A 60,948-nucleotide genomic window follows, 5' to 3' on the forward strand; every position below is an offset into this window, starting at 1 on the left:
TACACCAATTTGTTTACAAATTGACATACACTCATATCGACCTTAATCTAATTTAAAAAAATTAAGTTTCATGTTTGCTAATGTTTTAAACACGTGTTTAGCATACCTCTTCATCGTGTCGCGTTTGGTTTGGGGTGATGATAAAGTTCTGTAGGCTTATAATAATACTGGACTGCCTCCCCCTACTGGACGTTAGAGCAATTTGTGGATCGCTACGGTCATGCAGCTTAAATTATAAATAATTATTAAAGACTATTTAAGCTGTAGTTACAGTAGAATAAAAGATATTGTATTCAAGTAAATGAAACTGTTTTGCTATTAAAGATCTCCTCATGCACATTTGCACCGCGCTCCTAAAATTATTTAATGTGCTCCTAAATTTTTCAATTTAGAAAAGTAAGCGTAAGCGTCAAGCCCTGAAATCACTAAATATTTATTCATTATGTCAGTTGCAAACTTTTATGAGTTTCTTTTTTCTGTTAAACACAAAAGGCAATACTTCATTGGCGCTGGAAAAACAAAACCTATAAAAGTCAATACCTACAGGATTTCAACATTCTTTGAAATATCTTCTTTTGTGTTCAACAGAAATAAGAAACATTGTCATCTTACAACCTGTGGCACAAGTTATGGTTACAGTTTAAAGCATAATATGATAGTCTACTTGTTGATTTGCAACAAGGATACGCATGAGAGTGGTAAAGAATTACTTCGCTACAGCAATCCACATGTATATTCATGTTTTTTGAGGCTAAATTCAAGTCAAATGCCACCAAACTACTCATACTACTTCAGGATTGTATGTCTACTTTACAAATATTGTCAAAAGTATTAAAAAAAAATATGGTTCATCTTCCTCAAAACATACAGAGAGAAAGGGGACACCCTTATATGGTCAGAAATGTGAACTGAATTTCTTGTACTCATCCAAACTAAATCCTACTGAAAGCTCATTTTTTTCTGAGAAGTCAACTTCAAATTTTAAATATAATTGGTTTAGATATTTAACTTTGATTTTTCTGTCAATTTTTAGGCTAAATTTATCGTTTCATTCATTTTCATAAACATTAGCGCACTTAACTTTTTGTTTTGTTCAACCATGTCTTTAAAATGAGACCAAGCTTAAATCTGTGCACCAAGATTGGCATTTATTTAAGTCGACCATGTCATTTTCATGTCTATGTTCAATAAGTGAGGACAGGGGTTATGTATTATGTTCACATATGGCCACACTCCTGTCATATATCCGAATGAACACGCTAAATCTGACTGACTTTCTGTGTGAACGACCATGTGACCTTAAGCCTGGCTGTGATTTGTCCAGCAGTTCTGACTGTGTTTCTCTTCTTTACAGGAAGAAATGTGCTTTCTTTATATGTGCGAAGGAGTGACGGAGCATGAACATTTTTAACATTTGACTAATAAAGTGATTTTAAGGAGAATTTTGATTATGCGAGACACTCAATGCTCACGTCATGAACTGTTATATCAATTTATAGGCATTGATGTGTTAAATGCAACATATTTCGATGGCTTTATCGGCTCTGTTCAACATCAGACTTACTTATAATGTTATTTAAGAGCATAATTATTGTTAATATGGATATAATGGATGAAGAAGACACGTTTCTAATCATTAGAAAGGTGAGTGAGTGGTCCAGTCAGTTAAACTGGTTAATGGCACTGGTTTGACGGGTGTGTGGTTTATTCTCTGACACAGTTATATGTTTCTGAATATATTTCTTCTCTTTTCACTGGGGAATGTCTGTCAGGTGATTGTAAATGCCCTTTACCAATCTATATCTCTATCTATAGTTTTCACCTGAGTACCAGAGTTGCTGTTTCTATATTCATAATAATATTAAATCTTTAAAACTTGGTATGTTTCTGAAAGAAGCATTTATTTGATCAGAATTGCTGTAAAAATATTAATTATGCAAGATGTTACTGTTAGAAATATTTCTGTCTAAATATATCACTTTAAATATTTAATATTATATAACAGTGGATTATACTTAAGTTCTGAGAGTAACATGAGGAATATTACTATAATAAATTGATTTTTTTATTATTGTTATTTTAATAGCATTAATTAAAATATTGTATAAGATTAGAAGTGTTTTTCCTGAAATATACACTCACTGGCCACTTTATTAGGTACACCTTACTAGTCCCCGGTTGGACCCCCTTTAGCCTTCAGAACTGCTTTAATCCTTCATGTCAGAGATTCAACAAGCTACTGGAAATATTCCTCAGAGATTTTGCTCCATATTGACATGATAGCATCACACAGTTGCTGCAGATTTGTCGGCTGCACATCCATGATGCCAATCTCCCATTCCACCACATCCCAAAGGTGCTCTATTGGATTGAGCTCTGGGGACTGGCGAGGCCATTTGAGTAAAGGGAACTCATTGTCATGTTCAAAAAACCAGTCTGAGATGATTGGTGCTTTATGACATGGTGCGTTATCCTGCTGGAAGTAGCCATCAGAAGATGGAGACACTGTGCTCATAAAGGGATGGACATGGTCAGAACAATACTCAGGTAGGCTGTGGTGTTGACACCATGCTCAATTGGTACTAATGGACCCAAAGTGTGTCAAGAAAATATCCCCCACACCATTACACCACCACCACCAGCCTGAACCGCTGATACAAGGCAGGATGGATCATCCATGCTTTCATGTTGTTGAGGCCAAATTTTGAGCCGACCATCTGAATGTGGCAGCAGAAATGGAGACTCATCAGACCAGGCAACGTTTCTCCAATCTTCTATTGTCCAGTTTCTGATTATAAATTTGTGTTAACAAGCAGTTGGACAGGTATACCTAATAAAGTGGCCGGTGAGTGTACAGTATATGTGTGTTCTATATTATTTTGTCTATAAAATAACTTTAAAACAATTTTTTCTTGTCACGTTTCTATACCAAATCATTCTACTTAAGAATTCATCTCTAGAAACGCATAACTTGGTGGTTCTTTGGTGAAGGCTGGTTTTAATGGTACATGTGTGTGTGTAAACTACTGATAAAACTTTGTGATGTTCCTCTTACTCCTTTTCCTTCTCAGCCCAAACAAGCGCGGTCCTCCCTCCTACAACGAGCACATCTCCAAACGTCTGGCTGCGATGCCTGCGGTCCAGGAGGGGCTCCAGCAGCCGGGGACGCCGCACCGCTACCGTGAGGCTCGCACTGAGTTCCGCAGGGATAAATCCCCTGCACGGCCCCTGGAGCGAGAGAAGTCCCCCGGCCGAATGGAGAGATCGCCCGGACGCATGATGGAGAGATCACCAGGCAGAGTGATGGAGCTGCGCAGGGAGAGATCACCGGGGCGAGCGTTTGAGGAGCCCAGACAGAGACTGCACACGGGATCAGCACGAACACCCATCAACACTGTCAACAAGGTCAGAACACACACCTCACAATCTGACCAACACTGTCAACAAGGCCAGAACACACACCTCACTATCTGACCAACACTGTCAACAAGGTCAGAACACACACGTCACAATCCGACCAACACTGTCAACAAGGTCAGAACACACACCTCACAATCTGACCAACACTGTCAACAAGATCAGAACACACACTTCACAATCTGACCAACACTGTCAACAAGATCAGAACACACACCTCACTATCTGACCAAAACTGTCGACAAGGTCAGAACAAACACCTCACTATCTGACCAACACTGTCAACAAGATCAGAACACACACCTCACTATCTGACCAACACTGTCAACAAGATCAGAACACACACTTAGTCAGGTGACACGTGTGTGTGTGTGTGTGTGTATATATCTAATTATCTCATCTTATTATTTGACAGCACTAATATATACACACTGATTGGACAATGAGACTGAAAAGGCCTGGTTTTAGTCCACAGTACTTCATTAGTATGGTGTAGGTTCCTCCTCAATACAGCATCAGATGGTCTTGGGAGTGACAGACACAAGTCCTGCACAGCGGCCAGAGGGATTTTGGGCCATTCTTCTTGAGAATAGTGTTCAGGTCACTATGTGATGCTGTTGGAGGAAAACCTTTCCTGACTCGCTCCTCCAAAAAACCATATAGTGCTCAATAATATTTAGTTCTGGAGACTGTGCAGGCCAAAGACTGTGCTGCCACTCTGTCTCCAGTCTGTGTATTGGTGCATTTTCATCTTGACACGCGCCACCGCCTTCAATGTTTGACCCGTTGGGTGCACATGGTCCTCCAGAATAGTTGGGTAGTCCTTGGCAGTGACCCAGTGCCCATCTAACACCAGGGGAATGCCATGATATTGAGCCTAAACTATCACTGATCCACCCCCATGCTTCAATCTGGGCATCAGCTGTCTGTGTGGAACGCTTCTTTGGGGCTTCTCCACACTGTAACTCTCCCGGATGTGGGAAAGTCAGTGAGGCTGGACTCATCAGAGAACATTACATGTTTCACATTGACCACAGCTCAAGATTTTCGCTACTTGCACTATTGGAACCAGCATTTCGCATTGGTACGAGTGAGCAAAGGTTTGGCTATAACAGCGGCCATGAATATTGACCCTGTGGAGTTCCAGATCAACAGTTTTGGTGGACACAGGAGAGTCGAGACTCGCATTTAATTCTTCAGTGAGTTGGGCACATGTGGTTTTATGTTTTCTATCCCTATCAGGCAGCTTCCTCTTGCGTCTACAGTTCCTCCTGTTGGATGTGGTTCTGTTTGGTGGTGGTTTGCTGACATTACTCTGGAGACCGCGACTCTTGATAATCACAAAGATCTGCTGTCTTGGTCACAGATACACCAGCGAGATGTGCTCCAACAATCTGTCCTCTTCTGAACTCTGATACGTCACCCATAATGTTGTGCGCATTGCAATATTTGAAGCCAAACTGTGTTAATAACCAGCTGATAAAACCTTCACGCTCTGCTCTTACTGCTGGAATGAAGATCGGTGAAGACTGGCCACCAACACTAAACTGGCCAGTGTTTCAGTCTCAATGACCCATGTATAAGTGTCATCTCATCATTTATCAGCACTTCTTTAGATTTATTGTAAAGTGTAAAGATTTTATTTTGGATACAAATAATCATGATTAATCTGATATAAATATATATATTATATAGAGATATATATAGTTACTTTACATAGCTACTTATAAGGAAAGTAATGTGAAAGTATGTGTTGCATTAAAATGTTAATATATAAAATTCTACCCAATATTGTGTGTGTGTGTTTGTCAGCAGGTGTGGGATCAGTCGTCAGTGTAAGAAGAGCATCCAGCAAACCCCACACAAACCAAGAGGAAACTCACAGCACAACGTCCTGCTCCTGAAGGCCTTAGAAACACACACTCACACACTGATCTGGCCAGCGTTCACTAGTGCTAACCTCTCCAAAACACACTAGCATACACACACACACTTTTGCCTGTTGTTTGTCTTGGTTTTCCTGTCTCTTCTCTTCTTTACTTCCCTCTGTTTCCTGTGGAACTTTGTTTCCGCTAAGCAGTTAACAAATCCAATCTGATCTCATCTCCCAGTTCTGAATATTTTACGCCGGTTCTAAACATCCCGTCTCTCTCTTTTTTTCTCTTCCTGAGTTAGAAAACATTGTAGTTTTGAGTTTCCATCTTGCAATTTAAGTAAATATGACATATAAGAAAAACTGATCAGATAAGATCATTAGTCTCAATTCTTATTTGTACTTCTCTCAGTGACGCATCATAATTATCATATCATTTAAAATGAGTTGATCAAATATTATTACTCACAATATTTGCAATTAATATACAATATAAAATAATGTTTTGGTCATAATTCTTGCAACTATTTTTTTCGGTCTGTTCTGCAGTTCTAAATTCAATATAATTCTATATATATATATATATATACATTTATTTTTAGAAGCACACAAGTTTATAATATATATAAATATCTGTGTTTACATCCTGCAATTCTTTTAATTGATCTTCATTCAAAATTAGCTGTAAAATATATTTGAACAATTCCTGTAATTCTCAATTTAAATCTAATGAATATTAATTTCTTTCAAAACTAAATTTACATATATGCAAATTAAATGAAACTTACAGATCTGTTTTACATCCTGTGATTCTTTTTAATTGATCTTAATTCAAAATTAGTTGTAAAATAGATTTGAACAATTCCTGTAATTCTCAATTCGAATCTACTGAATATTTTTAGAATCTAAATTTACATATATGCAAATTAAATATAACTTGCCGATCCTTGTTAACATCCTGCGATTCCTTTAATCTTAATTTAAAATTAGTTTATTGTTAAAATATTTGAACAATTCTTGCAATTCTGAATTTAAATCTAATGAATATTTCTTTAGAATCTAAATTTACATATATGAAAATTAAATATAACTTGCAATTTTGTGTTTACATCCTGCAATTCTTTTAATTGATCTTAATTTAGAATTTGTTGTAAAATAGATTTGCACAATTCCTGCAATTCTGAACTTAAATCTAATGAATATGGTGAATATAGTTTTTTTTAATCATTTAAATTTACATATATGCAAATTAAATATAACTTGCAATTCTGTTTACATCCTGCGATTCTTTAAATGAATCTTAATTCAAAATTAGTTTATTGTTAAAATATTTGAGCAATTCTTGCAATTTTGAATTTAAATCTAATTATGTATTTTCTTTCAAATCTATATTTACATATATGCAAATTAAATATAACTTGCAGATCTGTGTTTACATCCTGTAAATCTTTTAATTGATCTTAATTCAAAATTAGTTGTAAAATAGATTTAAATTCAGAATTGCAGGAATTGTTTAAATATAGTTAATATTTTAGATTCAAAATTAACATATATGCAATTGAAATATAACTTGCAGATCCGTGTTTACATCCTGCGATTCTTTTCTTTTTTACGTAAAAATTGAGATAAAATGTTCAGAATTGTGAGATGAAAAAAAAGTTACGTTTTACTTCAGGAAACGCACCTCCACAGCTTCCTCTTGACTTCCTCCCCTGTTTCCTTCCTGCACTACCCACAATCCCCGGCGACAGCGTAGCGTCCGTCTCGATGGAACGGAGACTTTGTAAACCTTCAGAATGTCACGTTAAACAGCCTGTAAATATACTCCCGATGTGATGTTTTTTATAAGACTATCAAAGCGAATCGCGAGGCGGGTCTATATTTTTGTTAAAAAATAAAAATAACCGAATGGCAAGAAACTCATTTGTAACGCGCGTGGATTGCGAACCGTTCCCAGCGCTTCACCGTGGACCGTTGTGCTTGAATCAAGCTGGCGTGCGTTCGTCGTATCGTGATAATATCGTCTGCTTTTTCTCGATAGCACACACACACACACACACACACACACATAAACGAGACGGTTTTCCACGATGAACTCAGGATTAGAATGTATGAATCCTAAGGAAATTAATTTCTGTGAACGAATCGTCGTTCTGTCGCATGGAGACGTGGTTTTCTTCTCATTTCTGTTTCATGCTAATCCATGCTAACGTTTAACCCACTGCTGACCAGAGATGTAGCGTTTCTTGTTTGATCATTTTTTATGATTATGGTCCGATAGCGTTATCTATAGCCACTAATAAACTAAAGATCTATCTTTATCTGAGCCTCTGCGTCTGCCTCTTTGTGTTCGCAGATCTACCATTTGATATAGTTTTATTATTATAATAATAATTATTATTATTATTATTATTATTATTATTCATAGGAGGGTAAAAAGTAGGAAAAATGTTTGCTTTGTTTTTTGAAGTGACTAAATTCTCTTTATTATTAATAGGATGGTGAAATGTAGAGCTGGGCTGTTTTCTTTATTTGCTGAATATTTGTGTTCGTTTATAGACATAAAACCAATATTTTCTGTCTGTTATTTACTAAATCAAAAATAATAGCCATGTTTGACTCGGATTTAAATTAAACATTTAATTTCTGTTGTCTATGCATTGAGATTTATATTGAAGTCCAGTTATGGAATTTGATTACAGGACTTAAAAATCCCTATTAATCTCACTGCACAGACAATAGACACACTATAGTCATTGCTCTCTTGAGATGATTCTACTGTTACTATGGTAACACAACAACCATAGTCATTGATTGCTTGAGGTGATTCTACTGTTGCTATGGTAACAACAACCATAGTCACTGATCTCTTGTGGTAATTCCTCTGTTGCCATGGTAACACAACTAGTAATTGATTCCTTGTGGTGATTCTACTGTTGCTATGGTAACACAACAGCCATAGTCATTGATCTCAAGGTGATTCTGCTGTTACTATGGTAACACAACTATAGTAATTGATCTCTTGTGATTCTGCTGTTGCCATGTAACGCAACAACCATAGTCATTGATCTCTTGAGGTGATTCTGCTGTTACTATGGTAACACAACTATAGTAATTGATCTCTTGTGATTCTGCTGTTGCCATGTAACGCAACAACCATAGTCATTGATCTCTTGAGGTGATTCCACTGTTGCTATGGTAACACAACCGCCATAGTCATTGATCTCTTGTGGTGATTCTACTGTTACTATGGTAACACAACAACCATAGTCATTGATCTCTTGTGGTGATTCTACTGTTACTATGGTAACACAACAACCATAGTCATTGATTTCTTGAGGTGATTCTACTGTTGCTATGATAACACAACAACCATAGTCATTGATCTCTTGTGGTAATTCTACTGTTGACATGGTAACACAACTATACTAATTGATCCCTTGTGGTGATTCTACTGTTGCTATGGTAACACAACAGCCATAGTCATTGATCTCTTGAGGTGATTCTACTGTTGCTAGGTAACAAAACAGCCATAGTCATTGATCTCATGAGGTGATTATACTGTTGCCATGGTAACACAACAGCCATAGTCATTGATCTCTTGTGGTAATTCTACTGTTGACATGGTAACACAACTATACTAATTGATCCCTTGTGGTGATTCTACTGTTGCTATGGTAACACAACAGCCATAGTCACTGATCTCTTGTGGTAATTCCTCTGTTGCCATGGTAACACAACTAGTAATTGATTCCTTGTGGTGATTCTACTGTTGCTATGGTAACACAACAGCCATAGTCATTGATCTCAAGGTGATTCTGCTGTTACTATGGTAACACAACTATAGTAATTGATCTCTTGTGATTCTGCTGTTGCCATGTAACGCAACAACCATAGTCATTGATCTCTTGAGGTGATTCTGCTGTTACTATGGTAACACAACTATAGTAATTGATCTCTTGTGATTCTGCTGTTGCCATGTAACGCAACAACCATAGTCATTGATCTCTTGAGGTGATTCCACTGTTGCTATGGTAACACAACCGCCATAGTCATTGATCTCTTGTGGTGATTCTACTGTTACTATGGTAACACAACAACCATAGTCATTGATCTCTTGTGGTGATTCTACTGTTACTATGGTAACACAACAACCATAGTCATTGATTTCTTGAGGTGATTCTACTGTTGCTATGATAACACAACAACCATAGTCATTGATCTCTTGTGGTAATTCTACTGTTGACATGGTAACACAACTATACTAATTGATCCCTTGTGGTGATTCTACTGTTGCTATGGTAACACAACAGCCATAGTCATTGATCTCTTGAGGTGATTCTACTGTTGCTAGGTAACAAAACAGCCATAGTCATTGATCTCATGAGGTGATTATACTGTTGCCATGGTAACACAACAGCCATAGTCATTGATCTCTTGTGGTAATTCTACTGTTGACATGGTAACACAACTATACTAATTGATCCCTTGTGGTGATTCTACTGTTGCTATGGTAACACAACAGCCATAGTCATTGATCTCTTGAGGTGATTCTACTGTTGCTAGGTAACAAAACAGCCATAGTCATTGATCTCATGAGGTGATTATACTGTTGCCATGGTAACACAACAGCCATAGTCATTGATCTCTTGAGGTGATTCTACTGTTGCTATGGTAACACAACAGCCATAGTCGTTGATCTCTTGGGGTGATTCTACTGTTGCTATGGTAACACAACTATAGTCATTGATCTCTTGTGATTCTACTGTGTGGTAACACAATAACCATAGTAACTGATCTGTTGTGATCTATAATTGCTATGGTAACACAACAACTATAGCAAATGATCTTTTGTGGTGATTCTGTTGTTGCTATGGTAATACAACAGCTATAATGATTGATCCCTTGTGATTCTGTTGTTGTTATGGTAAGAACAACTATAGTAATTGATCTGTTGTGTTGATTCTATAGTTGCTATGTTAACAAAACAATTGTGGTAATTGATCTGTTCTGGTGATTCTATTGTTGCTATGGTAACACGTATTTTGTGGGGATTTGATTGTTGTTATGGTAACACAACAACTATAGTCATTGACATTAATGCAAACATATTTTGGGAGGCAGAAACGAACACACAGCATCTTTAATATGGTTAAAACTAACAATAATCAGTCCAGTAGTCAGTGGTGTCGATTTTGGCAGTGTGTTGTGCTTTAATTTCATACACACAAACGTCTTACTAAGCACCAGCAGCGGCTCATACAGCGAGAAAAGAGCAGCACTGTGGGAGATTTTCACCAGGCCAAAGCAACCACACACAGAGACCGAGACGTCCTCTGAGATTCAGTCGATGCTTTCAGATCCGCTGCGTATTGCTCAGGTTTAGTCCATCAAGCTTTCATTTCATTGGCTGTACAAGTGACATAATATACATACAAATTTACTGTACACAGATTCAAGTGTGCAAAACTCATCCTGCGCTCCTTAAAGGGACAGTTCACCCACTCATCCCAATGACCCCATCATTCACTCATCCTCAGGACAACCTCTGTGTAGATGACTTTATTCTGTCAGACCAACAGGGTTTTTCTTGCTGCATTATAGTGTGACGATACGACAATATGTATCACACACATGTTAAAATGTAAAAAAACTAATATCCCTGTACATGCGATCAATACATAAAAACTATAAATATATAGAATTTACAGAAATTGTACTATATTGTGATGTATATTGTTATCAGGATATAAGATGATTTGAATCATGACGTGACATTTTTGCCATACCTCACAGCCTAATGGTGTTGGATAGTGACTTTTATTTTGAAGCTTTTAAAAGCGCATCATGACTTTTATTTTGAAGCTTTCAAAAGTATATGTAGTAAATGAGCACACCCCCTTTTGAAAATATTTGTATCCTTTTTTTCAGTGAATACAGGCAATATATAGGCAATTCCTATATATATAAGCATTTGAACAAAACAGAAATATTTATTAAAATTATGTTTTAATCACTGAACAGCTTTAAAAATAGAACGATAATACATTTAAATTTATGCAAAATACTGCAATAAAACCTGTCTTGATTTTTACTCTATTCATATTTTATTTAATATTTTCCCCTAATATATAAATATATGCTCAAGTTTTGACTATTATTTTGTTAGATTAGCTCCCTGTTTAGCCTCAGCACGGATTAAAATCTAATGTATATGACAGATAATTTAATTTAAATGAGAGATATGTGAGGGATCAACTCATTTATGCTAAGCACTGTTAATAGTGACTTTTATTTTGAAGCTTCCAGAAAAATCTATCATCAAACTACCCCATATTCTGCCATGGGGTTAACATGTGCCTTATAAAGCAGATCCATGTGTTTATGTAACAGAAATATTTCAATTTTTATACCATAAACCCCAATTACTGACTTTCAGTGTAGACAGGTAGACGCTTCAAAATAAAAGTCACTGTACAACACCATTACACAGCATTGAAGGATCAATTTAAAACGTCTCTGACTGAGTTTGTCTGACAGAAAAAACGTCATATACACCGAGGATAACTTGAGAGTGAGTAAATTATAGGGTGATTTAGATTTTTGCGTAAACTATCCTTTAATTCTGATCCTGAGTCAGTCTGAATCAGAGTTTAGGAGCATTGATGACATGATTTTAAAGAGCAAGAATCAGAAGATTTGACCTGTGAAGCCAAACAAAGCTCACACCAAATCTTATTTGCTCCTCTGTTGTTGTTTTTTTAACTCACTGTGATTAAAAGTGGTACAAATTGCCATTGCTTTTAATTTAAAGGGACAGTACACCCAAAAACAATGATATTTCTTGTCCATTTACTCTCTTGAGCGGGTTCTAAAGGATCAATTTCTTGATCTCCAAGAAGATATTTTCAAGAATATTTTGGAAAAATCAGACATTGACTTTCATATAGGAAAAAATACAATGGAAGTCAATCAGGGTTGCCAAGTCCACACATCTCCTGCAGAATCACAGTATTTTTAACCACTTGCCACAGGTTTTATTTTAATTCTTCATGTAAAACACTTGACATTGATTATATTTGCATGGCTCTGTTATCTATTTTACTCTATCAAATCCTAGTTCAACCAATAATAAAGCCTACGTTGGGAAGATGAAGCCGAGTATAAACACACTGTTGTTTTTATTACCATGGTATTATGTCTGTTTGTGAGTTTATTTAATTAATATCTATTATTCATCTATGTTTTATTTGCCTCTGTGTTTATAATTGTATTTGTTCTACCTCTTTACATTAAAACATTTAGCTTCTATGTTAACACATTGGCAGGTCTCTCCAGGATTGTTGCCAAATAATAATATGCAAATGTGTATGTAATCTAGTAAAGAAAGTCTGTCGATTTTTACAATTTGATTAATATCTTGAACATTTAAGTTTTAATTTTAAAATATCTTTAATTTACTAATAATTTCCCAAGTTTGGGGTTCAGTTCTGAAATTGTTCTGCATTTGCCTGCATTTTTTACTGGGTGAGAGATATGCTTAGAGAGCATAGTGAGAGATATGCTTGCTGTGCTGTCAATCATAATGTAAAACTATTTTTTTATAATAACAGAATCTTCATAATTACTAATACACAGTTATTTTCAAAGACCAAAATGTGTATAACGCATACAGTGATGTGAAATATATATTTAATGGCATATTTTGACTTCGTACATTATTGGGTGAGTTTTGTTGCAAAATCTGGCAACCCTGGTGTCAACGTATATTTTCCGTCAGTATATCTTCATTTGTGTTCAACTGGTTTTGAACGAGTGAGTAAATGATGACATTAATATTAATTTTGGGTGAACTGTCCCTTTAAGAAGCGGATAGTGAGACGCATTAAACTCACAGCTCTCAGATCAGTTTGCATATTTAAAGATATGGTAGTCTGTATGGATTTATAACAGTGATTTATGATCTTCTTGAAGCATGACTGTATTAATATGCAGAACCCGAGCTCAGGTGCTGGAGTCACAAAACACTCTTCAGGAATTATATTATTTTCTAAATTAAAGGCACAGTTCACCCAAAAATAAATGTTCTGTCAACATTACGAAATTGGTAACCATTGACTTCCATAGTAGGAAAAACAAATGGATGTAAATGGCTGTTTATTTTGTCCAACATTCTTCAAAATACCTAATTTTGTGTTTAAACTAAATGATAAAAGAAATAAACTCATAAGTCAATGATGACAGAATTTTAATTTTTGGGTGTACTGTCCCTTTAAGAACAAAGTTAATAATCTGAACCCATTTAAAACATTTCTTCTATCATTTCTAATCATTTCGCACAAAATATATTTGTGATTAACCTTTTAAAGTTTAAAAGTAAAAAAATATATATGAATATATATATTCATTTTAAAACATTTACAATAAAATAAACTACAACTTGTCTTAAAGGGACGGTTCACCAAAAATTGAAAGTTCCATCTTCATTTGTTCTTCTGTTGAACACTAATGATTGTTTACTGAAGAATGCTAGAAAATACAGCCATTGACTTCCATAGTATTTAGTTTTTGTCCTACTATGGAAGTCGATAGCAACATTCTTCAAAGTGTCTTCTTTTGTGTTCAACAGAAAAAACAAAACTTTTTGAAAGAGTAAACAGTAAATAAATGTTAATTTTTGGGTGAACTGCCCCTTTAAATAATCAAAGATGATTAATACATTAATAGAGTGATTTTAAATATTAAGCATAACAACTAACACTAACAATAATTCATAATATTATTACAAATAATGCTATGCAATCAGAAAAATACGATATTCAAGCATTGTGTTTAAGTCATAATTATGCATTTCTTGGAATGTCTATGGGGGAGTGTGTTTAAAATCATATCTGACAAGGAACCATTATACAACTATGCTAATAATCTGAAAGGGACCGTGCAGGAAAAAAATAAAATCCTCATCATTTTCTCACACTCAAAACTTCTATGAATTTCTTTCCTCTGTTGGGAAAAACTAGACATTTTGACTAGACTAGACTTCCATAGTAGGAAAAACAAAACACTATGGAAGTCAATGGCTGTAGTTTCCAGCATTTTTCAGTAAATCTGTTCAGTAAATTTGTGTTTAATAGAAGAAAGAGGTTTGAACAACTGAATAAATCAGGGGTGTCAAACTTAGTTCCTGGACGGCCACAGCCCTGCACAGTTTAGCTCCAACCCTGCTTTAACAAACTTACCTGTAGGTTTCAAACAAGCCTGAAGGACTCAATTAGTTTGATCAGGCTGTGACTGTGCAGAGCTGCGGCCCTCCAGGAACTGAGTTTAACACCTGTGGAATAATTAATGACAGAATTTTCATTTTTGGGTGTACTGTCTCTTTAAGAACAAGCTTAAACATTTGAATCTCTTTATAGAGATTCGTTATAGGGTTCAAGTTTATATTTATATATGTATATATATATATATATATATATATATATATATATATATATATATATATATATATATATATATATATATATATATATATATATATATATAGGTATAGGTATATGTATATATAGGTATAGGTATATGTATATATGTGTGTAAATATAATATAAAAATCTTTAAATATTTCTGAATATCCTTTTAAAAGTTAAAAAAATTAACAAAATTCTAAATATATATTCGGATCTTTTTATTTTAATGTAATAGAATAACAACTTGCCTTAAAGGAACAGTACACCCAAAAATGTCAATCCTGTCATCATTTACTCACTTGTTCAAACTGGTATGAGTTTCTTTCTTCTGTTGAACACAAAGGAAGATATTCTGAAGAATGCTGGAAAAACAGGCATCCATAATATTTAGTTTGTGTTCCTACTGTGGAAGGCAATGGCTGCTTTTTCCAAAATATTTCAGTATATCTTCCAGTAAATGAGGACATTTTATTTTTGGGTGAACTGTCTCTTTAAATCATAGTATGTTTAATAAATTCAGAGGATTATAATTTAGAACCACTTGAGTGCAGGTAAATTAGAATTTATTAATCTATATTTTTTTAGGTTGAACTGTCTCTAAGAAAATAAGCATAGGTGCATAATGGTGAAGTATATCTGCCTTTGTGTTCAGCAGGAGAAAGAGACTCAAACAGGTTCGATCAAGTGAGTAAATGATGACAGAATTGACATTTTTGGGTGTACTGTCACTTTAAGAAAGAAGTTATTAATTTGAATCCTTTTAAACTTACTTTATAGGGGTCTCGTTTTCCTTTGCATTAAACAAAGGAAAGAAACACACTCAGGTTTGTACAAGAGAGTAAATGAGGACAGAATTTTCACTTTTGGGAGGGGGGGGGGTGTACTGTCTCTTTAAGAACAAAATTAGTCATTCACATCCCTTTAAAACAATTCTTTATATTGTTCTAATAGTTCATATAAAAACATACTATGGAAGTCAATGGTTTTTTTTTTTCAACATTCTTCGGTATATCTTTGTTCAACGAGAAAGAAACTCACACAGATTTGAACAAGTGAGTAAATGAAGACGGAATTTTCGATTTTTGGGTGTACTGTCTCTTTAAGAACCAAGTTATTTATTTTAATCATTTTAAAATTATTTATAATTTTCTTTTTTGGGTGTACTGTCTCTTTAAGAATGAAGTTAATATTTAGAATTTCTTAAATGTTTTAGAGGTCTTGTTTTGCTTTGTGTTCTACAGAAGAAAGAAAATCAAACGGGGTGGTTAACAAGTGAAACAAGTGATTTAATGATGACAATTTTCGTTTTGTGGTGTACTGTCTCTTTAAGAACTAAATTAGTAATTTGAATCTCTTTAAAACTATTTTACATGGTTCTAATATTTAATATAAACTAAATACTATGGAAGTCAAATTTTTTCCCACAGCATTCTTCAGAATATCTTCCTCCGTGTTCAACAGAAGAAAGAAACTCACTCAGGTTTGTAATTTTTGGGTGTACTGTCTCTTTAAGAAGGAAGTTAATAACTGGAATCCTTTCAAAACATTTTATAGAGGTCTTGTTTTGTGTTCCACAGAAGAAAGAAACTCAAACAGGTTTGAAACAAGAATTAAATGATGACAGAATTATTATTTTTTTCTGTGTTCTGTCTCTTTAAGAACTAAATTATTTATATGAATCATTTTAAAATTATAATTTTCTTTTTTGGGTGTACTGTCTCTATAAGAATTAAGTTAATATTTTGAATTTCTTAAAATATGTCTTGGGGATCTTGTTTTGCTTTTTGTTCTACAGAAGAAAGAAAATCAAGCGGGTTTGAAACAAGTGATTAAATGATGACAATTTTTGTTTTGCGGTGTACTGTCTCTTTAAGAACTAAATTAGTCATTTGAATCCCTTTAAAACTATTTTTATATGGTTCTAATATTTAATATAAACAAAATACTATGGAAGTCAATGTTTTTTTTCCCCAGCATTCTTCAGAATATCTTCCTCCGTGTTTAACAGAAGAAAGAAACTCAAACAGATTTGAAACAAGTGAGTAAATGATGACAGCTTTTTTGGGGGTGTACTGTCTCTTTAAGAACTAAATTAGTCATTCAAATCCCTTTAAAACTATTTTATATGGTTCTAATATTTTATATAAACTAAATACTATGGAAGTCAATGTCTGATTTTCCAGCATTCTTAAGAAAATATCTTCCTTTATGTTCAACAGAGAAATGAAAACTCTCAGGTTTGAAACAAGAGAGTAAATGATGACCGAATTTTTATTTTGGGGTGTACTGTCTCTTTAAGAACAGTTATTAATTGGAATCCCTTTAAAACTACTATAAGGGTCTTGTTTTTCATCTTGTTTGAACGAGAGTAAATGATGACAGAATCTTCATTTTAGTGTGTACTGTCCCTTTAAGAGAGTTTGGTGAACCTGCTCCTGCAGCTGCAGATCTGTTGTTGTGTGTAAGTGTGTGTGTTGAGTTTTTCTTCTGCTCAGTTGGAGCTGGCGGTGATGGGTTTCTCCAGCTCCAGGTCTGCAGGAGGAAGCGCTGGAGGAACAGGTGAAGGCCGCAGGTGAGACAAACACACCTGACACACGTGTTTGGGCTCCCGGAGCTGCTGGCTCGCCACCGCCACCTTCTGGTCACAGCAGCTGGTGCAGAAAACGTTCCCACAATTCCTGCAAAACAGAGAGAGACGGTGAGTGTTTGTTTTGTTTGTTTTTTAGTGCAAATAATTGGTCATCCTTTACAATATATATTTCAGTAGTTAATGTATTTACTAACGTGAGATAATTATGAACAATACATGTACAGCATTTAATAATCATAGTTCAGCATTTACTGGTGCATTATTAACATCCAAATTCATGCTTGTTAACATTAATGCACCATGAGTTAACATCAACTAACAATAAACAACTGTATTTTCATTAACTAAAGTTAACAAATACTGAATAAACACGTCAGCTAAAACAAACTTTTATTTTGGATGCAATTAATCACAATTAATCTTTTCCCAGCACATATTATATTATTATATTATATTATTATATTATTATTATATTATTATTATATTATATTACATTATTATTATATTATATTATTATATTATATTACATTATATTATATATTATTATATTATATTTTATTATATTATTATTATATTATATTATTATTATTATATTATATTATTATATTATTATTATTATATTATTATATTATATTATTATTATATTATATTATTATATTATTATTATATTATATTATTATTATATTATTTTATATTATTATTATATTATATTACATTATATTATATTATATTATTATTATATTATATTACATTATATTATATATTATTATATTATATTTTATTATATTATTATTATATTATTATTATATTATATTATTATTATTAAATTATATTATTATTATTATATTATTTTTATATTATTATAATATTATATTATTATTATTATTATATTATATTATTATTATTATATTATTATTATTATATTATATTATTATATTATATTATTATAATATTATTATATTATATTATTATTATATTATTATATTATTATTATTATATTATATTATTATATTATATTTTATTATATTATTATTATATTATATTATTATTATATTATATTATTATATGATATTATTATTATATTTTATTATATTATTATTATTATATTATATTTTATTATATTATTATTGTATTATATTATTATATTTTTATTATATTATATTATTATTATATTATTATATTATGTTATTATTATATTATATTTTATTATGTTATTATTATATTATATTATTATATTATATTATTATTATATTATATTATTATTATATTATATTATTATATTATTATTATTATTATATTATTATTATATTATATTATTATATGATATTATTATATTATATTTTATTATATTATTATTATTATATTATATTTTATTATTATATTATATTATTATATGATTCTATTATATTATATTTTATTATATTATTATTATTATATTATATTTTATTATATTATTATTATATTATATTATATTTTTATTATATTATATTATTATTATATTATGTTATTATTATATTATATTTTATTATGTTATTATTATATTATATTATTATATTATATTATATTATTATATTATTATTATATTATTATTATTATATTATTATATTATATTATTATTATATTATTATGTTATTATTATATTATATTATTATTATTATTATATTATATTTATTATATTAAATTATATTATATTATATTATTATTATATTATATTATTATATGATATTATTATATTATTATATTATATTATTATATTATATTATTATATTATTATATTATTATTATATTATTATTATATTATATTATATTATTATATTTTATTATATTATATTATTATATTATGTTATTATTATATTATATTATATTATATTATTTAGTGCTGAGCAAAATTAATCACATCCAAAATAAGTTTGTTTTGACATATGTTTGTGCTGTGTATAATGTTTATTATCTGTATATAAATACACACAGGCAGGCATATTTTTAAGAAAAAGGTTATTTATATTTAGAGATATGTGTATATGATACAAATTATATAGAGATTTAAATATGTAACAAAATAGTTTTGTTTGCATTTATGTGTGTGTATCACATATACATAATAAATATTTATAACACACACACCCCCACACACACATATATGTCAACCACAACAAACTTTTCTTTTGGATGAGATTACTCTTTGCCCAGCACTAATTATATCATATTTAGTGCTGAGCAAGATTAATCGCATCCAAAATAAAAGTTTGTTTTGACAATATGTGTGTGCTGTGTGTTTGTTATAAATATACACATATAAATATGCAAAATATGCATGCATACATTTGAGAAATTGATATTTAGATATATGTGTTTATGATTGAAATTTAATAGAATTTTAAATCTCTATGTAACAAAGCTGGTTTGCATAGTTGTTTCTATCACGTATACATCCCTTACAGAAATTTCACATGTGAAACACACAAACCACATGTGAAATGCACATCTGATCACATGGGAAAACATGTGTATTTGGAACCATTTGTGTGAATTTACATGTGCTTCACATGCGATAATACATATATATAATGCACACACATATATTATGTCAAACTGTTATCTTGGATGTGATTAATCTTGATTAATCTTTCCCCAGCACTTTTTAAAATAATTGCAATAACAACAAAGCATCTACAATGTATATGGAACAAAAAAATATAGTATGAACCGTACAGAGAATAATTTTTAACAATATGGGAAATATGAATTTCATTTAAACTAGTATAACAAGGTTATACACTGTAAAATATATCCATAAATGAGCAGTTTTCTGTATTTTTGATTCATGTTTTTATTTTGATCTTACTTCTGACAACTTAAGTTGTAATAAGTGAGCATTTGTAATAGTCTGCAGTGCTATATTGCTACAGAAACCTGGTAATAAACTGCCAGAACATTTTTTTTTGTTATTTCACACACTTCTTTCTCTAGATATTATTTCTTATACATGATATTACTATTTTTAATGACTAAAATGTCAATAAAAGTCACTTTGTAAAACAGCAGAGTTGAATTTTCAACATCGGAAGTGAACATAGCAGAGATTAGCATCCCATAATGCAATTCACAACCACAAATAAACACTTGTGAATCACTAAATACAGAAACTGTTCATTCACATACTTTTTACAGTGTATATATAATAATAAAATGTATTCACTTATTTATTATGCACCACCATTTCATTTTCAGTGCTTATTGTAACCTAAATTATGATTTTGATCACACATATTAGATATTTCGTTGCACAACAAGAAGTGCAAATCTTATAAATAAACTACATGAACATCATTAATGACACTTAATTATGAATTGGCGTTCAGATATCCCAGACAATGGCTTTACACTGGACTGGACTCTGGTTGATTGTTGTGAATCAGAAAAGTGAGTTTAGGAAACTGTTGAGATGTAAAAGATGTGAACGTGACACTGAGAGAGATTGACAGATAAACAGATGGAGAAGAAAAAGAGGAGCAGAGTCTCACCAGGCCTCCTCAGCCGGCTCTCTGCCGCTACACACACACACACCCACACACACACAGAGAGAGAGAAGAGGATCAGAGACACACAAGCACACAGAGAGAGAGAAGAGGATCAGAGACAAACATAGACACACGCACACACACACACACACATCAATACAGCAGTCCAAAAGAAGTCAATAAAGCACATCCATGCATAATAAAAAGTGCCACATGTGACTGCAGGGTTGAATAAGTGTTTCCTGAAGTCAATCCATGTGTTTTTATATAAAAATCATCCATATTTAAAACTTTATAAACTGTTTTGTGTAACTTCTGGTAAGCGCCATCAGTCATCTTTCCTGCTTTGTTTGGTCTAGAGCAGTGTTTCCCAACCCTGTTCCTAAAGGCACACCAACAGTACATATTTTGATGTCTCCCTTTTCTGACCCATTAACTTCAGGTGTTGGAGTCTCTTCTGATGTTCTGCTGAGTTGATTCAGGTGTGTTTGATTAGGGAGAGGTTGAAAATGTGTGCTGTTGGTGTGCCTTCAGGAACAGGGTTGGGAAACACTGGTCTAGAGGTCTGCTTGGGACTGATTTTTTTTAGTTCTGCTCCTGCCAGGTTTTATTCCGCACCCTACCGGTCCCGCCTAATGTTCAGTTTTTGTTCACCTGCTGCCCACTTAGACCCGACTGTTCCCGCTAAATTTAGATCTGGTTTCCAAAATGTCAACTTTACATTGGGTACTACCAAAAAAGAGAGATAACAGATAAGACTGTGGGTTGTGCAAGGATAGTAGGCTAAATGTCAGTTTTGTTTGTTCCTTTGTGATGAGACATGAGTGTCACCTTAAGCTGGATTTATACTTTCGCCTGGCGCTGCATCGCGCACCTCTGCTGACTGTGCACGCACCTCACGAAATGGACGAGGCTTTCATACTTGCCGCGTTCGTCGTTGTAATATTCTTTAAAATGGGGCGGTCAAAAGAAACCCACCGTAAAATAAGACAGATAAAAGAAGTAGGAAGTTTCCGGAAATACGTCATAACATTAATATCATTGAAGATTTTTAAACTAATTATTTTTATACATTATTTTTAATGATTATAAGGATTTTTAGAACCATTCAAGATTTATTTAAATCAAACTTTGATGCATCACTTGCTTTTGTTCATATCTCGGACAGTTTTACCTTTTAAAGTGTATTAAAATGTGAATGACATTAGAACATGGGTTACTCTACAAATATATTTTTATTATGGCAAGAATAAAAAATTAAACCTACTAAAAAATCCAGATGTTGATTTAGATTTGGCCCGCTCCACAGTTCCCACATTACTGTCCGGCTGGTTTCTTTCCTCTACTTATGCTAAAAAGGCAATAATGGTCCAACATTCCTGACCATCATCACCAATAAAGCCCAGAGAAACAGGCCATCAGTATATTGGAAACTGATAGGTTCATATACTTTACAGTGCAAACTCAGATATATGGAGACTGGAGCGCGAGCGAGAAGCAGCTGTGAAGATCAGTCGATTCATCAAGCAGATCGCTCAGCTCGTCTGTGTTTGTGCTCGGTAAAACAGCGAGGGTTAACTGATGACCTCGGCCAATCACAAGCATTTCTGTTGAGCACGTGAACACGATGGCAAATCAGCGCTGTTTTAAGAAAGCCATCAACAGTGCCTTAAATGTTAACGGGAAATTGACGGTTTTTCTTTTAATTCAGTAGCGTGACAAGTCTAATATAGTGAAAGAATCAGTTCACTAACTTGAGTTTGATAAATAGCATCTAAAACGTGTTTGGGAAAGAAAACGCTAGCTAACTTGTGCCGTTTCCCTTAACTTAGCTGAAAATGAGCTCTGATTTCCCTTTTTATTTTCACCATTCATTCAGAACGGACCTTCGAGTCACTCTGAAGGCAGTGAAATGATAAATCTGTGTCACTTTCTCTTCGCTGATAAGATATACAGCCAGGTACACAACGTTCCTATGTAACTCCCAACGATACATCTGGGTTTCTTCCCACCGCAGCCTCGATTTCGCTTTTAAAAATGGCGCCCAAGAGAAATCTATTATCTGTCTATTATCTGTGTGTGTGTGTGTGTGTGTGTGTGTGTGTGTGTGTGTGTGTGTGTGTGTGTGTGTGGTGTGTGTGTGTGTTTGTGTGTGTGTGTGTGTGTGTGTGTGTGTGTGTGTGTTTGAGACCTGCAGCGATGCATCCGCGCCGCCTGCCAGAATCTCCTCTCGCACCCGTAACAGCGGGACGACTGATCCGAGAACCACTGCGACACCTGTGCGCAAACACACACATATATGAAACATTCATCACATCTACTGTATGCAGTGCTGAGCAGAACTGAACTACTGCTGTTTACATAAATCATACAAGTAAAGGTGTGTGTCTTGACTCAGACTTGTGTGTTTGTGAAGCTCGGTGCTAACGTTTCCAATGTTCACTGTAATGCAGTAATAATGTGCACCGTTTGTAAATCTGCTTTGGAGTGATAATTGTTGTGAAAACTATCTAACGCATAAACTTGAATTGAAGTAATGACCCTTTTAGGGTTTGATCCTAATTGTGGCGTTTTGGTGACTGTCGCTTTAAATTCAAATGAGACTGTGCTGTATTTAGAAGAGGGCGGAGCTAAAGACACCTATTGTGTCAAGCTACAAGAGTAGCTGTGTTGTCAGTGCTGGTCATGTGTGCTTCAGTGTCAGTGTGTGCTTGATGCTTCTGTCAGTCTATGTCGTCTAAAACTCCACATCTATAATCCTTTTAGTCTATGCTGACATTATCTTCAGCAGCTCAAACACTCTAATGGCTAATGGACAGACGGCTGCTTCTCACTCAGGGCTGCTGTTTATGCTAATGAGATGGAGAGATGGGCACTAGTGGGCGGGGCTTTCCCCCTCTGATGACACGTACAAAGGGAGAATGCAGGTACTTGTGTCAATATAAAAGCCCCCCTTTAGTCCAGCGAGTGTTGTCCACTGAGTGAACACTGCTGAAATACTGCACACTGACAGGAACAGATTTGAGGATTGCAATTAAATTGATCTGCTTTATTTTAGAGGTTTAGTCAATGCGGGATCTGTTTGACCCGAAGGAGGAACGGTGCATACAGAATTAAAGACAACAGGAGGGTTACTTATGAATTAGCGCTCACATGCAGTATACAGTGTGTACGGAAAGTATTCAGACCCCCTTAAATGTTTCTCTCTTCGTTATATTGCAGCCATTTGCTAAAATGACTGAAGCTCATGTTTTCCTCATGAATGTCCACACAGCAGCCCATACTGACAGAAACACACAGAACTGTTGACATTTCTGCAGATTTATTAAATCAGAAATCTGGAATATCACATGAGCCTGAGTATTCAGACCCATAGTTGTGACACTCATATCTTTAACTGAGATGCTGTTTCTCCATTTCTCCTGATCATCCTTGTGATGCTTCTACAGCTTCATCTGAGTCCAGCTCTGTTTGATTACTCTGACTGGACTTGATCAGGAAAGCCACACAGCTGTCTATATAAGAGCTTACAGCCCACAGTGCATGTCAGAGCAGATGAGAATCATTACAGAATCATTTCTGCTGCACTTAAGGCTCCTCAGAGCACAGCAGCCTCCATAATCCTTAAATGGAAGACGTTTGGATGACCAGAAACCTTTCTAGAGCTGGCCACCAGTCCACCAGTCAGGGCTTTATGGAAAAGAGGCCAGACACATGAAAGCCTGCATGGAGTTTACTAAAACACACTTAAAGGACTCAGAGATGGTGAGAAATGAGATTCTCTGGTCTGATTATACCAAGACAGAACTTTTAGGCCTTAATTCTAAGCGGTAGGCACTGCTCATCACCTGTCAAATATGGTCCCAACAGTGGTGGTGGGAGTATCATGCTGTGGGGGTGTTTTTCAGCTACATGGACAGCATGACTGGTTGCAGTCGAGGGAAAGATGAATGCCAAGTACAGGGATATCCTGGACGAAAACCTTCTCCAGAGTGCTCAGGGCTGAATGTTTACCTTCCAACAAGACGATGACCGTAAACACACAGCTAAAACAATGCAGGAGTGGCTTCATAACAACTCCGTGACTGTTCTTGACTGGCCCAGCCAGAGCCCTGACTTAAACCCAGTTGAGCATCTCTGGAGAGACCTAAAAAGGCTGTCCACCCACATTTACCATCCAACTGGAGAGGATCTGCAAGGAGGAATGGCAGAGGATCCCCATATCCAGCTGTCAAACACTTGCTGCATCTTTCCCAGAAAGACTCACAGCTGTATTAGATCAAGAGGTGCTTCTGCTTAACACTGAGCAAAGACTCTGAACACTGAGCACCATGTGATATTCCAGATTTGTGTTTTAATCTGCAGAAATGTCAGCAGTTCTGTGTGTTTCTGTCAGTATGGGCTGCTGTGTGGACATTCATGAGGAAAACATGAGCTTCAGTGATTTCAGCAAATGGCTGCAATATAATAAAGAGTGAACCATTTAAGGGGGTCTGAATACTTTCCGTACACACTGTATCTTAGACAGTGTTTTAAGCTGGTGCTCACCTCTGTGTCCTTCTGCTGGATGTTTTCAGCACTGGATTCAGAGAGATCTGTGGCTCCACTGCGCTGCAAACACTCAGACTCCATGTTATTGTCTCCGTCCGGCAGAGACGACTGACACACAAACACACAGAGAGAGAGAGTCACATTTACAACTGATGACACCAATAACACTAACACTGTAAATAGCTAACTGTAGACTACTAAAAGACTAAAGAACAACATTGACGTTGCAAGATTTTGATTTTATCACCTTTTTTCTTCATAATAAAGGGACAGTGTACATTAATCAACATTCCTTAAGAATGTAAATGTACCCAAATTAGCCAGAAAGCTTCTTTTCATTGGTAGTCCTTTTGCCAGATGTTATAGGCTAGGCCTTATACGGCTCTCAATGTATGACAGAAGCAGCCTTCGGAATAAGATGCAGATTCAGAGTTATATAAATACACCAGGTGGTTTTTAATTAGCAAATGCTACAAATATTACAAACATAAATATTAATCTGGCAACCTTCAGGTGAAATAAAAACCTCTCCAATATTTTTAATCTGAACTTCAATCCTATACACTGTAAAACTAGCCTATTATAAAATAAAAAGAAAATACATGTGCTGTCCCTTTAAGTTCAGGTTAATTTCAGTCTACTGGTGTTTGCAGATAATGCTCAGAGTATGGTGTGTTTTCTGCTCACCAGTTTTCCGTTGGCATGTATCCGGCTCCAGAGCTCCTGCACCTGCTTCTTTAGTGTCTCCACCTGCAGCTGGTGCCCCGTCTCCATCTGCTGCAGACGCACCTGTACCGCATCACTGTGAACACTCAAACCATCCCTCTCAAGGGGATCGAACGCTGCAGAACGCCTGCAGACACCCGACAGAGGAGAAACGTCTCCCGCTGCTAACATCTGGGAGGCAGAGTGAAGAGGATTCTGGGAAGGTGAAAAGATGCCATTAAGAATCTAGGTTATCCCAAATGACACACTATACACTATGCACTTAATCACCATGGACTTATACACTATGCATTTACAGACTACACTCAAACACTATGCACTTACCATGCACTTATACACTATGCATTGATAAACTACACTTATACACTATGCACTTATACACTATGCACTTATACACTATGCACTTATACACTATGCACTTATACACTATGCATTGATAAACTACACTTATACACCATGCACTTATACACTATGCACTTATACACTATGCATTGATAAACTACACTTATACACTATGCACTTATACACTATGCACTTATACACTATGCATTGATAAACTGCACTTATACACTATGCACTTATACACTATGCACTTATACACTATGCATTGATAAACTGCACTTATACACTATGCACTTATACACTATGCATTGATAAACTACACTTATACACTATGCACTTATACACTATGCACTTATACACTATGCACTTATACACTATGCATTGATAAACTACACTTATACACCATGCACTTATACACTATGCACTTATACACTATGCATTGATAAACTACACTTATACACTATGCACTTATACACTATGCACTTATACACTATGCATTGATAAACTGCACTTATACACTATGCACTTATACACTATGCACTTATACACTATGCACTTATACACTATGCATTGATAAACTGCACTTATACACTATGCACTTATACACTATGCACTTATACACTATGCACTTATACACTATGCATTGATAAACTGCACTTATACACTATGCACTTATACACTATGCATTGATAAACTACACTTATACACTATGCAGACATCTGTGCATATTTGATGCATAAGTTGAAGTTAAAATGCACACCTATAATACATATTTATGTTTAGCAATACATACATTACAAAAAGGTATATTATTAAATGTTCAAGTTTTAAAGAATTGTTGTAACGTTGTTTTATTTTAATTTTAACGTTTTCATTTTCCATCAGCTTTTAGTGAACTTGCAATATTGTCAGAAACACATAGTATATGCAAAAAGGCCTAAATACATGCAAGACCATTCCAATATTTTGCTCTCCAACTAGCACATCTGTGACCGCATCTCCGGACAGCCTCACAGCTGCTCGATGAGAGAGACGTGCACTCGATATGTGCACTCGATATCTTTACTGTGCTTTTTATCTAACCTAACAAATGTAATGATGAGAACATCACCGTGCCTCTCGCAATCTGTTCTCTTTCTAAATCACTCTCGTCTTCATGATTTCTGGGGTATTTTATCTAACTCGCAGGAGTCACAGAGCCGCTATGAATATGCACAAGACTCGCAGAGCTCATACGGTTGGATAAGAGCGTAGGGGAGATCGCTCTGCTCAGGTCACAGCAGCTCACAACACTGGATATGCATTGGCTGCAACAAAGAGACCATCACTCACGCGAGTCATGCCATTAAACTGTATAAACAGAGGTTCCACTACATCTGTATGTATTTTAGCTGCTGTGTTGTGACTGCAGCGATCACTCACGCCCCCCTCACACATCATTTACCTCCTCATGTGTTGTAGAGCTGCTGAAAAGCGTAAACAAACACCTGCAATCGGTTCATGAGGTTGACCAGATTGGCGAGGACTGATCGAGTCATAAAATGTGATTATCGGCAGGCCGATTGATCGGAGCATCACCCTAAGTTATACACTATGAACTTATACACTACACCTCAAGCTCTCTTATACACTACACCTTGAGCTGGGTCTCAAGCTCAATTCCTGGAGGGCTGCAGCTCTGCACAGTTTTGCTTCAACTCTAATCAAACACACCTGATCCAAATATTCGAGTCATTCAAAAGAGTCTCGAACACCTTGATTAGTTAGATCAGCTGTGTTTGATTAGAGTTGGAGCAAAACTGCGCAAAGCTGTGGCCCTCCAGGAATCGAGCTTGACAACTATGCACTACATTATGCACTTATACACTTAAATGTGTAGAGTTTAGTGTCGTCCCAAATGCAACACAATTTTTTTTTCCAACCTCAGTGTACAATAGCTCCTCCCCTTTTAGCTCCCCCAATTGCATACAGTGGTAACCCCTCCCCTTTGCATGTAGCTCCTCCCATTTGGCAGTAGCTCCTCCCCTTCAATGCATCTTTTTAGATATTTGGGCTAGAAACGAGAAAAACTCTATGAAAGAAAAGCATGCGCTATTCTTTTGAGAATCTTTTGAGAATCTTTTGAGTATTGTGTATGTATGTGATTTGGGACGCACCTTCTGAGTTGTGTGGTTTGAACTGGAATCGCTTTCCATGGAAGACTGGCTGCTGGATTGTGAAGCATTATTGTGATGTAATCCATCTGCTGATGTAGTGTCTATGTGTGTAGAGTCCTCAGGAAATATTTGGTCATTGTTTTTCATATTTAACGATGAATCCTGTGAAACGGATGTGTTGCACAGAAGCTCCAGCTTCCTGTTTAGGTCTTCTGTCACTTCCTGTTCTCTGTTTTCTATTTGGCTGTCAGTCACAGAAAGCTCAAGGGTTTTTTGTGAGTGTGCTGCTGTGGTGTTTAAGGCGAGTGTGTGTTGCAGGGCTGATGTGTGTGTGATTTCTCTGTTAATCTTCAGGGCCAGCAGATGATCCTGCCATTTCTCCTTCACACTGGGGTCACTGCTGCGGCGGTTCGGGGTCAGATTCTCACACGAGGTGGGCAGGTTTTCAAATGATCGAGTCTTTGGTAACCTGTAAAGTACACACATGCATCAGTGTGTAAATCACAAACATAATCACAGTTTGATTTCAAATACATTCCATTCTTCATACAATGTAATCAGGTAGTAATTGAAGCAATTTTCAAGCACTTTCCAGATCTATTTTAAACTTTTCCAGCACTACAATTACATCTTCACATGCATATACATACTTCACATTATATTAAGTTCACTATTATTTATAAAGCACATTTAAAGCAACTAGAATTGTGCCAAAGTGCTTTGAAAATAGTTGAGTGCTAAACAACATGATGAGTGACTGAGAGTGGCTTAAAATATAATGCGTGTCTTAATGCACGATGAGTGACTTAATGAGTGACTTAATGCACGATGAGTGACTTAATGAGTGACTTAATGCACGATGAGTGACTTAATGAGTGACTTAATACACGATGAGTGACTTAATACACGATGAGTGACTTAATGAGTGACGTAATGCATGATGAGTGACTTAATGCACGATGAGTGACGTAATGCATGATGAGTGACTTAACGCACGATGAGTGACTTAATGCATGATGAGTGAATTAATACACGATGAGTGACTTAATGAGTGACTTAATGCATGATGAGTGACTTAATACACGATGAGTGACTTAATGAGTGACTTAATGGATGATGAGTGACTTAATGCATAATGAGTGTCTTAATGCATGATGAGTGACTTAATACACGATGAGTGACTTAATGAGTGACTTAATGCATAATGAGTGTCTTAATGCATGATGAGTGAATTAATACACGATGAGTGACTTAATGAGTGACTTAATGCATGATGAGTGACTTAATACACGATGAGTGACTTAATGAGTGACTTAATGGATGATGAGTGACTTAAAGCATAATGAGTGTCTTAATGCATGATGAGTGACTTAATACACGATGAGTGACTTAATGAGTGACTTAATGCATAATGAGTGTCTTAATGCATGATGAGTGACTTAATACACGATGAGTGACTTAATGAGTGACTTAATGCATAATGAGTGTCTTAATGCATGATGAGTGACTTAATACACGATGAGTGACTTAATGAGTGACTTAATGCATAATGAGTGTCTTAATGCATGATGAGTGACTTAATACACGATGAGTGACTTAATGGGTGACTTAATGCATAATGAGTGTCTTAATGCATGATGAGTGACTTAATGAGTGACTTAATGCATAATGAGTGTCTTAATGCATGATGAGTGACTTAATGAGTGACTTAATGCAGGAAGAGTGACTTAATACACGACGAGTGACTTGATGCACCACGAGTGACCTAATGCAGGACGAGTGACTTAATGCACGACAAGTGACTTAATACACGACGAGTGACGTGATGCACCACGAGTGACTTGATGCACAACGAGTGACCTAATGCAAGATTAGTGAGCTAATGCAGGATGAGTGACTTAATGCACGACAAGTGACTTAATGCACGACGAGTGACTTCATACACGACGAGTGACTTAATGCACGACGAGTGACTTAATGCACGACGAGTGACTTCATACACGACGAGTGACTTAATACACGACGAGTGACTTAATACACAATAAGTGACTTGATGCACGACGAGTGACTTAATACACGACGAGTGACTTAATACACGACGAGTGACTTAATACATGACGAGTGACTTAATGCACGACGAGTGACTTAATACACAATAAGTGACTTGATGCACGACGAGTGACTTAATACACGACGAGTGACTTAATACACGACGAGTGACTTAATACATGACGAGTGACTTAATACACGACGAGTGATTTAATACAAAATAAGTGACTTGATGCACGACGAGTGACTTAATACATGACGAGTGACTTAATACACGACGAGTGACTTGATGCACGACGAGTGACTTCATACAGGACGAGTGACTTAATGCACGACGAGTGACTTAGTGCATAATGACTTAATAAGTGAGGCATTAATTAAGGCATAATGAGTTAAATAAAGCATTGATGCATTCATTACTGTATTTAATTATTAAAATGTTAAGATATATTAGGATGTTAAGCTGGTTCCTAAAGAAAATGTGTTTCTGAAAGGAACACGCACACACACATGACACCTCACTTACCTGCTAACAGGTGTGTATGTGGGTGAGGCTGGGGGCGTGGTCTGTGGCACACATGACTCATCAGAGGGAGTGGAGGGGGCGGAGTTATGCAAATACACTGCACTCCATAACAACAGATTCCTCACGTGACACACAGGACGCAAAACCTGACAGAGGGGGAGACATGTTATGAGAGCAAAAACTGATGGCGATCGTTAGTGTTTGTTTGTTAGTATGTTAATTATTTAGTATATTAGTTCGTTTTTAAGTATGTTAGTTAGTTAGTTTGTTTGTAAGTGTGTTTGTTTGTGTGTTAGTATGTTAGTTAGTTTGTTTGTTTGTAAGTGTGTTTGTTTGTGTGTTAGTATGTTAGTTTGTTTGTTTGTTTGTTTGTGTGTTTGTTTGTGTGTTAGTTTGTTTTTTTGTTTGTTTGTTTGTTTGTTTGTTAGTGTGTTTGTTTGTGTGTTAGTATGTTAGTTAGTTTGTTTGTTTGTTTGTGTGTTAGTATGTTAGTTTGTTTGTTTGTTTGTGTGTTAGTATGTTAGTTAGTTAGTTTGTTTGTTTGTTTGTTTGTTTGTTTGTTTGTGTGTTAGTATGTTAGTTTGTTTGTTTGTTTGTTTGTTAGTGTGTTTGTGTGTTAGTATGTTAGTTAGTTTGTTTGTTTGTTAGTGTGTTTGTTTGCGTGTTAGTATGTTAGTTTGTGTGTTTGTTTGTTTGTTAGTATGTTAGTTTGTGTGTTTGTTTGTTTGTGTGTTAGTATGTTAGTTTGTGTGTTTGTTTGTTTGTTTGTTTGTGTGTTAGTATGTTAGTTTGTAGGTTTGTTTGTTAGTTTTTGTTTGTTTGTTTGTTATAGTTTTAGTATGTTAGTTAGTTAGTATGCTAGTTTATTTGTGTTTGTTAGTTAGTGTGTTATTATATTAGTATGTTGGTAGTATGTTAGTTTGTTTGTTTGCGTGTTTGTTTGTGTGTTTGTTGGATTGTTAGTGTGTTTGTGTCTTCGTATATCAGTTTGTTAGTGTGTTAAAATATTAGTTAGTTAGTATGTTATATGTTATGTTATGCTGTGTTTATGTTGTGTTGTGTTACTCCTCCAGTGAGATGGTGTGTGTGTGTGTTTGTACCATCTCTGAGCGCCGCGAGTAGAGGATGTTGTGGAAGGACTGATTGGCAGGCCGCAGCAGAGACCAAACAGAGCAGGTTTTCTCCTGTACGCGCTGCTCCTCTCGCTCCTTCACACTGTTACACAGGAACGTCCCGAACAGGCAGGAGTACGTGTGCTGCACCAGCTTCACCTGCAGCAACAAACACACACCTCCTCATTACACACTACCAGTCCAAAGTCAGCAAACAGTAAGATTTGTGAGTGTTTTAAAAGAAGCCATTTTTGCTCACCAAGGCTGCATTTATCTGATCACAAAATACTTTTTAATGTAGTTTATTTCTGTGAATCAAAGCTGAATTTTCACCATCATTAATCCAGTCTTAAAAGTCACACAATCCTTCAGAAATCATCATAATATGATAACTTGCCGTTCTATTATGATCAGTTATTATTGGTGCACTAATAATGATTCTTACAATTATCAGTGCTGGAAAGATTTTACTTTTAGGATTTTCTGATGAAAAGAAAGTTCAAAATAAATGATTTTTATTTGCAGTCTTTACTTTTACATTATAAATGTATTTATAAAAAAAAGGAAATGGTTTGTGGAGACAAAATAAAGCTTTCTCAATGCTTTTGAGAAATATATGAATGAAAAAATATATATTGCAATTTATAAAAATAGCATCAGTCTGCGTGTTGTGGTTTAGTTATTCTCAGATGCCGTGTGTTTCAGAGACTTTGTGTCATTAATGTTGGTTTGCAGCTTTAGATGTTTCCAGCTTTCCATTGTTGCAGATGTGAGATGTTGTTGTGCTGATTGTAAAAGGCCTCAGCCATCGGTCAGTCCGTCAACACAGTGCTTCAGTATTCTTCTTCTTCTATTATTATTCCCTTCAGAACTGTCTTGAGCATGTCTGCACTCCCATCTCACACCTCCGAAAGCCACCGCATTCATTGTGTTTCGTCTTCTGAGGCGCAGCTCATTTATTAGAGGAGAACAAACACCACAGTGGAGAATCCCATCGGTGCAGCAAACTACACTTTCCTCAGCTCCTGCACAGACATCTCTGAGAGGTTTATTCTTTTTTTGTTTCTGACTGGATGGAAACGCTGCTTTATTCACTGATGATTTATGCAGTGTTACAGTACGGTTCATATATATTTAGAAGTAAACACAGCTAATGTAAATCATCACATCAGCAGCCCATAATGATTAATCATGAGCATACCAGAAAGGCCTCGTTGAACTGGAATGAGCATGGGAACTGTCTCTGGAGCTGGTGAACGCAGTCCAGCCACTGCAGGAACACGGGACAGCGCTCGTTCACGTCGTCTGCTCGCTCACCGTGACCACAGCGCTCTGAAAACTTATGACCGAAATCCAACCATTCAGTCTCCACCAGCACCTCAAAACCCTGCAGACAGACACAGAGAGAGAGAGTAGTCATGCTTTCTAATGCAGTCAAATAGAAAAGTCACATTTCAAAGGCTTTGATTTAAACGTTAGAAGCCACAATCCGGTTCTGCTCAGTCCTTTCATTTAACGATTCATTTAACGATTTCATCTTTAACGATCTAGGCACAAAGTCTAAAGCGCAAGGCGCAAAAGCATTAAGGGCCTGTCTGAATCCACTTTTGCTATTTTAAGGATGGGAAAATACACTCTGCACCCTGGCGCATGGTCTAACAGGGTTGAGCTTATTCTCTAGATGAGTTCTGGGTGTGTTTTGAGCATGACATGCATTAAACCAATCAGAGTCTCGTCTCACATTCACTTTAAGAGTCAGTTGCGTCGCTCCATGGTGCATTTGCTATTTACATGGTGGACTTTGTAAGTGTAAAAACTGAACGCTTCACTAGCGAGAAAACAGTTAAACAGAGCATCTGCAGCGCGAGGATAAAGAACGAGCCTCCTCCATTCAGCCTCTTTACTTTCTCTTTACTTTGGTGGAGTAAGGAAACGGTGGAGACTCACTCCACTGAACACATCCATTAGCCCACATATTTAATCTCCTTTGTTAAGCTCAAAGATTTGTCTCAGAACTATTTCTGAATTCAGTTCTAATCTCCAGCAAGGGAATAAATGAACAATAATAATGAAGTGTGGTCAAAACACTGAGTTATATCCAAACACACGTCCTGTTCTTATGGCCCAAAACCTGCATAGACTCATAACTAATGTGCTCTGCTGGACTTTAGGAGCAGCTTTTAGTTGGTCAATGGTGCGGTCTGTTTCTGTTCCTCAAAATAGCAACGTGACAACAATGAGCCTTAACACACCTCTTTTCCAGACAAGAACACCCATGAGTCTACAAAGTGGCGCAAATAGATTTGCTATTTAAACAACGTGGTGCAAAACGGGAAAATTAGAGTTGTGTTGATCTAAAACTTGCAACACATGAATGATAAGGCCCTCTGTGTGTCTGTGTATGTGTGTGTGAGAGACCTCTATAGTCCGGTAGAAGGGGTCCAGCATGAGTTTGGACAGAGCCAGGATCTGTGGTGTTCTGTCCCATCCATCAGAGCAGTGCACCAGCACCGGCCGCTGTTCTCCATCCACTGCGTTCACCACCAGCACAGATGCTTTCAGCAGCAGAGACAGATGCTGCAGCCACTTAGTGCTCTCCAGCGCCGACAGCCAACTGTTATTAGTATATAAGTATTTCATATTAGTGTACTGCTCATACAGTGGATATAAATAGTCTACACACCCCTGTGAAAATCCAAGGTTTCTGTGTTGTTAAAAAAAGAAACCACAATTAATAATTTTAGAGCTTTTTCCACTTTAATGTAAACTATAATCTGTACAATTGCATAAAAAAACTAACTAAAATCTTTTAGGTCAGGGGAACTAAAACTAAAACTAAAATAAAAGTGTGCACACCTTTAATACTTTGTTGAAGCACCTTTTGATTATATTACAGCACTCAGTCTGTCAGCATGTCACATCTTGACTTGGTAATATTTGCCCATTCTTCTTCACAAAAATGGATTCAGGTCTGGGCTCTGGCTGGGCCATTCCAAAACTTGAATTTTCTTCTAGTGAAGCCATCCCTTTGTTGATTTGGATGTGTGCTTTGGATCGTTATCATGCCGAAAGACGGAGTCCTCTTCATCTTCAGCTTCCTAGCAGAACCCTTAAGGTTTTCTTCTAGCATTAACTGGTATTTAGCATTGTTCTTATTTCCTTCCACCTTGACTACGACCCAATCTCCAGCTGAAGAAAAGCAACCCAAAAGCATGATGCTGCCACCACCATGCTTCACTGTGAGTATGGTGATGGGGATGTGCAGTGTTGTTTTTGTGCCAAATGATGACCAAAAAGTTCAACCTTGGTTTCATCAGACCATAACACCTTTTCCCATGAGAATTTATCTGGGCCTGGATATTCTTTGTAAGAAAAGGCAGCCGTCTTGCCACCCTACCCCATCGCTCAGACTAATGAAGAATACGGGAGATTGCACAGCCAGCACTTGCCAGATATTCCTGTAACTGTTTTAAAGTTGCTGTAGGCCTCATGGAAGCCTCCTCGACCAGTTTTCTTCTTGCCTTTTCATTAATATTAAACAGACGTGGAGTTCTTGATAATGACACTGTTGCACCATTTTTCCTCCACTTGATGATGACGGTGTTCACTGTTCCATTATATATCTAATCCAATGGAAATTATTTTGTACCCTTCTCCTGAATCTCTAACAATGAGATCCCTCTGATGCTTTGGAAATTCTCTGCGGACCATGAATTCTGCTGTAAGATGCAACTAGGAAAATGTCAGGAAACGACTACTAGAGCAGCTGAACTTTATTCTGGGTTAATCAAAGGCACTTTAAATGATCACATGTGTGTACTGACTCTTAATTAAAATAAGTTTGAATGTGATTGTTTAATTTTAAACCCAGCCACATCTCTAGTTATAAGAGGGTGTGCACACTTATGCAACCATATTATTTTAGCTTTTTTATTTTTTGATCCCCACACCTGAAAGATTTCAGTTTTTATAAAATTGTACAGGTTATAGTTTGCATTAAAAGTGGAGGAAGTTCTAAAATGATTTACTGACACCTTGCATACAGGGGTGTGTAGACTTTTGATATCCACTGTACATGTTCATTAAAAATCATGAAAAAAGCAGCCCAAAATTTACTTTAAACATCACAAAATTTGATCATGTAATTTAAAGCTTTCTTTTTAAAAGACCTCGTAAAAGATTTCAAGATCTCGTAAAGTGCTTTCAACTCATGAAACATGAAAAGAGGGCGGAACAGAGTAGCTCCTCTCCTTTTCTCACAGCTCTGCCAGTGAGAGTGGTTGAGCTCAAGCACATCAAATGAAAAGCCAATGAGAAGAAAGGGGCGGGGCATGTCAGACACTAGAGTGCATTTGATTGGTCAAGATTTGATGAGAAATTGAAGTATGAGGTAACGGCAAAAAAAAATTATTGATTCGTTTAGGAGGAAGAGACAAACTGCAAACTTTGTTTATATCAGGTTTATACCTTCTAAATGTGGATTTTGTCACTGTTTTGGAGCACACTAGATTATATATATCTTAAAAACTAGCAATACTGATAACTCTAACATCTAAAAAAAACATCATTTTAAATAACACAGGACCTTTAATAAATGTGTAAAGTAAGTTAAAGCATCTATTCTATAAGAATATACTATATAAGCAGTTATTTTTATATATGATTATGACCCTGTGTGAAAAAAGTGTCTTAAGCTGCATGGGTATATTTGTAGAAATTCCTAGAAAACATTGTATTGGTCAAAGTTATAGATTAGTAATTAAAATGTATCATTTTGACCCATAGCGTGCATTTCTGGCATTACTAAAAATATACCATTTAATCATAAGACCAACTTGCGAAGATCACACACTTATATGATGTTACAAGTAGCTTTCTTTTAAACAATGCATGTGAATAAATGTCAAAATTAATTTAAAATATCTATTAATGAACTATTACATGTTAATTTACTCCACTTCTGTTTTATTCAATCATTCATTTTCCTTCAGCTTAGTCTCTATTTGTAGAGGTCGCCACAGTGGACCATATTCCAGCTTATGTTTTACGCAGCAGATGCCCTTGTAGCCACAACCCATACACACTCATTCACACACTCATACACTACGACCAATTTAGTTAATCAATTCCCCTATAGCGCATGTGTTTGGACTGTGTGAGGGAAACCCGAGCACCCAGAGGAAACCCACGCCAACACGGGGAGAACATGCAAACTCCACACTGAAATGACAACTGACCCAGCCGGGACTCAAACCAGAGACCTTCTTGCTGTGAGGCCACAGTGCTAATCACTGAGCCGCCCAACTTTTGTTTTAAATATTTGTTATTACAGATTATATTATTTATTTTTATTAAATGGACAGTTCACCTAAAAATTAACTTATTGCCATCATTTATTCACAAACCTGTGTACGTTTCTTTCTTCTGTTGAACACTAATGAAGATATACTGAAAGATTCTGGAGGGAAAAAAATCAGCCATTAGCCGCATTTCCACTATCACGCCGAAATCGAGTGAGGCAGGGCCAGTCGCATTTCCACTGTCACTTCCAGGACCTGATCAGGCCAAAGCAGGGCTTCCTCGGGGCCAGAGGCCAGCCTTTTTCAGCCCGCAAAATGCATTGGGCTTCGGGGTGGAGTGAAAGAGACGCGGAGTTTGCCAGAGTCTGGTAAAGATAGCGTGCCGCCATTACACTAGTTTTCCAATCGCACACGAGTACATGCGCCAAAAAATAAATAAATAAGGGAAAGAAAAACATATAGCTGGTCAGTTTAAGACAGGCTATTCCATAAAACACCTTACAGGCTAGGGGTCTTTTTGCTTGTGATCGCCCTTAGTTTTCCCTTTTAAATGTCAGGCTGTTGCATAAAATAATAAAGTTTTAATTTATAAGTGTCTTTTCTTTGCTGCGTCCTCCTTGATGTTTCAATAACGCATAATAATCTTAACACCGTTTTAAAGACACAGCAGCCAGTAACAGTTGTCGAGAGTTTTTGTCAAGTTTAAAGGTGTGTTTGTGCATGAAACGTGCGCGTTTAGATGCATGTGTGTGTGAGAGACTGGACGAAAGAGCACTCTCTTTACAGCTCTGTTGGTGCCGCGAGCAGCTGGGTTTCTTTCTTTCTTTATTTATTTATTTTGGAGATAATACAAAATATGAACACAATAGTGTCATATCTAGATAAAATAGCCTAAGCTACAGTTGAAGTCAGAATTATTAGCCCCCCTGTTTATTTTCCCCCCAATTTCTGTTTATCTGAGAGCAGATTTGTTGAACTCATTTCTAATCATAATAGTTTTAATAACTCATCTCTAATAACTGATTTATTTTCTCTTTGTCATGATGACAGTAAATAATATTAGACTAGATATTCTTCAAGACACTTCTATACAGCTTACAGTGACATTTATAGGCTTAACTAGGTTAATTAGGTTAACTAGGCAGGTTAGAGTAATTAGGCAAGTTATTGTATAATGATGGTTTGTTCTGTAGACTATTGAAAACAAATATGTCTTATAGGGGCTAATAATATTGACCTTAAAATGGTGTTTAAAAAATTAAAAACTGCTTTTATTCTAACCGAAATAAAAGAAATAAGACTTTCTCCAGAAGAAAAAATATTATAGGAAATACTGTGAACATTTCCTTGCTCTGTTAAACATCATTTGGGAAATAATTAAAGAAAAAAAAAAATTCAAAGGGGGGCGAATAATTCTGACTTTAACTGTATATTGAAATAATTTTAAAAATTACAAATATTGGATATAATAAAGTCACAGTAAATAAATAAACCAATATAAAACAAACAAAAGCTAGAATAATGTATGTATATACAATACATAAACCGTTTCAAGCCATTTTAAACTTTCATTTTACAAAGGCCTCTCTGAATAAAAGATTTGAGATATTTTCTAAAAACAATAAACACCGGAGGAGTTTTGAAATATAATTTATAAAGTATTAGGAGACGATGATTTAATCAAATCACAATGTACGATGCCAACAGTCGGTCTGCGAGTAAACGAATATTCATTTTCTTTTCAGCTTAATCCCTTTATTAATCTGGGGTTGCCACAGCGGAATGAACCGGCAACTTATCCAGCATATGTTTTATGCAGTGGATGCCCTTCCAGCCGCAACTCATCTCTGGGAAACACCCATACACACTCTATCATACTCATACACTATGGACAATTTAGCCTAGTATTTAGTATTATTATTATTTTATGTAATTTTTATTATTATTATTTTTATTTATTTATTATTATTTATTTATTTTATTTATTATTATTTTATTTATTATTTTTATTTCATTATTATTTTATGTAATTTTATGTATTATTTTATGTAATTATTTATGTAATTTAGTATTATTGTTATTATTATTATTATTATTATTATTATTATTATTAATTCACCTGCACCGCATGTCTTTGAACTGTGGGGGAAACTGGAGCACCCAGAGGAAACCCATGCGAACGCAGGGAGAACATGCAAACTCCACACAGAAACGCAAGCTGACCCAGCCGAGGCTCAAACCAGCGACCTTCTTGCTGTGAGGCGACAGTATTTCCTACTGCGCCACTGCGTCACCCGTAAACGAATATAATGAATGAAAACACAGACATGTGCGTAATGTAATGTAATGTAATGCTGTACAGTAGCGTGTCATTCGTTTGTTTTGGTTGTCTTCATTTTAATGGTTACGTGATGATGCGATGGTGTGCTTTATCTGCCTGATTCCCACTGAAGTGGGCGGGTTGTGTGATGTTCTGGGGGCGGGGTTTGCGTGATGCGCTGTGAGCTACTAGCCCGACAGTAAAAACATAACATGATTTCGGCCTAATTACTCATGCTCGCGGGCTATTGGCACAGCCCGGCCCGATAAAAGCCCTGGCTTGCACTAGCCCGACAGTGGAAATGGGGCTCTTGGCTTCTATAGTATTTATTTGTTCCTACTGTTGATGTCAATGGCTGATTTTTTCCAGTATGTTCTCGTTTGTGTTCAAAAGAAATTCATAAAACTCCTTGAATGTGAGGACGTTTTCAGTTTTGGGTGTACTGTGCCTTTAAATAGAACTGAATAATCCTGAAATTGTGCTGCATTCACATAGATAACCATTAGCTTTAAGCAGTTGTGTTAGCTGTGTTTGTTCTGCAGGATGACTCCTCATAAACACTCACTTAAGTGGATCCGGGATCTGAGCGCAGAGCGTCCGCAAACACTGGAAGCTCTTTCTGATGGAGTGGATGTTGGCCATTCCCATGAACATCACCTCACAGTTGGGATAATACTCTACAAGGAGCACATACTTGAGAAGAGGTAAACAGTGTTCTGCAGCTACACTATTAGTCAAACATTCAGCATATAACATTGATTAGAATCATAAGCTCTGCATTACCTGGACACTCACAGCCACCTCCCTTCGCTCGATTGGCTACTGCTGCGGCGTATGAGCGCGCATCCATTATTAACAGCTTCTGAGGGGGCGTGGTATTTGGCTCCGCCTCTACGTTCCCATTGGCTATGTGAGGATCTGGCATGAATATAAAGAAAATGAGCTTCTGAACATGAGCATCAATTGTACCCGAGTCACTGAGTGTGTCTCAATCAGCATATGCACTAGTAAGGGCACTGATGAGCTTGATTCACTACACATTGGTACACACTTACTGTGACATTAGAACACTTTTACTGTCTCAAAACTGGAGTTTATAAACAACAGCAGGACTAATCATTTTCACAGTAAACAAGGGTGCTGATTGAGACGCACCCACTTTTACTTACCGGAGCCACTGATGGTGCCGTTAACATGATTGTGAACACAGGAGCCGTTAGCATGCGCTGTGTTTGCTGCCGGATCTGTAGCGCAGGCTTTGGCAATGGCTTGTACCAGATGCTCATCATCAGCGTTCCTCCAGCCCCACCAGCTGACCTCTGGCTGCCCACATCGACCAATCACAGCGCCCGAACTCTGGTGCCTGGGTTAAAGGTTTCGATGAAGCTGAGTGAGATACCATTTTAAGTGTACATTCAATCCAGATTTAAAGGGGCAGTTCACCCAAAATTGATAATTTAGTCACTATTTACTCTCACTCAAGTGGTTCCAAACCTTTATGAGTTTCTCTAATCTGTTGAACACAAAAGAAGATATTTTGAAGAATGTTCCATAGTTGAAAAAACAAATACTATGGAAGTCAATGGTTACAGGTTTCCAACATTTTTCAAAATATCTTCTTTTGTGTTCAACAGAAGATAAAAAACTCCTAAAGTTGATTGAAACAAGTAAAAGGTGAGTAAACGATCACCGAATTTTCATTTTGCGTGAACTGTACCTTTAAGAGCTAGAACTACACACTTAGTGATAAATAATTTTGGAGAGTATTTTAGAAACATTTCCTTAGTTTCTGATTATACATTTCATAGGAGGCTTTTATTGTAGAAATGTTAATTATTAAAATGCAAATTACTAGAAATTTTAAATGTTATGGTATCTCTGAGTGAGATACCATTTTAACTGTAGATTCAATTCAGATTTAAAGGGACAGTTCACCCAAAAATTATGATTATATCACTATTTACTCTCCCTCAAGTGGTTTCAAACCTTTGCGTCTCATTAATCTGTTGAACTCAAAAGAAAATATATTGAAGAATGCTGAAAACCGGTAACCATTGACTTCCATAGTTGAAAAAACAAATACTATGGAGGTCAATGGTTACAGGTTTCCAACATTTTTCAAAATATCCTCTATCGTGCTCAACAGAAGAAAGTAACTCTTAAAGGTCTGAAACAAGTAAAAAGTGAGTAAATGATGACAGAGTTTTCATTTTTGTGTGAACTGTCATTTTAAGAACTGGAACTACACACTTTGGGCTCTATTTAATGATCTAGGTGCAAAGTCTAAAGCGCAAAAGCATTAATGGCGTGTCCGAATCCACTAGTACTATTTTAAGGATGGATAAACTCGGCGCATGGTCTAACAGGGTTGTGCTTATTCTCTTAATGAGTTCTGGGTGTGTTTTGAGCATAACCTGCATTAAACCAATCAGAGTCTCGTCTCCCATTCCCTTTAAGAGTCAGTTGCGTCACTCCATGGTGCATTTGCTATTTACATGGTGGACTTTGTAAGTGTAAAAACTGAACGCTTCACTAGCGAGAAAACAGTTAAACAGAGCATCTGCAGCGCGAGGATAAAGAACGAGCCTCCTCCATTCAGCCTCTTTACTTTCTCTTTACTTTACTCCTTTACTTTGGTGGAGTGAGGAAACGCTGGAGACTCACGCCATTAAACACATCCATTAGCCCACATATTTAATTTCATTTGTTAAGCTCAAAGATTTGATCAAAACTATTTCTAAATTCAGTTCTTATTTCTTAATAAATGAACAATAGTAATGAAGTGTGGTCAAAACACTGAGTTATATCCAAACACACGTCCTGTTCTTATGCCCCATATGCTGATGCAGACGTCTCCAAAACCCCACAGGTGGACACATCTAAACCTTATCACGGTGGCGCAGTGGGTAGCACAATCGCCTCACAGCAAGAAGGTCGCTGGTTCGAGCCCCGGCTGGGTCAGTTGGAATTTCTATGTGGAATTTGCATGTTCTCCTCGTGTTGGCGTGGGTTTCCTCCGGGTGCTCCTTTTTCCTCCACAAGTCCAAAAACACGTGGTATAGGTGAATTGGGTATGCTAAAATTGACCGTAGTGTGTGAGTGTGTGTGTGTGAATGAGTGTGTATGGATGTTTCCCAGTGATGGGTTGCAGCTGGACGGACATCCCCTGTGTTAAACATATGCTGGTTAAGTTGGCGGTTCATTCCGCTGTGGCGACCCTGGATTAATGAAGGGACAAAGCCGAAAAGAAAATTAATGAATAATGCAGATCGTCATGAATAAACTGAAAAAGCCCCCTGAGGTGAAGAAGGCATGGAGGCAGTGGTGTTTATATTGATGTAGAAAATCATCATTTCTGGATCATTTTAATCCTTTAATTGTTTTCATCTGTAAAGATATTTGTGTATTGCTGATCATCCTGTGTGTATTCAGCAGTGTGTAAGTGTTTGGACCTGCATAGGTGCATAACTAACGCGCTCTGCTGGACTTTAGAGCAGCTTTTAGTTGGTCAACAGTGCGGTCTATTTCAGTTCCTCAAAATAGCAATGCACCAACAATGCTCCGTAACACACCTCCTTTAATGACTAGACCATTGAAGACCTTGAGTCTACAAAGTGGCGCAATTGGATTTGCTATTTAAACAACGTGGTGCAAAACGGGAAAACTAGTTGCGTTGGTCTGAAAATAGCAATAAATCACGCCAAACACGTCTTGCACCTTATTGCGCCGGGTGTATGATAGGGTCCACGATGTTAAATCATTTTAAAGAAAATTTTAGAAACAGTTTCCTTTGTTTCTGATTAAACATTTTATAGGAGTGGTTTAATAAAACTGGCAAACTTGAAACTGAAAAAAATAGAAATTTGAGTAAAAAAGCCCCTAAAATTCTAATTACTTTAAACTAGCAGATAATAGAAATAAGTAGATTAAAAGAAGTAACAAAAAGCATTGTAGAAAAAAATATATACAGTTGAATTATTCGCCCCCCTGTTTATTTTTTCTGTTTAACGGAGAGATTTTTTTCAGCACATTTCTAAACATAAATAGTTTTAATAAGTCATCTGTAATAACTGATTTATTTTCTCTTTGCCATAATGACAGTAAATAATATTAGACTAGATATTCTTCAAGACACTTCTATACAGCTTATAGTGACATTTAAAGGCTTAACTAGGTTAATTAGGTTAACTAGGCAGGTTAGAGTAATTAGGCAAGTTATTGTATAATGATGGTTTGTGCTGTAGACTATCGAAAATAATATAGCTTAAAGGGGCTAATAATATTGACCTTAAAATGGCTTTAAAACAATTAAAAACTGCTTTTATTCTAGCCGAAATAAAAGAAATAAGACTTTCTCCAGAAGAAAAAATATTATCAGACATACTGTGAAAATTTCCTTGCTTTGTTAAACATCATTTGGGAAACATTTAAAAAAGAATAAAAATTCAAAGGGGGGCTAATAATTCTGACTTCAACTGTATGTGTAGAATTACATTATTTCTTCTGCACAAACACAATGAGACATTTGGGAAGTAAGATGTTAATATAATTTAAATAACTTCTGTTTATGCATTACTGACCATTCTTGTAAGTGTACTCAATGGAAAAACGTTTTATGTAATTATTATTATTATTATTATATACACTGGCCACTTTATTAGGTACACCTGTCCAACTGCTCATTAATGCAAATGTCTAATCAGCCAATCACATGGCAGCAGCTCATTGCGTTTAGGCATGTAGACATGGTCAAGACGATCTGCTGCAGTTCAAAGTGAGCATCAGAATGGGGAAGAAAGGGGACTTTGAGGGACTTTGAACGTGGCATGGTTGTTGGTGCCAGACGGGCTGCTCTGAGTATTTCAGAAACTGCTGATCTACTGGGATTTTCACGCACAACCATCTCTAGGGTTTACAGAGAATGGTCCGACAAAGAGGAAATATCCAGTGAGCGGCAGTTCTGTGGCTACAGCAGCAGAAGACCACACCGGGTGCCATTCCTGTCAGCTAAGAACAGGAAACTGAGGCTACAATTCACACAGGCTCACCAAAACTGGACAATAGAAGATTAGAGAAACGTTGCCTGGTCTGATGAGTCTCCATTTCTGCTGCCACATTCGGATGCTCGGCTCAGTATTTGGCCTCAACAACATGAAAGCATGGATCCATCCTGCCTTGTATCAATTATGAGCACAGTGTCTCCATCTTCTGATGGCTACTTCCAGCAGGATAACGCACCATGTCATAAAGCGTGAATCATCTCAGACTGGTTTCTTGAACATGACAATGAGTTCACTGTACTCAAATGGCCTCCACAGTCACCAGAGCTCAATCCAATAGAGCACCTTTGGGATGTGGTGGAACGGGAGATTGGCATCATGGATGTGCAGCCGACAAATCTGCAGCAACTGCGTGATGCTATCATGTCAATATGGAGCAAAATCTCTGAGGAATATTTCCAGTAGCTTGTTGAATCTCTGACATGAAGGATTAAGACAGTTCTGAAGGCAAAAGGGGGTCCAACCAGGTACTAGTAAGGTGTACCTAATAAAGTGTATAAGTGCTTAAATAATTCAGCAATATCTCTTTCTGGTGTCTTTTAAGAATAAGTGATACTTCACATGGTCATGAAAGAAGTCTTTTAGTCGCTAAAAAAGTAACCAAATAAAAGCATTTACTTTGTCCTAATATAACCAGAAGAGTCCATTAATTAAATGCAGTGTAAATAAAGACCTGTAAACGACGGCCGGGATCCTCTTCCATGATCTGAACGCCGCCACGTTCTCCAGCTGCTGATCAGTGACTGCAGCCGGCACCAATATCTGCTCCGGGTAACTTGAACAAACCCTGACACACACACACACACACACACACACACACACACACACAGGTCAGGTGATGATGCACCTCGTATTCCTTATGTGTTGGTGATCTAATGTCCCCACAAGTTTAGCAATACCAGTAAATTTTGAATTTGTGTGTTAATTTTTTGGTCCCCATGAGAAAACGAGCTCATAAATCGTGTGTGTGTGTGTGTGTGTCAGGTGTTTCAGTCACCTGTAGTTGCTGTTGATGTTGGAGATTCTCCAGGCACTGTGCATGTCGAAGCCCATCCTTTGCAGCTCTCGCTTAAATCTCTGCTTGTGACCTCCTACACACACACACACACACGCACGCACACACGAGTGTCACTGAAGATAACAGGTGGGTTTGTGCTGCTGCTGAATTTGAATGTCCCCACAATTCCCAAAAATAAATGTGTGTGTGTACCTGCTCTGCATATCCCATCATGCACCTCTCTGTCCTCTGCAGACACACTGGTGCTGCAGGACAGGAAGCTGAAGGCGAAGAGTTCCTGCAGACGAGCTGGCGGTCCAGACGCTGCACTGATCCTCCGTAGCCAATCCTGACACTGATCCGCAGACAGGAAGTTACACCTGAACACACAGAAACCACAGGTGAGCCATTACTGACTGTTTACTCCCATAATGCACCATTCTGGGTGTAATTGAGCTGGAATCATCAGTGCACATAATATCAGCGTTCACACTCCAAGCCATCTATCAAGTTTCACTAATCAAAAAGCTGAATTTCCAGGACCTAAAATGAGTGGAAAAACAGCCTGCTGTTGTGTTTTACATAATATTAAAGGTGCAGTAAGCAAGTTTGACACCCAGTGGTTGAACTAGGTACTGCACTCATGGATCAAAACACATTTTCACTCAGCTCCTCCTCTGATGAGTCTACGCAAGCATAGGTTGCCAGATTGACGTGAGTGTGTCTGACTATCGAACCTAAAGGCTGATTTAAGGCTGATTTCTAACTAAAAGCAGCACATTTGTTTTAATAAATACTTTCTAATGTAATAACTAATTTGCCATCATGATGCCAACATAATGTTTTACTAGTTATTCTGAAAGATACTAGTATTCAACTTCAAGTGTGCTTTAAAGGCTTAAAGGTGCAGTATGTCAGTTTAACACCCAGTGGCTGAACTAGGTATTGTATTCCTGGTTCAAAACATGCAAGCACAGGTTGCCAGATTGATGACACCAAACAGGAGCGAGCCTGATTATCGAGCCTAAAGGCTGATTTAAGCTGTGTTCTAAATTAAAAACAACGGCATGAGATAGAAGGAATAATTTCCATATTAAAAGGAGTTTTTGTTCTAACCAACACCTGAAATATATATATTAGAAACAGCTTCTGTTTCTCACAGCTGAACAACAGAAAACTGACAATGATCAGCTGAAGTACACCTCATGTGCTTTATTCAGTGTTAAATGCTAATAATGTGAGTCTGAATGCCAATACTGAAAGCAGCAGCATATAGTTCACCTCAGATCTGGAAAATAGAAATAAACCAATTGAAGCTGAACTTCAGAGCTGTGACTCAGTGCAAACCAACACATATCAGTGATTCAGCATCTACATTTAATAATGTTAAAGAGGTTTAATATGTATTAATTAGATTATAAACCTTACCATTTCGCTGGGGTGCAGTGAGTGCACTATTCTGTGCTTCTGAATGGCTGTATTTACATTTCTGTCATGTTTCATCTGGTGCAAACAAATTGCTCATCACTGCAAATTCGTCACGTAGCATGTTGTTAGGACACGCGCTTACAATGTAACCTGCTCACCCAATGTTTACACTCATAATATTTTTTATTATTTGCTAATTAATAATCTCATTTGAAACTCTGAATCTGTGTCTTATTTCGGAGTCTGCTACTGTCCACCGGAGGTCGCATTTCAGTCACGGACGCATGCTTTGAGAGTCTTCCTGACTGAATGAATGAAATACGTGGTTTTCCACAATCTGGCAACCGGGGTGCTGAAATATATTTGGATAAACTGGCACTGAGCAGGTTAAAATGACCAAAACACAGACATACGTTCCTGCACGTAACGCACATTTTCAAAGCAGAATATCTGACTTTGTTTTTCAAATAAACAAGAATGTTCACTGAGCATGTTTCTGAATATCTGCAAACATATTATGGTGTTTTTATGCTTTAGAGGAGCCAAAAACTCACACACAGCACTTTTAACATGGTTTTAGCTTGAGTATCAATTTTCAGGACTTTAATAGCCACTATATAAGAACAACAATCAATAATTTACATCATATTTTGAAAAAAAAAAAATCTGAGGTATTTACTGTTTGTGTGGCTGCTAATGCTTCTTATCCCAATTTTTATAGCTTAATAGTATTAGCTCAATAGCTCCATATTTTATATAATATTTAATTACTTTGATAGTAGTTTTACAAACTTTACATTTAGTTTTTCTGTCATCAGCATTTTAGCTTCAGCTCAGAAGTGACTTATTTCAAAGTCAAAACTCCTTAAATGTATAGAAGTCAGAATTATTTGCCCTCCTTTTAAATTTTTATGCTTTTATATTTTTTCCCCAATTTCTGTTTAACAGAGTGCAGATTTTCCAACACATTTCTAATAATAGTGTAAATAACTCATCTCTAATAACTGATTTATTTTCTCTTTGCCATGATGACAGTAAATAATATTAGACTAGATATTCTTTAAGACACTTCTATACAGCTTAAAGTGACATTTAAAGGCTTAACTAGGTTAATTAGGGTAAAGTTAGGGTAATTAGGCAATTTATTGTATAACAGTGGCAAAAATTGCTTAAGGGGGCTAATAATATTGACCTTAAAATGGCTCTAAAACTATTAAAAACTCCTTTTATTCTAGCCGAAATTAATCCAATAAGACTTTCTCCAGAAGAAAAAATACTATAGGAAATACTGTGAAAAATTCCTGAATCTGTTAAACATTGTTTGGGAAATATTTGATAAAGAAGTTCTGGGGGGGGTGAATAATTCAGAGTTGTTTTTTTTAAAAAGAAAAACAGAACACATTCAGAATTTCCATGAGCCGTGGGAACCCTGTTATATTCAAATAAAGGGATAAAAATAAGTGTTGGTTCAGCTCTGCAGGCGGATACAGGGATCAACACATTTGCTATTCAAAGCAGTGCAGTAATACAGACCTGATGAGTTTACAGTCTTTACAGGTGAGCTGAATCTGCGTCGGTTCATGACTCTCCACACTCTCAATCAGCTGCAGAGGAACCTGACAATACAACAAACACACATGCCTTCAGTGCATATACTATTATCTGCGGTGTAAAGTAATTAAGCATAAAGCATTAAAAACACTCAAATTGTCACCTGCAATTATCATTAGGCAAATTAGCATAGCATTACACCCCTGGTCTGTTTTTTATACAGATAATCTAGTTCAGTTAGAAATATATCATCATACTGAAATAAACCCCACCCCTAAACAATATTCAGGTTTATTTGTAAATGTCATCATACTGAAATAACCCCCCGCCCCCTACTCAATATTCAGTTTCAGTAGGAAATACAACATTATACTGAAATAAAATCCCGCCCCCTACTCAATATTCAGTTTCAGTAAAACACATCATCATACTAAAATGAAACCCCGCCCCCTACTCAATATTCAGTTTCAGTAGGAAATACAACATTATACTGAAATAAAACCCCGCCCCCCACTCAATATGCAGTTTCAGTTGGAATACATCATCATACTGAAATAAAACCCTGCCCCCTACTCAATATTCTGTTTCAGTGGGAATACGTCATCATACTGAAATAAAACCCCGCCCCTACTCAATATGCAGTTTAGTAGGAAATACAACATTATACTGAAATAAAACCCCGCCCCCTACTCAATATTCAGTTTCAGTAAGAAATACAACATTATACTGAAATAAAACCCCGCCCCCTACTCAATATTCTGTTCCAGTGGGAATGCGTCATCATACTGAAATAAAACCCCGCCCCTACTTAATATTCAGTTTTAGTATTCCGCATAAATCTGCATGTCTCTGCAGTTGATCCCTGCAAGTGCTGTTGAGGAAACTCTTACACTGATGCTGTTCTCCTGCAGTTTGATGTGAAGGCGGTAGCTGGTTAAGGCAAGGACACACTCCAGTGCTTTCTCCACATGGTCCACACACTCGCCGAGCAGCAGCGCAAACGGGACCTGCAGAACACACACACACACACATACATCATTATTACAGCGCTATTTTTTCCCCTAAATTCTGTTTTCCATTGAAGTTTTTTATACATTATATATTTCTGAACAATACAGTGAAATGTGTTATTAAGCTATGAAAATGAGTGTCTGACCTGTTCATCCTGCAGTCCGGAGCTCCCACGAGCCTCCAAACTCTGCTGCACCTCTTCAACCTTCAGACACATTAGATTATATGTGAACATCAGCACTGATCTGAGAGCAGTAAATAATGGGGTAATCACTGTTTTTTGTGTCTCACCATGACTCCAGGACGGCAGCTGAGAGGATCACAGTCTTGCTGGCGGTAAACACACTGACTGACCTGACAGACACATCAGTACTGTTTATTGCAGGAGCATTCATTCATTCATTAAATCATTAATTCTTTAAATAATTTATTCATGCATTAATCTGTTCATTAATTCATTCATTTGTTCATTCATCAACTCGTTAATTTATTTGTTCATTCTTTAATTAATGCATTTGTTCAGTCATTCATTCTTTCAATTATTTGTTCATTCATTCATTCTTTAATTTGTTCATTCATTAATTTATTCTTTCATCGAGGCATCACGAGGCACTCATTCATTCATAAACTTATTCATTTATTCATTCTTTATGGATCATAGTTATACCTGACAGACACACCAGAAACATTTACTACAGGAGCATTCATTCACTTATTCATTTATTCTTTAATTCATTCATTCATTCATTCGTTATTCTTTCGTGCATTTGTTCGTTCATTCATTCATTTGTTAATTTGTGCATTGATTCAGTCATACGTGTGCTAATTTGTTCATTCTTTCATGCATTCATTCCTTCCATCATTCATGCATTCATTAATTCATTTGTTCTTTCATTTAAGTGTTTGTTCATTCATTCATTCTTTAATTTGTTCATTCATTAATGCATTCATCCAATCAGTATCATAGTTATATGACACATCCATCCATACATTTACTAAAGTAGCATTAATTTGTTCGTGTATTCACTCTTTCATTTGTTTGTGCATTTGTTCGATCATTCTTTCATTTGCTAATTTGTTTATTCATTAATTAATTATTTTTTTTATTAATGCATTTATGATTTTATTCATTAACTCATTCATTCATAAATCCATCATTTATTCATTTATTATGGATTATAGTTATACCTGGCAGACACGTAAGTAACATTTACTACAGGCACATTCATTTATTCATTCCTTCATTTTTTAATTTATGCATTCGTTCGTTCATTCATTTGATAATTTATATGTAATTAGTTCATCATTCATTCATGCATTAATTTAATTCATTCATTCATTCTTTCATGCATTCATTCTTTAATTTGTTTATTCTTTCATGCATTTAATTGTTCATTCGTTCTTTATTTAATTTGTTCATTCATTAATTTGTCTATTCTTTCATTAATGTATTCATTCATTTGTTCATTCCTTCATTCATTAACTAATTTATTCATAAACTCATTAATTAATTTATTTATTATGGATCATAGTTATACCAGACAGACACATCAGTAATATTTACTACAGGAACATTCATCCCTTCAATTATTCATTAGTTTATTCTTTATTTATTTGTTGAGTCAATCTTTAATTAATTTGTTCGTTCATTTATCCATGCTATAAATTAAGAAAAAACTAATTAATAAAAAAAATTATATATATTACTGTAAATATATCAACACTCAATTTTTTATTTTATGGTGATTTTCTCAATATTTAGAGTTTTTAAACTTTTGAATCTTATTTTAAATAAAAGGTTTCTGATATTCAGATACAGTTAAAGTCAGATTTATTAGCCCCCCTGAATTATTAGCCCCCTGTGTATTTTTTCTGAAGATTTTCAGCACATTTCTAATCATAATAGTTTTAATAACTCATCTCTAATAACTGATTTATTTTATCTTTGTCATGATGACAGTAAATAATATTAGACTAGATATTCTTCAAGACACTTCTATACAGCTTAAAGTGACATTTAAAGGCTTAACTAGGGTAATTAGGGTAACTAGGCAGGTTAGGGTAATTAGGCAAGTTATTGTATAATGATGGTTTGTTCTGTAGACTATCAAAAAATATATAGCTTAAAGCTGCTCATTTTGACCTTAAAATTTAGTTTAAAATATTTAAAACTGCTTTTATTCTGGCCAAAATAAAACAAATAAGACTTTCTCCAGAAGAAAAAATATTATCAGACATACTGTGAACATTTCCTTGCTCTGTTAAACATCATTTGGGAAATATTTACAAAAGAAAGAAAAAATCAAAGGGGAGCGAATAATTCTGATTTCAACTGTACATGTTTGTCTTATTTTACATATTAGATTACTTTTAATTATAACTATTGCAGTTACATATAGCATTATTTTACATGATAAGTTTCAGATACTCCGATTCATATTTTCATGTTATTTATTTTATTATTTTGGCTAATGCTATAAAAACAGCACTCAAACTGAACTGATGCGATATTGCTTCACTTTCCTCCACAAGCCATGACAGAATCGATCAGACATTTCACAATCGATGATGCGTTCGGTTCATGCTGATCAATCATGCTGATCGATTCAGAGCAGATCAATATAGAGACTGCATCAGATGAGGCTGAACCTATAGATATTATGGATTCACTGTATGGATTCAGCCTCTCCAATGATTCAACACTTCACCAAAACCAAAACGGAATAACAGGAAATTTATACTTAACACTTATAAAATAAAATAAATAAATAAATAAATAAATAAATAAATAATGTCTATTTCTGATTATTATCATGACAATGAAGCCAATTCACCCACAATTATGGTGGATTTATTTTATTTAAAAAAGGATATATAAGATTATATAACATGAAAAACATGCAAATAAAAAACAAATACCACTGAAATTGTTACATTTATAATTAGTTCATACATGTATAACAATATTTTAAAGGCAAATTTATTCATGTTAAAGTATGAGCACATTTGTTTATCATAAGTTTAATAACTCATTCCTTTATCAGTGATGACAGTACACAATATTCTACTAGATATTACACAACATACTAGCACACACGTTCATTCATGCCTTCATTCTTTAGTTGCATTCATTCGTTCATCCATTCTTTATTTAATTTCTTCATTCATTAATTCCTTTATTCTTTCATTAATGCATTCATTCATTTGTTCATTCAGTCATTTGTTCATTCATTCATTCCTTTATTCTTTCATTAATGCATTCATTCATTTGTTCATTCAGTCATTTGTTCATTCATTCATTCCTTTATTCTTTCATTAATGCATTCATTCATTTGTTCATTCATTCCTTTATTCTTTCATTAATGCATTCATTCATTTGTTCATTCATTCCTTTAATCTTTCATTAATGCATTCATTCATTCATTTGTTCATTCATTCATTCCTTTATTCTTTCATTAATGCATTCATTCATTTGTTCATTCATTCCTTTATTCTTTCATTAATGCATTCATTCATTTGTTCATTCATTCCTTTATTCATTCATTTGTTCACTCATTCATTTGTTTATTCATTCCTTTATTCTTTCATTAATTCATTAATTCATTCCTTTATTCTTTCATTAATGCATTTATTCATTTGTTTATTCATTCATTCCTTTATTCTTTCATTAATGCATTCATTCATTTGTTCATTCATTCATTCCTTTATTCTTTCATTAATGCATTCATTCATTTGTTCATTCATTCATTCATTTGTTCATTCATTCATTCCTTTATTCTTTCATTAATGCATTCATTCATTTGTTCATTCAGTCATTTGTTAATTTATTCATTCCTTTATTCTTTCATTATTGCATTCATTCATTTGTTCATTCATTCCTTTATTCTTTCATTAATGCATTCATTCATTTGTTCATTCATTCATTTGTTCATTCATTCCTTTATTCTTTCATTAATGCATTCATTCATTTGTTCATTCTTTCATTAATGCACTCATTCATTTGTTCATTCATTCATTTGATCATTCATTCCTTTATTCTTTCATTAATGCATTCATTCATTTGTTCATTCATTCCTTTAATCTTTCATTAATGCATTCATTCATTCATTTGTTCATTCATTCCTTTATTCTTTCATTAATGCATTCATTCATTTGTTCATTCATTCCTTTATTCTTTCATTAATGCATTCATTCATTTGTTCATTCATTCCTTTATTCATTCATTTGTTCACTCATTCATTTGTTTATTCATTCCTTTATTCTTTCATTAATTCATTAATTCATTCCTTTATTCTTTCATTAATGCATTTATTCATTTGTTTATTCATTCATTCCTTTATTCTTTCATTAATGCATTCATTCATTTGTTCATTCATTCATTCCTTTATTCTTTCATTAATGCATTCATTCATTTGTTCATTCATTCATTTGTTCATTCATTCATTCCTTTATTCTTTCATTAATGCATTCATTCATTTGTTCATTCAGTCATTTGTTAATTTATTCATTCCTTTATTCTTTCATTAATGCATTCATTCATTTGTTCATTCATTCCTTTATTCTTTCATTAATGCATTCATTCATTTGTTCATTCATTCATTTGTTCATTCATTCCTTTATTCTTTCATTAATGCATTCATTCATTTGTTCATTCTTTCATTAATGCATTCATTCATTTGTTCATTCATTCATTTGTTCATTCATTCCTTTATTCTTTCATTAATGCATTCATTCATTTGTTCATTCATTCCTTTAATCTTTCATTAATGCATTCATTCATTCATTTGTTCATTCATTCCTTTATTCTTTCATTAATGCTCATTTGTTCATTCATTCCTTTATTCTTTCATTAATGCATTCATTCATTTGTTCATTCATTCCTTTATTCATTCATTTGTTCACTCATTCATTTGTTTATTCATTCCTTTATTCTTTCATTAATTCATTAATTCATTCCTTTATTCTTTCATTAATGCATTTATTCATTTGTTTATTCATTCATTCCTTTATTCTTTCATTAATGCATTCATTCATTTGTTCATTCATTCATTCCTTTATTCTTTCATTAATGCATTCATTCATTCATTCATTTGTTCATTCATTCATTCCTTTATTCTTTCATTAATGCATTTATTCATTTGTTCATTCAGTCATTTGTTAATTTATTCATTCCTTTATTCTTTCATTAATGCATTCATTCATTTGTTCATTCATTCCTTTATTCTTTCATTAATGCATTCATTCATTTGTTCATTCATTCATTTGTTCATTCATTCCTTTATTCTTTCATTAATGCATTCATTCATTTGTTCATTCATTCCTTTATTCTTTCATTAATGCATTCATTCATTTGTTCATTCTTTCATTAATGCATTCATTCATTTGTTCATTCATTCATTTGTTTATTCATTCCTTTATTCTTTCATTCATTCATTCATTCCTTTATTCTTTCATTAATGTATTCATTCATTTGTTCATTCATTCATTAAAGCTTTCATTCATAATTACTTAATACATGTATAACAATATTTTAGTCCCTTCGGCTTAGTCCCTTTATTCATCATGGGCTGCCACAGTGGAATGAACCACCAACTATTCCAGCATATATCTTGAGCAGTGGATGCCCTTCCAGCCACAATCCAGTACTGGGAAACACCCACACACACTACAGCCAATTTAGTTTATTCAATTCCCCTATAGCGCATGTGTTTGGACTGTTGGGGAAACCGGAGCACTCAGAGGAAAGCCATGTGAACACGGGGAGAACATGCAAACTCCTACTTGCTGTGAGGCAACAGTGCTAACCACTGAGCCACCATGTCACCCAGTTTAAATGTGTGCAAAATTTAAGCTTAGAAAATATAAATGTAACCTAGTTGTAACCTAATCTAAAATTTGCAGTTTGTCACTTCTGCCTAAACGGACCGATGATTTTATTGCCGTCACTTCATATTTTAGTTTCTCATCATATCTCCTGACCAATCAAATGCCTTCTAGTGTCTGACATGCCCCGCCCCTTCTTCTCATTGGATTTTCATTTAATGCGCCATTCTCACTGCCATTCTCACTGGCAGAGCTATGAGAAAAAACGAACCCAATTGGCTGTTTCAAAAGGGGAGGAGCCACACTATGCACCGCCCTCTCTTCATGTTTCAGTTGAGATTGTCAAATTTAGAATAACAATGCTTATTTCAAAGCACTTCACGAGATCTTTAAGTCAGAATTTGCCTGGGGTATTGAATAATTTCAGGCTTGACTGTATATGTATTGCTTTTTTATTTTTGTGAAATACAGCCTGACTTTGACAGGCTTAATGAGATTCACCATGATAGCAAGCACCTGACAGAGAGTTATGAATGATTCTACTGGCCTCGGGTCATAAACAGAGTCATGTCGGGACTTTACCACTCCTGAGGAGCTTTTAATAACCACAATCAGCCTTATCTTATCTGTAGAAAAATAAAACAAAAATGTGTTGACAGGGTTTTCATTTTTAAAAAATGCAGCTTAAATTAGTTAACAATAGGCAGCACCGTAGCTCAGTGGTTAGCACTATGGCATTACAGCAAGAAGGTCGTTGGTTTGAGTGCCGGCTGTGCCTGTTGGTGTTTCTGTGTGGACTTTGCATGTTCTCCCCGTGTTGGTGTGGGTTTCCTCCGGGTGCTCCAGTTTCCCCCACAGTCCAAACACATGCGCTATAGGGGAATTGATTAACTAAATTGGCCGTAGTGTTTGAGTGTGTGTGTGAATGAGTGTGTATGGGTGTTTCCCATTAATGGGTTGCGGCTGGAAGTGCATTTGCTGCGTAAAACATATAGTCAAATAGGTGGCAACCTCTGATAAATAGGGACTAAGCCGAGAAAAATGAATGAATGAGTTGACCACTCACAGATCTCTATTACATTCATATTTTCCACAGGATGCTTTACAGTAATATATTAGTGCATACACTTTGGATTAGTCAGTACTTATTGGTATCACAGCACACACAAATGAATATGTTGGTGTAAAATATGAAATAAAATTTTAATATACAGGAAACATCAAGAGAAACATAAGATATTAAATATAGTTGAAAAACTGTTTTGAATAAATGCATTATCTTTTCTATTCCTAAAGATGTTTGGTGAGCAAATTTTATTGAATATAACTGTTTAATAAAACTGCTTTCTTTAAATGCACTGAAAAATATTCCCTATATTCACTGAGAAGTGGATAAAAATATTCATGTTGAAAAGGAGGTGTACTCATTTATCCACTGTATATATGAAAAAACCTGCATTAAAGCATTACAAACGCAGAATGTGATCATATCTCTCGTCAATATCTGTGTTCAGAAAAACAAGTCCATATCAGTCGTGAATACATTCAGTATCATTAACTCTTCAGACAGAGCGAGTAAACTCAGCAGATCTGCTCTGATGGTCACTGCCAGACAGAATCTGAGGACATTTTTTTGCTATTATGTAAATAATAATTAGCACATTCTGGGTCAGTTGGTGTTTCTGTGTTGAGTTTGCTTGTTCTCCTCGTGTTCGCGTGGGTTTCCTCCGGCTGCTTCGGTTTCCTCCACAGTCCAAACACAAGCATTACAGGAGAATTGATTAACTAAATTGGCCGTAGTGTATGAGTGTGTATGGATGTTTCCCAGTACTGGGTTGGAAGGCCATTCGCGGTGTAAAACATATGTTGGGGGTTCATTCTGCCGTGACGACCTCTAAAATAGAGACTAAGCCAAAGGAAAATGAATGAAGAAAAAAATATATATATTTTTATATATATATATATATATATATATATAATAACGTAACTATTATTTAAGCCTTTCAATCAAGATCTAATTAGATCCACTTGTTTAGTAAACAAAGCAAGTGTCTCATATAATATCTCTACTAAAAGTAATATAAATATAACTTTACAAACTATACTTTAGATAAAGCATATAAATATCTGCATACTAGTCAATAATGTTGCTGAAATTAATACAAAAACTGAATGAATATTTATTTACACATATTTAGATAAGCAAATAAATAGACACAATGTTGAGCAAAAATCTGCAGATTCCGTTTGGGCCTACTGATAAACATACATACACACACACACACACACACACACACACACACACACACACACACACACACACACACACACACGCACATGCACATGCACAAACATGCACACATTCCACACTGCATTTCTGACACACAAACAATGTTATAATAATGAAGGTTTACTGACCTGAACCTGGATCAGTCGCTGTGTGTGTAGCAGAGGCTCAAAGAAACACACACACGTCTGCAAAAGACAATCATACACTTATTTTAATTATTGTATTTATTTATTTATTTATTTATTTATGTATGTATGTATGTATATATATATATATACAGTTTAAGTCAGAATTATTAGCCCCCTTTGATTTTATTTTTTAAATATTTCCCAAATGATGTTTAACAGAGCAAGGAAATTTCCACAGTATGTCTGATAATATTTTTTCTTCTGGAGAAAGTCTTATTTGTTTTATTTCGGCTAGAATAAAAGCAGTTTTTAATTTTTTTCAAAACTATTTTAAGGTCAATATTATTAGCCCCTTTAAGCTATATATTTTTTGCGATAGTCTACAGAACAAACCATCATTATACAATAACTTGCCTAATTACCCTAACCTGCCTAGTTAACCTAATTAACCTAGTTAAGCCTTTAAATGTCACTTTAAGCTGTATAGAAGTGTCTTGAAGAATATCTAGTCTAATATTATTTACTGTCATCATGACAAAGAGAAAATAAATCAGTTATTAGAGATGAGTTATTAAAACTATTATGATTAGAAATGCTGAAAAAAATCTCTCCGTTAAACAGAAATTGGGAAGAAAAAAAACAGTGGGGCTAATAATATTAATAGTAATTTAATAAAAATGTTAATAATAATAATTATATATATATATATATATATATATATATATATATATATATGTTAGTGCTGTCAAATGATTCATCGCAATCACATCCAAAATAAAAGTTCATATTTACAAAATATATTTGTGCGTACTGTGTATATATTTGTTCATATAAATATATGCATGACTGTATTGTAAATATATTTCTTTTGTATTTTTATGTGCCGTATGTGTGTGTATTTAGACAAATATTCATAAATATACACATGTATAAATTATGTAAATACAGACTATTTTGACAGCACTAAGTAAGTTCTATAAGTGACTTTGTAACAGTAGGATTGAAATTGCGTTTATCCAAACTTCAGATGACATATTATTATCAGCAGACAAAAAATATGCATTTATTAAATATGATTTTATTAACTGAAATATTTACATTTGTATTAAAATATGACATCTATCATTCGTAACACTATCAACAAATTATTAATATTAGTCAATATTAGTTTTACTCCAGATTTACAGGCATAAGTAGGTCAGTGCGACCTTATATAACCCCATCAGAAGTCAAAGTCAACCAATAATAAACTTGAGGGTGGATTAAAAGTGAAACAGGTTTTGTATTGTGAGTTTGTGAAGGGCAGAGATAAAACACACACACACACGCACACACACTGAGAGAGAGAGAGAGAAATGCACAGCTATTCAAGCCGATGGGAATGTAAACTATAATCAAAGATCATGCAAAGAAAGCTTATGCAAACACAAAACCTTGTTATGCTGTGCCTGACAAGCTCGTGTGAAGCCAAAACATCTGTTTGCTTCTTATTGATCCATGTTTTATAATGACAGAGAGGTTATCGTGCTTTAAACAGCTCCATTCTGAAGAGCAGGTTTACTCAAATACAATTAGAAATATATAAATAAACTAATAAATAAGTGTAAAAAAGCAAATATGAACAAATATAAATTATAAGTTTATAGTAATTATATAATTTAATTTAATGTTTGTTTTTACTACATATTTTTTTATTTTTCACTTACCTTTGTGTACATTTAATTATTTTATATATTTATAATTTATTCAGATGTGGCTTTCCATATTGCAGAAGGGTTTGACCTCACATAAAAAATACTATAGTAAACTTCTAGTAAATACTGCAGTGTTTTTGAACCACACTTTACTAAACCACTTGAATTAATCTGTTGTGTTGATTGATAACACAACATCTATACTGTACTGTAGTGTAATACTGTAGCTTCTACAACTATAGCGTGCATCATACAACAATACATCACAGTTTACTGTAGTAAAACTAAAGTATACTACATTAGTATTACAGTTTATCAGTTCACTATAGTTAGTACTACAATATGCTAGAACATTCGTTAAGAAAGAGATGTAGATTTATAATATATACACTATAATCCACTTTACTATAGTATTTACTATAGTATTTTTTCATCTATGTCAATTTAGTGCAGATAAAAACAGCCTTCACTAATTTACTTTCTGTATGTGCAACAGTGTGCACGTCTGGTGTTTAGTGAGTAGTCTATTTAGTGAACTATTTAGTGTGTGTATGTGTTCTTGTCGGTGTTTGTTGTTGTTATTGTTGTTCTGGAGGGCGGAACCGTCACCGGCGAAAAAAAAGGTGCAGTAAAAGCCGCTACGCGCCGCCGTTCACTCACCTGCTGTCGCCGCTGCAGCAGAAGATCCGCGCTGTTGCCGGTAAACCGGAGTGAAAGCAGAAAAAACACGGTAAACAGAAAGTAAACATTGACTGTAATCCTCTCTACACCGCCATGACGCTCCCCTCTCAGCTGCTCCGCGCGCGGTCATGTGATGGGTCTGACGCAGTCACGCACCCGCGCATCACGTGATGAATGTTTTGTTTTTGCGTTGCGGAGATAGGATACAGTCCGCGTTATATTTATTAATAACAAAATCATTATATTGATCAAAAAACCTATTATAGTGTGTACTGAAGCAATAAAATGCCGTCTATAACATTTCAAAAACAAAGAAGGGATTTTTATTGAACACGAAA

The 60,948-nt window shown here is 35.2% G+C and overlaps 2 protein-coding genes across 5 annotated transcripts in view; one reads left to right on the forward strand and one right to left on the reverse strand.

Annotated features, from left to right (window-relative positions):
• The window catches only part of cita (citron rho-interacting serine/threonine kinase a), a 187,500-nt gene extending 181,709 nt beyond the window's left edge, over nucleotides 1-5,791 (forward strand). For all 4 annotated transcript variants that reach the window (XM_056457208.1, XM_056457210.1, XM_056457209.1 and 1 more), the window contains 2 exons: nucleotides 3,072-3,405; nucleotides 5,233-5,791. In XM_056457208.1, coding sequence (XP_056313183.1) covers nucleotides 3,072-3,405; nucleotides 5,233-5,256 — 358 coding nt within the window. In that variant the 3' untranslated portion in view covers nucleotides 5,257-5,791. The remainder of the gene's footprint in view (nucleotides 1-3,071; nucleotides 3,406-5,232) is intronic.
• Nucleotides 5,792-14,869: 9,078 nt separating this feature from the next.
• Nucleotides 14,870-60,734, reverse strand: LOC130228772 (myotubularin-related protein 3-like). The gene is made up of 21 exons (XM_056457212.1): nucleotides 60,590-60,734; nucleotides 58,236-58,292; nucleotides 50,286-50,348; nucleotides 50,140-50,199; nucleotides 49,874-49,990; nucleotides 48,966-49,048; nucleotides 46,218-46,384; nucleotides 46,005-46,098; nucleotides 45,681-45,794; nucleotides 41,117-41,310; nucleotides 40,731-40,865; nucleotides 40,513-40,624; nucleotides 34,746-34,941; nucleotides 33,529-33,714; nucleotides 32,316-32,486; nucleotides 31,216-31,361; nucleotides 28,641-29,109; nucleotides 26,104-26,337; nucleotides 25,414-25,524; nucleotides 23,057-23,142; nucleotides 14,870-17,432 (listed from the first exon to the last, which is right to left on the reverse strand). The coding sequence occupies exons 3-21, from the start codon at nucleotides 50,286-50,288 to the stop codon at nucleotides 17,246-17,248; spliced, it is 2,865 nt and encodes a 954-aa protein (XP_056313187.1). The 5' UTR covers nucleotides 50,289-50,348; nucleotides 58,236-58,292; nucleotides 60,590-60,734; the 3' UTR covers nucleotides 14,870-17,245.
• Between the last annotated feature and the right edge of the window lie 214 nt (nucleotides 60,735-60,948).

The sequence above is a fragment of the Danio aesculapii genome, chromosome 5, assembly GCF_903798145.1.
Source record: "Danio aesculapii chromosome 5, fDanAes4.1, whole genome shotgun sequence".
In the NCBI taxonomy this organism is placed as follows: Eukaryota; Metazoa; Chordata; class Actinopteri; order Cypriniformes; family Danionidae; genus Danio; species Danio aesculapii.

Excerpts from the sequence above, each read along its gene's own strand:
- LOC130228772 (XM_056457212.1), bottom strand. Across the intron at positions 26,338-28,640 it reads CAAACCACACAACTCAGAAG|AATCCTCTTCACTCTGCCTC; the intron begins GTGCGTCCCAAA and ends TCACCTTCCCAG. Across the intron at positions 25,525-26,103 it reads TACATGCCAACGGAAAACTG|TCGTCTCTGCCGGACGGAGA; the intron begins GTGAGCAGAAAA and ends TTTGTGTGTCAG.